The 65,338-nt window shown below is 43.3% G+C and overlaps 1 protein-coding gene across 1 annotated transcript; it reads right to left on the bottom strand.

Annotated features, from left to right (window-relative positions):
- Positions 1 to 6,380: 6,380 nt before the first annotated feature.
- Positions 6,381 to 60,838, bottom strand: zswim8 (zinc finger, SWIM-type containing 8). Its single transcript, XM_088916405.1, has 26 exons — positions 58,559 to 60,838; positions 50,902 to 51,055; positions 49,603 to 49,697; positions 41,357 to 41,529; positions 31,121 to 31,228; positions 30,592 to 30,673; positions 30,027 to 30,147; positions 29,249 to 29,450; positions 28,694 to 28,869; positions 26,903 to 28,121; positions 25,423 to 25,554; positions 24,035 to 24,214; positions 22,702 to 22,885; positions 22,267 to 22,365; positions 20,681 to 20,805; positions 20,148 to 20,442; positions 19,802 to 19,954; positions 18,967 to 19,189; positions 16,197 to 16,486; positions 15,594 to 15,817; positions 14,739 to 15,239; positions 12,328 to 12,505; positions 10,884 to 11,057; positions 9,541 to 9,660; positions 8,357 to 8,535; positions 6,381 to 8,033 (listed from the first exon to the last, which is right to left on the bottom strand). The coding sequence occupies exons 1-26, from the start codon at positions 58,734 to 58,736 to the stop codon at positions 7,830 to 7,832; spliced, it is 5,769 nt and encodes a 1,922-aa protein (XP_088772531.1). The 5' UTR covers positions 58,737 to 60,838; the 3' UTR covers positions 6,381 to 7,829.
- Positions 60,839 to 65,338: the final 4,500 nt, after the last annotated feature.

The raw sequence follows: 65,338 nt of genomic DNA, 5'->3' as shown, positions 1-65,338 counted from the left end.
CCCGAATGCAGCGAGCACCTCTGATTGAGCTTTCCAGGTGAGGCGCCGGAGAAGAGGAGGGGGTCTGACCGGAGGATCTCGGAGCCCAGCGGCTGCACGACGCGCTGCGACTCACCTGCAGCCGAAGTCACCCGCTTGTGCTACCCATGACGGGGACGTCGCTCTTGGATGGCATCTTTCATCGGTGCAAAGGAGATTGATCAGGAGCTACTTAGCTTTTAGATATACTGGAGTCTGTCAGGTGTTGTTTTTCCTTAATTGGCCCTGCAATATTATTAAAACATTTTGGTGAGTGAACAGAAGATGACACTTACGCATAACTTACGCATGGGACAAACTTCTATTTCGACACATTAGCAGTAGTGGCACAAATAAGAGATTCAGGTTTTATCCTAATCATCAAACTTTTTACCCATATTCTATTTACCACTTACACTATATTTTGAGTTCCCAATTAATTATATAAGATATTTTTATTATAGCACTCGATCCATTTAACAGTTCGGGTGAAACATGTTTTCGTTCTTTAAATCATTTTTTTTATTGGTAAAAGCACGGAAAACAGTAAAGTCTGTGCTAGTAGGTCAAACTGTAACAAATTATTGTTAATTATACGAATTATACAAAGCAGAACATTAAATGTCACATTAAAACGTCGTGTCACTTGTCGATTTGATCATTGATCGTAACCTTTCCGAGGAAACAGGATTTTCTCTTTAAAAATGACTCATCCCAACCATTTTCTTCTAGAAAATGGCACGGAGACGTGTTGTAGCATAGTTACTTCTGATATGGTTTTACAGATTGGAAATCCAAAATGCACAGGAAGACTGGAGAGTTGCTTATTATTTTTTAAAAGATAAACTTTGTATGGCGTGACCTGTGGTATAGAAATCTTCAGAAAAATACAAAATTGCTTGTGTGCGAAACGAACTATATTCAGCTCTGGAACAGTATTGCAACAACAACTCTCTAGCAGCCTCTAGTGGCGTCTTGTGGAAGAACCGATTTTCTTCTATACGTGGAGGATTTGACGAAAGAATCTTGCTGAATGTTTCACTGTTGGGGGTTGTATTTTTTTAAACGATCTTTTTTTTCACGACCTGCGTGGCGGAGACGGTGATCATTATCCCTGTGTTGCAATGATATGCTTGTTCCCTAAACACGTAGTCTTAGTGTCACTTCTATGGGTTTTGTTTAAAAAATCGCGTTTCTTAATATCTTCCGTACGAGAAAATTAATTGTGATAAGGACACCGAGAGAACGTATCAGCGTTTTAATTAATGATACTTATAAATGACCCAGTCTGTTTTCTGTGATGCGGTATTCAAAGAACGTTAAACTGTAGTGTACACAATAAGACTTAATGATAAAAAAGTTTTGTGTTGTAGGTGTATTTATGTTGAAAAGTGTCTAGAATTATTAAGATGTACCCCAAAAATTAAATGATTACACACTTTTGTTACAGGATGTTTCAGGTAAGACACTGGACTGTATTGAAAGAGAATTAAGCATTTCAGTGAAGTTCTTTTTCAGAGATCTGGTGACTGAAGCAGGACAGCATGGTGGCACAGTGATTAGCATTGCTGTCTTGCAGACCTGGGTTCAATTCTGGACCTGGGGGGCTATCTGTGTGGAGTCTGCGTGTTCCCATGTTGGCAGGATTTTTGTCCAGCTGCTCTGGTGTCTCTTTGCCCTGTAATGAACGGGCGCCCTGTCCAGGGTGTACCCCATCTTACACCAGTTGCTCCCCTGTGGTCATGAACTGAAAGAAGGAGGTAGGGAATAGTTGGATGGATGGTGGCTAAACTCCCAATGAGGTCAGACCAAACAGCTCACCCCAAGATGCTCCACCTCATGGAAGAGCTGGAAGAGGGTCGTGTGTTTTACTCTTTTAAAGTGTGCTTGACCAGTGTCCTGTGAGGTGCCAAAATATGCTGTGATACTGCAGTGTACCCATTTCCTTTTCTGAGATACTCTACTCTAGCTTTTCTGTGTGCAGGCTCTAATTCTTCTGACTCCACCATCCTCTTTCATTTACTGTGAAGAGCTTTTGTTTATAATATTTGCAGTTTCGTTTTTTAATTCACAGTTTAGTCATTTAATTCAAGTACTAAATGAAATTGTGAGTCATTCTGCTGTCTCCTCATTGTTTTTCTCCCCCCACTGTAGAGTGCTTTGAGAGGCCACCATTAAAAGTCTGTATAAAATCAAGTTTATCTTTCTTATTGTTATGTGTTTTTCCTCTTTAAAATAGAATTCGTAATTCAAAAACCTTTACTTGTATGAAAAAATGGTATCACTCACCTTTCACATCTACTGTATGCTTAGGTAAAAGAAGCATGGATGTAAAGAGTTCCTTGACATCTGCACAATTCATGTGTTTTGCGCTTCTTGTGAATACTGAACCACTCAGCCTGAGGAGTCGAGCAAGACTGTGCTGGCTCAGAAGGGGAAGGGGTGTTCTCTAAGGATAATCGCTTGCTGCCCCAAGTGGTATTGTTAGACCAGAAGGTGGAGCTCCTCTCTCTGTCCCAGATACTCTAAAACAATGCTATAGCATGTGACTGGGGACATTCAACTGAGATAATGACTACATGGCTGTTAAAGATCCAATGTCTGTAAGAGATAGGCCAGTGTTTTGAATAAATTCCACTATGGGCCTGTGCAATCTACCCTCCCTAATTAGTTCCCTCTTAATTAAATTGAAGTACTTTCACACTCCTCACCCAGATCTTCTATGTGTAGTGGGACAGGCTCACACCACCCAGGTAGGTACTGCATGTGGGCTAAAAATGAAAGGAATTATTACATACATCTGGGTGTCTGTGTTTATGCATAATACCCATCTCGGAACAAATTGCTGAGCAATTTCCATGAGTGCATTTTGAAAGCAATATAGGTGAGACAAAATGTATACTCCAAGCTCTAAAATGCTCACCTAAATCTTTTTAGTGGTGCTGAAGCACTTCAGTGGAGTGTGTGGTGTTAAACACTGCCACCTCTCCAATCTCCAAGTATATATTACTAACTGGTGTGTCTTCCAGTGCTGGCTGTGAAGGTTCCTCACATTTCTAACGCTGTGCAAGATGTCTGGCACTGCATGACATAACCCTGGTTAGTGACTGTACTGGAGGACCCCTGTCAACCTAAATTGGCGATTTACAGTTGTGGTCACAAGTATCTGGGAAGGTACAAAAATACTAAGAGAAACAATGTCCACAAATTGGAATTCTGTGAGTAAGAAACCTAAAATAGATATCCAGCTTTATAATAAAGCAACAATTTCACATATGGTGTACAACATGAAGAACATTAAAAGTTAATTCGTGACACTGATGGAAGTATGTGTGTTCTTGAATATTGTATATTTTCTAAGATGTTTGGACTTCCTTCAACATGTACGGTTTTAAGTTCTGTAATATTTTCTTTCCTTTTCCCTCCACAGCAGTCTTGAAGTCATTAACGTCCCAGTGGGATTGTATTCCAGTGACTGAGACTGCTTCATTACTATGGAATACAACCTTCCATCCAGTAACCTTTACAGCACTGGTTCTCACAAATCTGCAGAAGTCCTTAGCACTTAAGTAAGAAAAGATGTGCTGACATAGCCTTCCTCCATGTTTAACAATGGGCACAAGGAATTTAAAATTCTTCTCTTTTCCACCAAAAACAGTTTCCCTGGTGAAAATGTACTATTTTATATTCCTCTAGCAATAAATCGTGGTAAAAGTATTGAACACATTTTCTCACATATTCAGAGGCAAGTCCTAGGCTGTATTCACAAAAAGTTTGTATGGGGTTTCATCCATAAGCATGTGTCTTGTTAGAATACCATTGTTCACCCAGATATTTAATCATATTTTCCAGTGCCAAGTCTTTTACAGTAGTTTGTTAATAATAGCTACATAATGCTTTTTTATCTGGTGGTTTCTCCATTTATAACATTCCCTTTTTATTTTATGTATTTAGTCTGTAAACAGCAGGTATTTCTTTGATTATCAGCTATAAATGCCCAAATACATTTGCCACAGCATGTAATGTGTTTCGTTCTAGTTTTCAATATAACATCTAGAAATTCTACTAACCCACAAAGAAAGTAATAATCATTTTTTTACCTACTTAATTTGTCTACCTAATCTGTAGACCTTAAGCAATATCATGCCACTTCAATACACCAGGAATGCTTAGGAGAGAGCATTCTAGTGTTTACTCAGGCATTAAGCCAGAGAGTGATAAAACTAACGAATAATTCCTAACACTTATACAGCACTTTTCTGGACACTCCACTCAAAGAGCTTTACAGGTAATGGGGACTCCCCTCTACCACCACCAATGTGCAGCATCCACCTTGATCATGCAACAGCAGCCATATTGCGCCAGTACTCTCACCACACACCAGCTATCAGTGGGGAGGGGAACAGAGTGATGAAGCCAGTTCATAGATGGGGATTATTAGGAGGCCATGATTGGTAAAGGCATATGGGAAATACCAGGATACTAGGATACTAGGTAACACCCCTACTCTTTTCGAGAAACGCCCTCAGATTTTTAATGACCAGAGAGTCAGGGGCTCAGTTTTACATTTCATCCAAAGGATGGCACTTTTTTAGTATAGTGTCCCTGTCTAGTGCACATTTTTATAGTATAGTGTAGCTGTCACTGTATTGGGGTGTTGGGACTCACACAGACCCCAGGGTTAGTGCTCCCTTCTGGTTCCAATAACACCTCTTCCAGCACCTGCTTAGCTTCAATGGGTTGCCAGTTGTGAGTTGGAGGATGATATAGCTGCTGGCTTTAGAGATGCTATTGACCAGCAAGTATTGGCACAAACTTGCAGACAATCATTATTGTAGCAATGGTTAGGAAACCTCTGCCACATCCTTGGCTTTGTGCTCTGAAAGACAATAGTTGTACCCCCAACAAGATAGCCCTCCACACCACAGTGAAAGTTCCTCCCCAACTGACTTCCTTTAAAGCAGGTGTCATGAAAATAATTCCACACAAGAACATGTCATCAAAGACAATTGTGGTACTATGTTGCCCACTGCAGTCAATCCTGTCGAAGTCTAACTGAACATACAGAACATGAGCACAGGGCTCAGGGCATCCAGGCCTAATAGAAGTCAAAGACTTGCTGTAATAATAAACACTGGAATCTGAGCTGCTCCAATGATCTGTCAAACTGGTGTTGAAAATGTTCACCTAAATGAGAACAGATGACAGACTGATCTTGCTGCTTTGATGTCATGTAAGGACAACAACCCCTGGGCCCCTACATCTGTTTTCTCCCCAAAGCTCTTAGGAGGACTTTTGCTTTAAAAAAAGAGGGCATGTGAAATGCACAGCCACACCTCTGAGTGCTATACATGTAAATCCTTTGGCCATATCATGTGTGACTTCTGCCAGCCCACATTCCTGAGGTGCAGGCAACTCCCGTGAATCATCAGTTCTGTTAATTAGTGATTAATGAAGGCACCAGATTAATGTTTATATAATTGTCACTTGACAGAAAATGCTGCTTTAGGCTCATTTCACAATCTCGAGTATTAACCACGCCACCTTTATTAAGATAATCAAAACATGAGCCCTCTAGTCTTCTTCTTCAATATTTTCAGTAACAACAAGCAAACTATAACCTGGTTTTGCCCTGATTAGGGTATGTCAAAATGTAATCCATTTTTTTAATTTCAATTGCAAGCCCCAGCCCACCATTGAATTCAGAAAATTTAACAAGGCATCGAAAGATGTGAGATCTGCACTCAACCTTAACAGTACAAAGTTTACTGTACTTTAGTGTGTGATCTTCAACTAAGGTTGAACACTAACACAGGATGTTTTTTGCCTTTGAAACAGTGATTTAAATGTGAAATTATCCCATAAAGATGCAGTGATTTGATACAGTGGCCTGGACACTTGGGTGGGCTCTGTAGTTTGGGCACTGTGATTGTGCTGCAGATACAGGTATCTAACTGTAAACCACACCAGGTTCAAATGACAAATATGGCAAGTTTTTGTAAGTACTTGTGTAAACTTCCTCTTGATTATTACCTTCACAGATAAGTGGATAAAAGTATATGATAAAAAACACAGTTATCTTCAAAAACTGAAATGAAATGAGGAGACAAAAAGCTGAATGAAGTTACCTGGGTGGAAGGAATTGAATTCACTGGATAGGAAAGGGATCCTGGGGTTTCGAACAATAAAGGAAAGCAGTGCCCACTTGTGATGGCAATTTTCAATTTTACCATTCGTGTTTGTAGTTTGGCCACAACACAGAAGAGATTGTACTAAAACCTTGCCGGCTGTCTCCCACCACCAACTCCCAACACACACAGTCCCCCAACCCCTCCACAAAGACAGGTGTAGCAGCAATCTTCAACTGTAGTGTTTGGAATTATCTTTATTAAGTAAACTACAATTTTCAGTATTGCTCAATTCTTTTTTTTTTAAATCTAAATTACAACCTCTGGCAATCAACTGCACAGATCGCATCTTTTTTCCACCCAAGCTACACTTTGAAAAATACAAAAATATCACAGTACATTCTCCAACTCTGAGGTCTCTGATAGGGCGAGATCTGAACACATAACACACAAGCATACGGCTGGAACCAGAGCTTTCACCACATAAGCAGTGCTCCTCTTTAAAAGGTGCCCTTGCAAGCGATGCCTCTCAGCACTCAAATTTTACATCTTACTGTTTGCCCTCACATTGCAAAAACTGTTTTGATATAAAATATTCAGTAGATTACTACAATATATGTGTGTGTATATAAAATAATCAGTACATTATTACAATGATCTTCACATCAAGGTTCATTACACTGTGCTTAAAGTCAGTCACCAGGGAGGTGCTTTTTCACAGAAGCTGGGGGACACCGCTGACAGCCATTCTTCCCTACATCAGAAGGTCATGCAGTTATTCCCAAGGATGTTAACTTTTCAGACTCTAGTATGATAGTCCCCGACTGCTTACAGAACCGCTCATGTAAAACGGCTGGACAGAGACTAATTTGAAGACCGGTGCTTTGTACCCGCTTGACACCAGAAGCCACTGAGAGCTGTGGGGTTTGTTTGGTCCAAGCAGACTGCTGTGTGCTCTGGGCTCAGAACTGAACCATCACGTCTAGTAGGAAAAAAATAAACCACAGAATCGCATACTCTTCATCTAAACCACTCTCTAAAAACATACCATTCTAAACAAATGAACGAGAACTCCAAAGAATCGTCACCCATACTCAAGTAATTCTTTTTGATGTCAACCCTTTAATAACTTGTAACAAAGTTTTATTTGTCTTGCTTCAATACCAGCAAAATTCTCAAACCTTTAAAACCTAAATGGCTGGTGGAGACAAACTCCTCCCAGGGCAGAGGAATGTTGCAGTATGGATCTGTTGTCCTTAGTGGTTTCGTTAAAAAAACATGGAGATCAAGAACCACGCTTACAGCAGACCGTGTGCAGGACTTAAAATACCACTGACCAGTGAGGCAGCAGAGGCTTCTCTCAGCATCTCTCGGGGGGCAGAGACAGTTGATGGTCTTGGTAATGGTATTATGGTGATAATATAAGAGGGATCAGGGTAAAAAGTATTCATTTTGCAAAATAAAAAAGGTAATGAAAAGATGATGCAATGGAGGAAAAGATCAGGGAAACTATTAGTTTCCCAGAGTTCCTCTGTGAGGGCGTTTGACAGCTCTGGATGACGGGCTGAGAGCCGGTGTGACTGCCAACGAGGGTGCAATGGGTCTGGAACTGCGGGCTCTGGGCTTGGGCGTGGGTTCGGTGCGAGAAGGCAGCCCTCGCTCCCCACCCCCCAACCGTAGCGCTCAGGGGGAGAAGGTGGCCATCTCCAGGGAGATCCTCTGCCACAGCTCCTTGGTCTGCTTGCCCCTCTTGAGGTTCTGCAGCACGTCGTTGAACTGCATCATGCCCACGGGAGTGAGGCAGAACGCGCCGCGGGCGCTGCGGATGATGTTGACGAAGTCGTCGTAGTCGGCCGGGGTCAGGTGGATCAGGCGGTGGTGGATGTACTGCGCGAGGAGACAAGGCAGAATGTCAGCTGCTGCCATGACGACCACTGCTAACATGAGCTCTCCTGTCAAGCGGATACCGGTTCGGCTCCCACACAAGAAGACAGGTTACACCAACCCAAAATCACAGCGACTTCGAGGGGGGATCATAAATCTATGAGTAATTTGAGTTCTAAGACTAAAATAAAATGGGGTGGCGCAGTGTTGAGCAATGCTGGGCCCCAGACTGCTATCTGTGTGGAGTTTCTATCGGAAGAACGATGGAAACCATCAGAGTGAGTGGCACAGAGCTGGTCTAGGGTGCCTGAGCAGGCCTGGCTCACCTGCAGGTACGCCTGCTGGCAGCGCTGGACCAGCTGGTGGAAGGCAGGGGTCCGCAGGTGGGCGTGGATGTGGGCGGGGTTGAGCCGCTGCAGCGCCTCCATTATGATCTCCTGCAGAACGAAGGGGCTCAGCACCCCCTTGGCAGCGCCCACGCAGAACTGGTACACGTGGTTCACACCTGCAGGCAGGCAGAAGAGGACCGTCACTGACTTGATTTGCAGGAATTACACACAAGTGAGGTCTTTATTCACACAGGATCAAGCACTGAGTGTCAGCTTGTTTAGGTGTTACATCCCTTCTTGCATGGCTGTTAGAGTGAGAAGCCTTGCTCAGACCGCAGGACGACAACCTTCAACACGTCGACATAAATTAGCTTTCTTTTTTGAAATTTATTTTTAAAGTACCTGTTAGCACTCTGCAACCTGTACACCACTGTTGAAATCTTTTGAGATAGAGCAATTCCAACTTGATTTGAGGGCGGAGTGGTGGCACTATGGCTAAGGATCTGCGCCTGTGGCTGGAAGGTTGTCGGTTCAAATCCCATGGCCGGCAGAGGAATCCTACTCCGTTGCGCCCCTGAGCAAGGCCCTTAACCCCAGCTGCTCCGGGGGGCTGTATAAATTGGCTGACCCTGCGCTCTGACCCCAAACTTCTCTCTCCCCATCTGTGTACCTATGCATCTCAAAGAGAGCAAGCTGGGGTATGCGAAAAGAAATTCCTAATGCAAGAAATTGTATATGGCCAATAAAGTGATCTGATCTTAAGCTTCATTGTCTTAGTGAAGTGGGGAACAGTGAGGTAAGAATCTTAGTCATAGCTAGTTTGCAAACTAATGACAGATGTTAATATACTGTTAATTTTCAATTCCAAATATTTAATTTTAACATGCTAGAAGATGAAGTGTTCCTATAGTCCTGCTGGCATAGGTTCCTTTAGAACACAAGAAAATATATACGATATTGTAACCTATGTGTCCCGAGTCAGAGAATAACACTATGCTAGACCAGTTTATCATTATGTACCAGTGATTGTAAACAGATACTTAGACAGGGAGCCCTGTGATCCTGAGGGTCTGCGATTATGAACACTTGTTCTGACCGCACCCTTGTTGTGACTGATTACTTCAGAGACAGCCCTGGACACTCTTTGCACTACCCTCCTCCTCCTCTCTGGTCAGGCTCACCTAAACGGGCAGCCAGCCCCAGGAGCCACTTGACGTCCTCGGTGTAAGGGGGGCTGCGGGAGAAGTTGTTGGGGTGATCGTTGTGAGCCCTCCGTCCCAGCATCTCCAGTGCCAGCATACCTGCAAGACAGGACTGTTCGTGAGAAAACTACCATGCAGTGTGACGGCATATTGACAACTCTTGGCACACAGACCACCTTGCCAGTAAAGATACTGTTAAGAAAAATTCAACTTATGGTTCAGATAAAAACTTATTAAGGGACAAGCATTAAATCCTATCAAGCACTGCAGATACGTTTATAAGATCTTGTGACAGAGAGCAGAAGTAGAACTAGAATTTGATTAAAAAGATAAGCACACACTTGAGGCCATTGAACCCAAAAGTAAGATTAGTCTAACATGTTCACAAGATCACGTCTCGTTTAAGATAATTTTATGCAAAACGAAATGGACAGTGGGCCTGGATGTTTGTGCTGCTTCTTCACTGCACCTGGGTCCCAAGTTTGATTCTGGACTGGGACATCTTGTAGGTTTGGTTTGCATGTTCTTCCCATGTTGGCATGCGTTTTCACTGGGTGCAGCCCTCCCACTTCCCAAAGGCATGCTGGTAAGGTCACGTGGCCTTTTGGAATTGCGTAGGTACTGTACATACAGGGTGTAAACTCATCTTTAGTCCTATGCTTCAAGGATAAGCTTAAAATGCGAAACCTTATCCGGAAAAATTGGCTTTCTGACAACGGAGGGATGAAGGGATTTTATAATAGGTTCAGCCCAGTACGTGCTAAGCAATCAATAACGCACAATATGACATTTTAAATGGCATAGTGGCAAAGGGACTAGTATTGCGGTACTGCAGCCCTGGGTTCAATTTTGTGGGTTTTATCTGTGTGGAGTTTGTATGTTCTCCCCACATACTGGATGCTCTGGTTTCCTCCCACAGTCCAAAGACATACTGGTAGGTTAATAAGCTGCTGGGAAAACTGACACGGGCACTGGTGTGAGTGTGTACCGTGTGATGGAATGGCTTCCCGTCTAGGGTGAACCCTGCCTTGAGCCAGTTGCTTATTGGAATATGCTCCAGCTCCCCTGTGACCCGCTATTGAACAAAGCAGTTATAAAGTGAATGGAGGGTATTTTTCAATCTTCCCTAAAACGCCTGTGTTCCAACAAAGGGTGATGCTATATTATTTTCTAGTTTGATATATTGAACTCTTTTCATCATAAAACGCAAAAGAACTAGAGTTCAAGAGAATGCAATCAAGAATTTAAGGCACAGTTCTGCTCTGCATCCAAACAGCTGTCACAAGGCTATCCTCGGGCCACAGCCTGAGCAGTCTTCTCACCAACTCTGTAGGCCGAATGCAGGTAGTGCAGGCCCTGCTGGCTGATTGGCTGGCTATGCTGCTCGTCTTCAGATGGGAAGGACGTGCTGACCAAAGAGGACGGCTGGGACGACAGTCCTGGAAGAGAGGCTGCCTGGATGCCCTGGATTGTCGAACCTGTGTGGACGCCACCTACTGGAAAAAGTAGACATTTACAGGGCCTGTCGGTCAGTGTGTTTGGTTGGGTCATTGGTTTGATAGTTGCCTTAGCTTCACAGCTCAATGACTCAAGGGAATACAGCAGATTTCGTAAATAAATGTCATTTGCAGTAAAAAAAAAAGTAAGCATCATACCACAGAGACAAAAAAACAATTAATCCCAATTATCAGGACTTTCACACTACTAATGGTGAAACATTATTAAGAAAAGTTATTTCTTCATAATCTATGTATTTAAAAATGTATAAAAAGGCAAATATGACTGAAAAATGTCATAATCCACTACATTGAACTTTGCCTGCATTTTCTCCCGTGTTATACCCGGGCTTGCTATTCAATTTAATCTGTAAACATCATTACATGTAAAATTGAAATATTTTTCAACTCTCTTACCCAGAAAGTTAGAAAGGCATCTCCGATATGTTTAATTTTCATTGTATGTACTGCGTGTTCAGTGCTTCTACCCTGTGTCACTCAGGAGGACAGTTTTTTGATCATATATTTTTGGGCACCACATCATAGTTAGATAGTTGTTCTGGAATATGTCCAAAGAAGAGTAACCAGGTATATTCCCAGACCTGCTCTGACAGATTGAAGGAAATGAACCGGCAAGACTACGAGTGGACCCGATTCACCCAGTGGACGTCTTCAGAATCAAGGGTGAAATATAAACCAACCAGGCCAGATTGGCTGATTGAGCTCCTCTCAGTAACCTTTCTCATGTGTTAATGTACTGCAAATCAGTACTGTTCAATCTGTTTTGCTTTATGTGCTTTCTGCAACTTAAATTTTCATTATTGGAACTTTAACTACACTACTTTTCAAGCTGTCCATTTACAATACACTTTAAATGATTGAGTGACAAATGCTACTGATGAAAACGTTAATATATGGTTTTACTTGGAATGTTCCTGCTACATTAATTTATTGGTTTTACTCCATGTTGGCCGATTCACTGCCTTATTAGTTTTTATTGCATGCTGAATATTTAATGAACGCTAAACAAGACTCTCTCGGTGGAATAATAACTTCAAGGCCAGAGCATAATAAGTATAAAGTTAATTTTTTTGCTAAATGAACTTTCCATCGTTGATTTGGCAGAAAAATCAAAAACACTTAGCCTGGTGGTACTTAACGGCCACCAGATGTTGACGGGCTGCGTTCGAAGCAGCTGTCGTTGCGCGGAGCCTGAAGCTGTAACCGCGAGTCCCCTGTGCGGACAGGTGAAGAGTGCGCACAGACTGACCTGCGACGGTGGTGGCCAGCGGCAGGCCAGCTTCACCGTGGTAGGGGTGGACAGCAATCTGGGTCATGGACGGCACGGGCACGCCTGGGAAGGTGACGGCAGCGGCTGCCAGGGGCGGATGGGGGCCGGTGGCCACCGAGAAGGGGTACTGGGCGCCGATGAAGGCGGGGTGCATTCCCTGAGGGCACAGAGACGCACTTCCGGTTGATTTCACAGACGCCAGTTCGGCATTGACAAGCCTCTGGGCAGCCCTGTATTAGCACTAGTCAGGTTAGATGACGGGGAAACACTGAGCTAGATGGGGCTACCTACTGTATAAAACAGACTCATGTTTACTCACATGTCATTTACATCTCTAGTCAATATTGTGAAGCAATTCAATAGGCAAATGTTTGAGATTCAGTTAAAAGACAATATTCTAAAATCAAGGGATAGAACGTTAAGGTTTATTTAATGCACTAGGAAGGTTGCGACGAGAATAACACACGCAATTTTGAAAACCACATCAAAGATATTGCTGCTTTGTAATCAGTCCAGAGAACAGATACATCCCATAGCTTAAGAGAATGACCTGCATTGACTGAACCTTTTTAGTCCCGAAGAAAGTTGGATTAGACGCCCGGTACAAATTTTCAAAATCCACAAAGGTACCCACAGGCAACCCAGCAGACTTTTGAATGAATGAAATGCAAATGGGGAAGTACAAGTGGAAACTATGTGCAAGTCTATTTAAAACCAAACAGGAGACACCCCTTGACAGGAGAAGGGCTGTCGGTGTATGTAACAAGCTACCCAGCCGGGCTGTTGAAGCCCAGACTTTAGCGTCTGTCAAGAAATGGCAGGATCAATTAGACAGGCTGAATGGCCTCTTCTCATTTGTAACTTTTCTCGTGGAACCAAGCAATTTCCTGATGTTCCACAGTACTTACACTGAATCACCCAAAACTATGCAGACAGTAAAGCAAACCGAAAATGTAGCATGGCAGAACTATTCTCTTTTCCTTGCCTGTGTGTTTGCGGGTCTAAAACAAACAAATCCCCTTGAATATGTGAATTCGTTGTAAAGGGCTCTTTCCTGCCAGCTCCTAGCAGGGCTACGTAGGATAATATTGCCTAGGAGAGTATTGATCCCTTCCTCAGGCCAGGGAAGAAAGGGTTTCTGCAGAGCAGTCTGGGCCCTCTCAGGTTTCACTAGCTGCTAGTGAACTGATAGATCACGCACACAAGCCGTGTACTAATTATTTCAAGCTTTCCGTCTGATTTTAAGAGAGCACAAAGTAGCAGAACTTAATTGAACTGAACAGATTTGGGTTTCTATTTTATTGGCATGATTTCCTTAAGAACTTGTTTGACAGGGCTCAGCGAATCCAGACTGTTGTAATGGTGGGAATTCATAACCATAAGGTGCTGTAACAAATGCCTTCTGGAGATTTTCTGATAAGATTCTGGGAATGCTCTGTTCCGGAATGTTGCGTTTTCACGTTCATTCTGGAAACTTTTCTGCTAAAGAACAATTTTTCCTGGAACGCTGTGTTTATAAGTGTTTGAAACAGGTATTTCTTGCAGAAGCAGACATGTATACAGGTATGAAGTCTTTTTTTAAAAAAGAACTACTCTCCTGCAGCAATGACATCAGCAAGCATCTTCATTAGAAAATACCACCTGTTGTGGAAGCTGAAGAATATGGCTGGAGTAAATTTTATGAAGCATGTCTGAGTAAAACAAGGAAACTAAATTTCCCTTGTACAATTACAGCAAAAAGCTACGTTCAGAACTAGGCAAAGTATTTTCATACATTTGAAAAAAAGATTTTGAAAATGACCTAGAACATTATGTTCTTTAATGGCTTCAACATATATTCTTAAGATGATCACAGCATTTTTGTTTGTCAGATCTTATGTGGACGAAGCTTGCATGCAAAATTACATACGTGCTGGTACAGAACAACAGAACTCTTCATAAAACACAAAAGGTCTTTACGTCAAAAAAATAAGACTAACGGTAGTCACCTGCACAAGTGGCGAGTCCAAAACAATCTACGTCATGTCAATCACAGCTGAGTGAAACTAAAAGGAATTACAGACTTATCCAAGTGTCGTACTGCTTTCTTGAATGCAGTCAATTCTAACATTTCTTTTCAGCATTATTGATCGTTTGTTACAAAACAAGCCAAAGATGCCTTCTCTTTTTTTAGCGTTCTGCTTTCCCTATGGGGCAAGCAAAGTGGGGGGGGAAAAAAGCTCACCCCAGGTTTGTGACATTTTGCTTTACTGCGGTTTTACACTTAACTAGACAACAAGCAGACAATTATGGTTGCAGCAGTGTGCTTTACAAAGAACACATTGGAAGCCAGCAGCTTCCACCAGCTAAACATACCCATTCCCCTCAGCCCCGAGTAGGGAGCTCCTTACCTGCGGGTACGCGGCCCCAGACACCGGGAAGACTGTGGGTCGGGGCACATGCTGCAGAGGGTGTCCCAGGTACTGAGGGGTGCAGACAGTGGGCAGATGGGCCTGGATGGTGGTGTAGGGGTGCAGGCCCTGTGTGTGGGGGTGCGCCATAGCCGAGCCAGGGATGGCGTGCGACTGGTAGATGGTGGAACCCACAGAGATGACGGGCACCACGGCAGCGGCGGTCACCGTGGCTGTCACCGCCACCCCTCCAGACTCCATGGCACCTCCGCTGTCCAGCACTCCCCGGCCCGCCTCAGAAGGCCCTCTCCCTCCCGCCCCCCCGTTCGCCCCACACCCCCCGGCCGGCCCCTCACGCTGGGAACCGACGCCCCCTCCCACAGTCTGCTCATACAGCCAGTACCACTGGTGCGCCACCTCAAACAGCACCTCTGGGTACACCCCCCCGCCCTTGGCAGCCTCCTCCACTGCCATGCAAGCCTTCTCCAGCATCACGTTGTCCTGCAAAGAAGACGACAGGATGTTAAACTGGAAACGGTTTTGTCCACAAGCCACGAGAGTTTGCTACTTCAGGACTTCTATCAGGACTATCAGGACTTCTGTATCCTGATAGCAATAATCACTCGGCACCAACATCTACCCTGGTTAACGTTGCTTTTTGCATCAGTATGGTTCTGAAGCAAATAGTCATGACTACGGGCACGAGCATTGTGGGAAAGAACTGGACAATATTTTGTGGATCCTCATTCTAATATAATGGGTGTCACAGATAGAGGTCATGACATCTGGTACTGACTGTTTCAACCAGGGGCTTATCTCCCCCTGAAGCACTGGTCTTCAGCTGAAAGGCCATACCTGCTCTTTGCACTGCACTAGGGCTCTCTGGATCTCGTTAGGGTTGAGCGCGTGGGCGTGAGGCAGGCAGCTGAGGGCGAGCTCGGCTGCCGCTCGGACCATGTTGGGATCGCGTGCCCGGGAGGCTCGGTCCGCCAGAGACGCAACCTCGGGGGGGGTCAGATGTCCGTCCCAGCATTCCACTAAGATATTGAGGGCTGCACTGCCAATCTCCATGGCTTGGCCTGGAGGACAGGAGTGGGATACGATTACCCTATGAACTCCCACAAAACCATATTAAAGAACAGAAAAGCTGGAGGTAAAATTTGACTTGTTCCGTTTTCTACCAGAACACTTGCTCTTGAGCTGGAGACATGAAGGAAAAGGGGAAAGACAGCATGAGAGAGACAGTCCTAGCTCTGGAACAGGAAGCCCAAACTAGGCACTTCCTACAGAACTACAGACAGAAACAAAAGGTATTAGAGCTGGACCAGTGAGTCCTCCTACTGCAGCATTCCCAAGCAAAATCACTTTGCTCACATCAGGAGACAATGCATACTACTATAGCTCATATGTGCTAGCAAAATGGAACCAAGTACATTGTTTAAGAGCAGGTACACCCACCCGTGATCCAGGACACGTGAGAGGAATAGGTCCTGGAAAGCCAGTTGGGCGACACGAAGTTGTGCAGGCCCAGTGCGTACAGCCCAATCTCGAAGGCACAGAGGTGCAGGTTGCGGTGGGGCCCTTGGTGGCCGCCACTGGTCGAGGGCTGGGTGAAGATGGAGGTGGAGCTGTTACCCCCCGCCTTGATCAGCACGGTCTTGGCCAGCTCGAAATAGAAATGGGCCGCGGCTTCCGAGGGCTGGTTAGGAACGTGAGGGGCGTGGCATTCCGGGCGACGACCTTTGTACCTGCAGTAATCGAGAAAACGGAAGGAAAGCCAAAGTTCTGTCTTAGAGTAATTGTGTGAAATGGAAATTGCCTTCACTGGAGAAAACACACCCAAGCTTATTACAAGCGAGTAAAAGCACCCTACCTGTTTTTAAGAGATCTAAGTTTTAACTTAAGAGCATTAAGGCATCATTTTTGTAATGTGATGAAAAGCTTTTTGACAATATAAATATATCATGGTTGCATTCAATACTCCTGCCGTTTATTTAAAGAACGCGACTTCTACCCCATGCTGTCTACACCCTAGCAACTAATCTGTATTGGAATGGTACCGTTACTGGGAATTATCCTGTAATGTTACATGTAACATAAAAGTATTAATCTGTTATAATTGATTCACTTTGGTGACACTTTTTATGGTTGAGTGTTACCTTAGCCATTTTTCAGTCAGGAGGTATTATTCCCATCCAGTGACTGCCAAAAGAGTTTTGTTAATGGTCTGTAAATAACATCTCAGTCCCTTAAGTACAATTAACAAAATACCATCAGTCCCTGGAGAATTGTCTTCTGCTTCTAGTAATTTACCTCTGTGCTAATTACTTTATCTCAGACTTTGCCTTTGTTTAGCAAAAGTGATGTTCCCCATTTCTATATTGATATTTTACTCAGGTGTTTAATACATCATCCACAGCAGCTATCTAAACTATTCACCTTCACCCTTTTTTACATTTTATTGTGCTACAAAATGGAATCAAGATGTATAATTGTGGTTTTCGCCATAGATTTGCACAACACACTATAACGTCGAAGTGAAATTAAAATACCAGTTCGTCCTAAATTAATTGTAAATATAAAACATGCATAAGCATTCACCCCTTTTGCAATGACATACCTATATAGACTTTGGTGCAACTAATTGTCTTTAGAAGTCACGTAACTAGTTGAGTGGAGTCCACCTGTTCCCACTTAAGGTGTTTCACATTAGTTGATGTTAAATACACCTCTTTCAGGGAGGTTCCCAACAAATACTACATCATGAAGACAAAGAATCTGGGATAGGGTTATTGAAAAGCACCAGTCAGGGGAAGGCTATAAGAAAAATTCCAAGTCCTTGAATATCCCACAAAACACAGTTAAGTCCATTATAAGGAAATGGAGAAAATATGACTGTGAATGTGTGCAGAACGGCATCCTGAAAAACTGAATATCTGGACAAGACCGTACACTAGTCAGGAAGGCCACCAAGAGGACAACTCTAAAAAAAAAAAAAAAAAGTGTTGTGCATTCGAGATGGATAAAGCTGTGTAAGACAGCAATTGCAGAGGTGCTTCACAAACATGGACTTCATGAGAGAGTAGTGAAATGAAAGTCATTTTTTTTAAACTCAAATCAAATCTCAACTACAGCTCACCAGAAGGCATGTGAGAGACTCCGAGATCAAGTGGACGAAGTTTCTATAGTCTGATGAAACCACAATTGACCTTTTTGGCCTCAACACTAAGCGCTATGTTTGGCACAAGCATAACAGATTAATCACCCAAAACATACATCCTAATCCACAATGGAGAGGCTTAAAAACAAAACAGTCAATATCCTTGAGTGGCCCAGTCAAAGTCCAGACCTCAGTCCAATCGTGAATCTGTAGCACAAGTTGAAAATTGCTGTTCATTAATGCTCCTCATTCAGGTTTAGAGAGCTAGAGTAATTTTGCCAATAATGGGCAAAAATTGCAACACCTAAATGACTAATTTCTGCCAGACACACCTCCACCAAATACTAACTGAAGGGGGTGAATACTTATATAATCAAGTATTTTCTGTTCCATATTTATAATTAATTTATGAAGATCTGTAGCATATTTTTTCAGTTTAACATTATGGAGTGTTTTATGTTGATCAATAGCAAAAAAAATCTGAATTTAAATACATTATGATTACATACTGTAATTATAAAAAGTTAAAAAAATGTCCAAGGAGGGTGAATACTTATCAAAATAAGTAACCTCTATTTCCCTTTCAAGTTTCTACACAATTATCTCTGAGACTCAATCTTTAGCATTGCAATAGCAAAAGAACAGCACTTCAATCAATACCTTAACTTGATTAATTTTTTTAATAAGTTTATAAAGTGCTCTCTTTCTTCATGTATTCTGCATGTATATGTTTTTGGCTTACTAACTTTTGATTTGCTTACACTTACGATAAATGTGTTCTGTGCTTCCGAAAGTGTTCTGAATATCTTTGAACTGTTATCACTTATCTTCTTGTGATGTCTTATCTATAATATCCCCTGCTACTTCAACTCTTTCTTTTAAAGAAGATTAATATTGCACTCAGAGATTGTACAAGATTTAAAACCACGATAACTGATGGTGCATGCTACCTATTGTTTTTCAAGTGACTGAGCAGACCACAAAAAGCAGCTCTTAGACAGAACTGTTTCGATAATGATCACACCACAGTAAAGGAGACCCCTTGCAAATCAAACCTTGCCCACTTACCTGCTGGTGTCTGCACTCTTGGCCCTGGCTCCACCCCCTGCTCTGCGCGAGCCACTCGAGGATGATGAGCCCAGCGAATCAGACGATGAACTGCTGATGCTGTCACTGTCTTGGCCCCGGCCCCAGGAGGCTGCTGCCCAACCACCTCGCAGGGGGCGTCGGCTAAGCGTAGGTGAGCTATCAGAAGTGGTCTCAGGGGCACTGCTGTCAATGCTCGCCATGCCTGATGCAGAGAAAGCCACCGAGACACATCTTAACAAAACAGAATTAACAAAACGCTTTTACACAAACATTTTCTTAACATTTCTTAATTTCCAGGTTATTTTCTTAGAAAATTCTACTCTACCAGCTAACTAAAAGTTGTTCAGAGAGCAGGTTGAGCTGTGTGGCATTAGTTTGAGCCCGAGTCCTTGTCACTAGCAGACTGTGACTAAAATTCCCAAAGTGTAAGGTGCATAACTTGCAGAATGTCATCAGGCCAGAGTATCGGGTCCTTCCCAATTTACAGTGGCATCAGTGAGAGATCTGCCATTCCCCAATCAACACTAACACTACTGCATGATGCCATGGAGCGCAGCATGTCAGAAGATGGCTGGCTCTGTCAGGTGAGAATTTCAGAGGACCACGTCTGGAGGTCCTCCTTCTCCTCCAATAATACAGAAACCCAAACTATAAAACAATCTTCAACATTCAGCATTCTTCTGCAATTCAAAATTGACTGGATATATATTTTACATAGATGGGCCAATTCCAAATTCACAAATAAAAAAAAATGAGATGAAAACAAATCAGATGGCCAGAGTCTAAAAGGGCAGCTAGGTTCGGACATGATTACCTGTATGTTTCTTCTTCTGTCGAACTGGGGACCCCCAGCAGCGGCCACTGTACGCCCCCCGTCCCCCCAGAGCCAGACGGCTGGGCACTGTGCCCTCAGGTTTAAAGGGAGCTGCCTCACCCTGCTGATCACATGTGGAGGACTGAGCTCCGTCTGCAAGGCAAAGCACTGACCATCAATAAAGGGAGCAGCCAGCTAAAAACTGGGTAAATGCAGAAAAATGCACATCGATAATTTTCTGTTCTACGGCAGCCTTTGCAACAGTTGGCCACAGAGGATGAAACTCATCTCTTCCTTCCATAAGCATCAGTCTTTTTAGAGTTAGACATGCGATCCTCCTCCCTACCTTGCTCTCTGGTGTCATTATAATTGTCCCCTGTTGTGCTCTGGACAGCAGCGGGCAGCGCTGCCTGCTGGCCGGCCGCCGCTCCGCCGGCCACGCCCTGCACTGCTGCGGACCCTCCCCCCGCAGCAGGGCCAGTGTGCTTCGACACGCCGCCGCCGGCCCCGCCGGCCCCGCCGTGGGCGGCATGTTTCGAGGGGCTCTTCTGGCTGCTGGCTACAGGCTTGCTGGAATAGAAGGAGCTGAGAGTCTGGGGCTTGTGGGTTTGGCTTTCACGGTCCAGCAGCTTATCCAAGATCTGCAAAAAAAACCCCACAAGGCAGCCATGACCAACAGACACCTGCACACAACCACGACATAAAGAGAAGAAGCTTGAAGAATAAACCAAGTACAAAACAGAACAGCCACCAACACATCAGTATGTTAAAATCTGGCCTTGTGTAAGGCCTAATGCAGCAGGCTCCTGTTTTTGGAAAAGGCGTGGAGAATTCGACAGGACACATGAATGCAGCAGGACAGTTTAGCACAGTCCAGACCTTTTTGAGCTTGCTCTGGTCATCCTTGTAGGTAATCATGAGTGCCAAAGCCAGGTCTCCCTTCTCCCGTCGCGTTCCCTCACAAAGCAAAGGGTGCTCAGCCTCGCTCACCGTCGTCTTCATCCCTGAGAGGGAGGACATCGTCAGACACCTCACACACAAAGGTACATGAGCACTTTGACAGGAACGCAGAACTCAATTTATGAAACCCAAACATATGACCATGTTGTTGAACAGAATGGATACCCTCAGTATCTCTGTAACCATAAAATGAGGGCAGTAACTGTGTAATGTTGATGTGTTGTGCGAAGTTCATATTCACATACTGTAGCCTCTTTTCCGTGCGTCCACGGATATATATGGTTTGTGTCTGGGGTTAAATGACGTGACAAAATCAAATTGTATATGTAAAAGAAATGGCAATGAAGCCAACAAAGGCCTCACCTAGTCTGTAGCCTAACGGCCCACCCAGCCCATCTGATAGTTGCTAACAGCTCTGATGATCACATTCTGGGGTTTCTTGAAACAAGTCGGGGTTTTGGCTTCAACAAAACTGCTTGTTTCATACCCTCACAACCCTTTGTGTAAAGAAGTCCCTCCCTGTTGTCAGATTTAAATTCACTTCCATGTAGCTTCCGCTTGTTAAGCTCTGGTTCAGGTTTTACAGTTTACACTGAAAAAGATTGCTTGGTTGACTGTCAGTGTCTTGGAAGATTTTGAGTTATTTCACGATTTTAATCAGGGAAATTACATTTATAACAAGCAAGGAGATGATTCCAGAACTTAGAAGAACAGTTATAAACAAATCACACGGGAACACTCAAAACAGTTAAAATATACACATTTACAATGCACTGGTAGGAGGAAAATGGGATGTCCTTTATGTCTGGGTTATCCAAACATACATAACACAGGGTTACTGTACTAAAAATCCAAGCTAAGAAACTTTAAGCTGGTTAAAAGCGTCAGACAAATTAATAATGAATACGAGGTTTGAAACTGGAAGTGGTTACTCATCACATTGCTTTCTATATTTCTCTCAAGGATGCATTTAAAACATTTAACTGAACAAAACACAAAGCCAGTAAAATTACTGTAATTGCCAGCTGAGATTTAAAGCCTTTTCAACACAAAATATTAATTTCTTCACATCTTTGCCTATTTTATCATTTTGTCTGTGCACATGTGCAAAATTTCACACAATAATTTATGAAGTCTAAATATACAGCATGAAAGGGCTATTTTACACCTCTACAGGAATAGTTGTTTTATGCCAATAATCCCATTTATATTGAGTCCAATAAGCGATCAATTATCTCAAGTAACACATTCTGCATATTAAATGTAAAATAAACATTTTCTATGTTAAACGTTAATGTAGTCTTATAAAAATAGAGCAGGCAATTCTACACAATAAAATGGGTTTGTTCCCTTTTGAATTTGAATTTGTGCACTAGCTGATAGATGGGAATTCTAGCCCTGCTGTTTAATGCCATCGACGGTATTTGCTTTAGACCTGTAGTGCTGTGATATTGGCAGGCGTGCGTCTCCAGCGAAGCGACACGGCCCAGACCGTGGCAACTTACCCAGCGCAGCCACTGCAGCCTCAAAGCCCAGCTCCTCGTCGCCTGGCATCTCATTATTACGATTCCGGCTCGGGGGGCGGGAGCCCGTGGGGGAAACCACTGGACAAATAGGACAGGGGGGAAAAAAAATCAGGGAAAAAAAGCCTCCCCCAAAATCACATTGTACTCACGGTCTTATCAATGGAAAAATAAAGAACACTGCTCCAAACTATAAAAATAGATGCTATACATCCACAAGCATGAATTTCTTTGCCCCGATGACCAGTGGCAGAACGAGTACTGACTTTCACAAGTAAATCACCAGTGATCCGAGTCGATAATGACTTAACTGTACAATTAAACATCACTCGTCCGGTTTCCGTGATACTTGAGCACCTTCAAAGCACCTTCAAACATGAAACTGTTTACTGTAACTGCAGTGTTGGTGCCACTAACCTGGAGTGCAGAGCACATCAAATATGAAGCTGGCCAGCATGAGGGGCAGCACAGGCCTGTAATCACAGAAGTTCCCATCTCGCAGCTGCTCTGCCCGGTCCCTGATGGCACTCATCTCCACCAGGCCCAGAGGGATCTTCTTCAGCAAGGCCACAATCTCCGACTCCTGGTAGGCCAGCTTCACCTGCAGGCACAGGGGACAGTGTCCACTCTCAAGCTGGAGTGTGCTACAAGGAGGCTGTGAGAGACAGCTGTAGTTCTGTCTGAAGTCACCAGAGGGCCTCAAAGCCCCATCGAAACCTTAACAAGAAAACTTGTGCTTCAGGAAGCCACACGTGAGGAATTGGCAAAAAGAGCGGACTTGCATGAGAATTTTAATAAAACTCACGTGTCCCGGATGAAGCAAAGAAGTGTAATTATCAGGAAGAACAGGAGACTAATGAGTAGACTGGGGGATACAATACTATTGTAAGCCAGTGCTATTCAATAGTACAAAACAGCACCCAGAAAAATCTTTTTCAACAATAATTCTAACAAAGTCTTGAAGGGGCCACACAGTGAAGAATTAAAATATCCTTATTTCTCTCTTAAGAGAAATGACACGGATCAGACATCCGATGCGGTTCAAAGGCAGACTGACCTCATTGCCCGAGAGAGATCTGACCTTGCCGCTGCCCTCATGAAAGACGTCTGATCTCCAAGCCACAAATAGAGCAAACGTGTCAGAAGTGGAAGAGTTACATAATACGTAGTGGCAAAAGATGAAAAGGTGACCCCGCAGTCTACATGGCTACAATGTCAACAATTCCGAGTGATTAGGTTTAAAATAGCTGCTACATGTTCTTAATACTTCAGAATTGTGCCAAGGGGCCTCCCCAGTTTGAACCTCGCAGGTTCAAGACCGACCGAGACTGGGATTCTCCAGTGTTGGCTCACAATTGGCCAAGCGCCGCCGCAAGTGGTGGAACACTGACCCCTGTGGCCTCCTGGGAGCTTATGTAGTGAGGGTACGTGCCTCTCCTCTAAGCAGCACCGCAGTGCCTGTGATGTGTTCAAAGACAAACAGTGCGAAAGTTCAGTTCAGTTTATTTGTCATACGCACAAGTGCAATGAAATGCTTATTTGCATGTGCGCTCCTATACAAAGGAGTCACCAAGAAACAAACAGAACAGCAGCAGCAACAACATCAACAAGTTAAATAACATCTAACCTCAAAAAGTCATTAAAACAATAAAAAGCCAGGTTAATTTTGTTGGCCTTTAGCACACTCGTCTTGAGAGCGGATCATGCGCCAGGAAGAAAAGAAAGAAAGGTCCGGAAACAGCCCCATTACCTCCAGGGCCTTGGTGGAGGCCGGGGGTCGCTGCAGCTCCAGGGTGAACATGCCGGTGCTGAAGGCCAGGTTGTGGTACTCGGGTCTCTCGCTCAGCACCGTCAGCAGGAAGGCCGCCTTGGAAAGGGTGTTGGTGGCCACCTGGGTCTGCCGGGTGGTTGACACCTTGCTTTTCTTGCCCTGTTGCGACACACAGAGCAACACAAACACATGCAGCACACAGATCAGCTTGAGGTAACAATACTGGCATGTCTTTTGTTAAGTTACATGCGTTTCTATTTTCACTGACTTGAAAACAAATCACAAAGTAATATAACTAAAGCATCTGGGTAGACAACTAGAAGGTAGTGAAATATATAGGAATGCAAAGGTTTCTGAAAATAGTTTTTTTAACTCCTGGAGATTAAAAGCATGACAATAAAAACGTCCACAATTAATTATTCTGCTAGGTTTGACTAGGTAGGACACCCCCACCAGCTTTGTCATGAGCCTAGGACAAATATGCTACCCGTCTGTGGGAATGCCAGCTTTAAGATCAGTTTAAAGGTATTTCACATAAATGTCGTCAAACACTAAATCCACATTGTACCAATTGAAGAAGGTCATTAGTCAAAAACAGCCCCTGGTGCTGCATTGGGCATCATTGTGCTATGCAGTAATGCCTAAACAGGTCTGCAGGAAACTGATGTGTACCATGCCACAATTTCCTACAATAAATGGCAGTCTATTTACACACTCACTTTACAAGACATCTCCTGGAGATTTCACCTCATTTTATGGCACTAAGCTACATTTTTTTTATTAAAATGACTGCTTGCACCATAGTTGAAGTTTAGTAAAATGAACAATATTAATTGACTGTAGTTTTACTAGTTTTTATTGCATGCATAACACAATCCTGGAGTATGTACTTCCATGCATGGTCCCTACTAACATTAACTACCCAACACTATTGTATACGAAACATCAGCAAGTTGAGCCACTGAGGCTCTTGCCAAATGCACCCCTACAATTGTCCCTCGTTCAAGGTAATTGAGATCTTCTCCTGACCTCTGTACATGACTTGAAGCATGCTGGGCTGTTATGTGTTTAATTAATAGAGTGAGCCAGACCTGTGTCGAAGACCTTCAAACGGTGGTGCACCTCGTTTGACCAAGTATTTCTCTGTTTTTGTCCAATACCTTTATAGATGAATATAAACAAGGTTTTCATCCAGCTAATGGAGTAATTAAACAACTCAGATATCAGATCTCAGGCGGAGCCAACAGTCTCTCTCCAAATCTTCATAGGTTGGAGATGGCCACCCCTGTTCTGGACATTTTGGGCGCCTAGCTCGTCTTTCTGCCCCAACACTGTGTGTGACAGCAGCAAGGTGACGGAACAAGCACCTTGGTCTGAGGCTGCTCCACTTTCAGGTCAGGAGGGTTGGCCAGCAGATCTCCAGCCAGCTCCACAGCCAGCCGGCAAGCCTCATTACTGTAGCCATGGGCGTGGAGAGCCTCCGCACAGGCAAACAATACCTGGAACAAAGAGACACTCCAATGTCACTACTCTTATATAGCTTAAAACAACAAAAACATGTCAACATCAGAAAAACAAATCATGCCTTGAGAAATAAAAGCAAGTAACTCACATTGGTTGATGACAATTTGAAGCCCTTTCAGACATACTGTATGTAAAACAGCTTCAGGAAGTCCTACTAAACCTTGCACAATGGCACAGACTCATACCAGGCATTTTAAAGGCAACTACGTCACCCAAACTGCAGAACAGGTGGATTGGCCAGCCCAGAGGAATCAGAAGAGAAATGCACTTTCCTTTAGCTGAAAACAACAGCGATCTAGAAGAAGCATTCTTTACAGCTCTTCAGGATCTTGATTTACCCCTCCATGCTTCAAGTACCTTTGACAAATATAAACCTCGAGCACCTGCAATAGAAGTGGCTACCTGCACTATAGCACAGTTCCGTCAATAAATACAATCAGTTTACACAGGGAGTTATTACAAAAATGATACCTGCATATGGTTTGTTAATGAAGCTCTAGATCCTAAGAGACACACTGTGTTATTGACCAAACATTGGTTTTTCAAACATTTGTGAAATCAATCACATTTGGCTCAAGGATACTTGAGTTTCAGTACCGGTTACTGAATGCGCTACACAGGTGTTACTTATTTGTACATGCCCACCCTGACAAAGATCTATAGGGATCAAAACAAGAGCTGATCCAGTCTTACACTGCTCCTTAACACCATACTTTGCTTACTGTTTCAGAATGAAGAAACATTAATAGAGAAATAATCTCTATGCCACCAATTCCAGTGGTAACCTTAACATCTAACTAGTAGATATAAATGATTTTCAGGATATTGACAATCTTGAAATGGCTTTGAAAAGTTTTTTGGACAGTGTACAAAATTAGTAAACTGTTTTTCTTGTTTTAGTTAAAGGGGAAAAAAAAACTAAATTACATGCCCCATATATTACTGTTATCTTAAGACCACTTAAGCATTGTGGTCAAAAACTAGTGGAAAGATCTTATTTACCCTGTTTTCAAAACATCTCACATGGAATGGCTAATGCTTCTTCAGAGGTGACTGCTGCAGAATCACACCTTGCTACAGACAGACCTCCGACGTATTTAAAGGAACATGTCCAAAACAGGGGCTTTCTCCAGCATCTGTGTTACACGAGCATCTGTGTTAATTCTAGGCCAAGACTAGACCAAGGCCAAGCCCACCAGATGATCCTGCAAGAGTCTGCTCTCTATTGTCGGATGTTCTATTGCTCACAATCCCTCTGTAAAGGGATTCCCTGTGCTCGGGTTAATACGGAAGGACTCAAATGCAACGCCTCCTTTGCCTCACCTCCATGCGCCCCTCCTGCTCCAGCGGTTTGATCCCTGCAAAGATGTCCGGCTCCTCTTCGGGATTGCCGTCAGGGGCTCCTCGCTCACCCCCCTCCTCCGAGGCCGCGCTGATGTAGTACGCCTGGTAGTCATCCTCCCCTCCTGCAGCAGCCTCCAAGGCAGGGGCCCCCTTCACTCGGTCTGCTTCCTCCTCCTGGCGACTTCTGGGTGGCTTGGCAGAGGCAGCGGCGGGTTGGCCGTCCTCGATGGGGTCCTCGCTCCCGTCCTCTTCCATCTCCACCTCGACCTCCTTCTCCAGAGCCACCTCCAGCTCGGCCTCCTTCTGCAGAGCCACACCCGCGCCCTCTTGAGAGCAGCAAGCTAAGGCTTCTGCAGCCGGGGTAGCGTGGGGCACCCTCGATGCCTCAAAAAGGGGCTCCTTGGGGCTGTTGCAACTGCCATACTTTCGGGGCTCTCTCAGCAAGGGGCTCGGGGCAGGCAGCATTTCAGGTGGGGGGGGGAGGAAGTCAAAGGTGTTGCTGGCTTCCGCGCCAAGTGCCAGGCTGGACCCGTCATCCATGCTGAGCTCGGCCAGGTCTGGCTCCAGGGAGCTGTCTTCACTGCTGGTCCGGCGCTTGCTGCTCCCGTGTTTGCTGCCAGCGCTCATGGTGCCACCGCATGCTTTGCCTCCTTGGGCGAGCTTGGCTTTGCCACCAACGGAGGCGGATCCGCCGCCACTAGACTTGTACATACCTTTGCTGTCATCCAAAGACAAGGATACCGCCCCCCCCAGTCTACTTCCCAGCACCAGTACCCCGCTGCCGCCCCCCGAGGGCAGTCCTTTCCTTTTGCCGACGATGGTCTCTTTGGGCCTGACGGCCACTTCCTGTTGAGGGGGATGAGTGATGCGGGTCTTGTACTCTGAGCCGGCCCCGCCCTCCGCCCCGCCCACTCGGCCAGTCCCCCCACCCGGCTCTTGGGGATCCCCCAGCCCGGCCCGCCCTCCCCGCTGCTGCTGCACTGCCCTGGCCCAGCAGAAGGAGGCACTTTTTTTGTCAGAACTACAGTAGGTAATGCCGGCCAAGGGATAGGCCACCTCCCAGCTGAAGTAACAGGACTCCACAGCTGGTTTGAAACCCTGGAACAGCTTGTCCAGAGATTTGCGGTGCTGCCCACGCTTGACAATCTCTATCACCTTCAGGTGCCATTGCTTTAGCTGGGCACACAGCTCCCAGCGTCTAGAGACAGAGAGAGACCAAAAGATCAGCAGCTGACCATACCCATCCCTTCTGTCTAATGACTGTACACTTGGCAACCACTGCTGGACAAATGCAAGCAGGCAAAGTAACTGATGCGACAAGATAAGCAAGACCGTTCGTGATATCTGGCAGAGAGAGTTAGCAAGGCTATGGGTGATAAGGTACACATCACAACGATCAACCCAGAATTACTAATGGGCAAAAAATAAAGTTGCTTTCTAATACGTCTTGCCATGAAATATTAAGTAATATTGCCAATGGCAGAAACTCTACAAATGTCACAATGCAACATTTTTCACTAAAACGTATGTCAGCTATCCAAAATTAAAGCCATACTTGTCTGACCAGCTAAGTAAGGCAAAACCATTTTGATGAGATGCATTTAAGGAACATAAGATGGCTGCAGAAAGCACTACAACTGGATCTCAAGTTACTTCCGGGAAGCAAGTCTAGGGCGGGTAGTGATAACGCACCCGAGACTGTTGTCTCAATATCCCTGCGGTCAAAGCTAGCGGTGCTGTGAACGCCTCTTCCCGAGTGTGCACACGTACCTCTGAGGGTTCATGGTGGGATCGAGCACAGCCAGCCTCCAAAGCACCACCATCTCGTCGCACATGCTGGCGCAGGCATGGGCTGCCACCTCCGACTGCCCGTTGCTCCGGCCCGTGTGCCCGCTGGCGCTGCTGTGAGAGGCGGACGTGCGAACGCTGTACCACCAACCGATAATCTGGGGGGTGGGGAGTATCAGGTCAAACACACAAGGTAGACCATCGGTCGGTACGTCCCAAAGGACACGCAAGAGACACCAAAACAAATGCGCACATTTTTTAGGCTGTAACATGCTGCATATTAATTCTTACCTTTAATTATTCTATTAATGCAACAACAATACCTCACCACATTCAAGTATCTGTATCACAGAACAACTTACATAAAAAATATCACAATAAGATTCCCCGTACGAGTTCACTGATGACAGACTATTTTAACACTGTGGCAAACGGTGTCTGTGCTTGGTGTGGGAGCAGGATGGTGTCACTACAGTAGATGCCTTCATTTCAGCCTGTCTACACGTGTGCCCAGGTATGGATCTGTGCGTGCTGCACCTGCTCGTAAGTGAGGCACTGCTCAGTCAGGATCTCCAGCAGCGGCGCAGCGTTGCTGTCTCTTCTCTTGAACATCTCTCTGACGATGGACAGCAGGTTCCAGATTCCCTCCGGCTCTCGGCCTCTTAGAGGCCTCAGCAGGCAGGCCCACTCTGCAGCGGCTGGGGGCTCGGTGGAGGACAAATACATGGAGTTCACGTCACTGCGGAGAGACACCAGGTCACATACAAGGAGGTGCGCCTCATCTGACAACGGCTACCCTATCTGCGCTCCCCTAACGCTCCTGAACTCCTACCACTCCTGAACTCCACACTTCACACATGTTCTGCCTGGAATCTGCAGCTAAGCTTTACTGTCCAAAAAGCAAAACTCACTTGAGTCTGCTGCTTTGTTTCTCATCCAGCCCCTGGGAGAGGCAGGAGCCATTCAGGCATTAGAGGTTTCCGCACCAGAGCAGGAATCCGCAGTCTCCAGTGCACCTTGTAAAAGTCTCTGCGAGAGCCTAGCTGTGCTTTTAAACTACACAGAGATCAGACCTTACCAGCCAGTGCCAGTGGCAATCAATAAACTTTCAGCCAGAGAAGGCAGGAACCTTCACTGTATGTGATGAACAATCATGTAGTGGCACCTACAGCGCAGGCAACTCAATTACATAAAATCTTTTCAGCAAACAGAATCAAATAATGTTTCCGTTGAGTGTTTTCAAGTCCTGAACTGACAAGCGATTTTCTTTTTTGTGAGACTGCAGTCTGGTTCACTGCTCTGGCACACATCTCACCTGAAGACCACAGGCGAAGGCCCGCAGAACTTGTGCAACGTCTTCTTGATGTTATCGCTGAGCGTCGATTCGTCCAAATACCAGGTGCTCTGGTCAGAAGCGGACGGGCCCGCGGTAGGATCTGGACAGATACAATTACGTTTCGCTCAGTGAGTTAACTGCCATTTCAGTCTAAAATTACAGAAAGATCTTCTGTAAATCTCATGGCGGCTGAAACCAGAATGTCCGTTATGAGGTTGTAAGACAAATTAAAACACTGATGTGGTGCACACATGAACTAATGTCACTGAAATGATTATAGTAAAATACCTTTCTGCCTTGACACTGAAATAAAACAGCAGTGATAAAATCCAAAACGCAAAAAAGGAGCACAAGCTATAACTGAAAGCACTATGCTTGAACTAATACAACTGGCAATGTGATTTCAAGGATTCTCATTTTAATATGGCAAAACTCTGTTAAAGCCTGTAAAAAAAGGCTCACACATTTGTTGAAGTATTAGTTTTTAAACATTAGGTGCTCAGCTTATCAGAGAGGAGTGTGAGGATGTGAGTGAAGGCTGTACCTGGGGCTCCACAGACAGTGTTAATGGCTGTGGACTGAGATGACAGCAGCTCATCCAACAGGCGTTGGGCTGTGGGCAGGATCTGGAAGACATAACAGGACAGCCTGCTCACAGACACAGGCTTCTGATTTTAGTTCCGCTCAATCTCTTAATTATTGAGGTCGATCATACCCTTTAACTCCAGTTTGCTTAATCTCTAGTTTAAATGCTTGAAAAGACTCTTTCATTCTGAAATTAGGATTAACATGGTACCAGCCACCTTTACAAACAATTAATGTAAAGAGCAGGAGCTTGTATCTTCTTGAACCCATACAGAATGAATGCATATTAATGAATTTTTAGCTGAACTGATGCATCCTTATGTTTTACCTTGAGAAGAGTAGTGCAAAACAGTTTGAAAAAAAGGGACATACTAAAGAAAATAGTTTGATGAAGGGTTCTCAATGAGCCTGAGTAAGAGCTCAGCTGGAATGAAAACCGGACTAGGTACTGGTTGATTTGTCGGAAGGGGAGAGCTGTCCAGTCTTACCTGCTGGGGCAGTTCACTGATGAGGTACTGGGCGAACTTCTGCAGCTGGTCCCTCTGCAACCTGGACAGCGATTCGGACACTGGGGCTCGCAGACACACCGCCGACGCCTGAGGGCCAGGAGAAAAGCATCAGTACCGCCTGTCAGTCACACCTTCCTCTTCAAATGGAGAAGAACGGCATGCAGTTTGTTCAAGTGATATCTAATGAGCAAACAAGGCCCTTACAAAACTAGATCTCACTGAATCTTGCAACCTTGCATATAATCTAAATAATCAGATATTTCACTGTTCTGCCACCAATCAGAAATTGGTAAAATTGAGATTTATTAAACAGTGCAAATTTAGAAAATTGAAATATAATATATAATATATTATATATAATACATATAATACAATATAATAATTGGGGGAAAAATTAAAAAAGGAAAACTCCTTCAAATATATCATTTGCAGAAGAAATGTTTCATCATGCACTGTCAAAGCTAGGAAGCATTTTAAGATCTATATATGCAAAAATATGTGGTAATAATTATAACATCTGGCTACAGCAGAATCTAAATATACATGTATGATTAAAGACTGATTTGATTTTTACAGTTTCCTTATTACAGGAACTTTCATTATGAAAGTGTACTTTTTAATTCCAGAATTTGCAGAGGGTTCACATGATAAAAAATGTATTATGCTTCTATTTCATTATTAGTTGGACTACAGATGACAGGATCACTCTCTCTCTAATTGAGTCTTCAAAGCATCCATTCACTCCCAGTAAGCTGCTTATCTTGCTGGGGGACGCCCTGAGCCGAAGCCTATCATGGAAGCTCAGGAGGCACATGGGAGGCACGTGACAGCCCCCCCTCTCCACCCCGACGGGATGCCCGACCACAGCAGGGCCTTGGAGAGGAATCATCTGCAGCCGCCACTGAGACTTAGCCAGCAGGGCTGTGGAAAGGGGGAGGAAACTGCAGAGCTTGGCACAACTCTCCCCCTCAAAAACAATTAAGGAGGACATGCAAACTCCACACAGACACCCATGGTCAGAACTAGACTGAGGAGCTGAGAATCAATGGCACTAACTGCCTAGCCACCACTGCTGCCCATTTCAAAGCATTCTGACTTAAGAGACAACTCAGCTGAACTCGTGTTCAGATTTATCCTTTTCATTATAGCAACATACAGTAGGAAAGACTAACAGTGGGGTCACTGGCAATCGCAGGCGGTGGCCAGACTCTGTGGTCATCCACAGAAATGGCTCTAGCAACAGTCCTCAAGCTGAAAACGTCGGATCTAGGGTCAGGACTAAATGTATAATTTTTAGCCACACAAAGGCACTTAGAGGGCAACAGGATCTGCAAAACTCCAAGACAACACTGTCTCTCAGCTTCCCCTAAAAGTGGGAAAATGCTGAAAATGGCAAAGAATGCAGATTCTTGAAAGGTAAGACTCTTATGCTGGCACCGAGATGTGGCTCAGATGATTTACTGCATACACTGAATAGCTACACCCTGTCAGGTGTCCAGCTGTCAGGAAAGTACATTACCACAAAATCACATAGAGGCAGACACTTACTGAAGCCACAATTTAGAGCTTTCCCCACCAATGCGCAGCCAGTATTTAGACTTGATTCACACCAGCACAAGACACTTAGGACACTTCCCCTGAATTAAATGCTGAAAACGCAAAACCCTTAGTTTTTGCCTGCCATAATTGTTAGCTGTGTTATATACATTATACGGATGCATTCCGGATTATGTATTTGAAGAAACAATGTTGATGTAATTGTTAAAAAGCATATACTGAGATACTATTCACACGGAAAAATGTAAATAAGTTTTCTCCAACCTCTCAATAGTGGCGTGCCAAGAGTTAACTTCCTCACTTCAATGACTGGATCTACTGTATGTGCCACTGATACTTTAACATCAATAATAGTCCTACTTGCATTTTAGCAGCTTCATTAAAAAATAAAGACGCCGATCTGAGTGTTTAGCACAACCCTTGCCCTTGCTGGGTTCTCCAATCTCAGGCCAATAGTTTGGTGCTTAAAGCAGAGCACAAGCCTCTCTCTGTGTGTTCCGCCGTTAACTTAAGAACTGACTTCATACGTGCAAATATCTGTTCCCAGAGGAATGCAGATCCAAATGCTAAGCGCAGTGAAAAACCCAAGTCAAAAGTCAAATTTCACAAGCAGGGACTTTCAACAGGTCACAACAGAGACCCTGTGATCTCTCTTGGCAGCCTCCAATAGGTGCCACTGAGCTAGAATCCTAAGCTTCAAGGCCCATTAAGTCTGAGCATTGTAATTTAACAAATAAAATAACACATTTTAAAATCCTCAACAACCCCTTCACCGTCACACTGTTAAATCCATGAGAGTGCCTGGCTTGAGTAGAAAGGAGAAGATTAGACAAAAACACTAAAAAAAGAATTTTAATTACATTAAAGGTTAACTAAATATTTCATTCCATTCCTAGAACACTTTGTGCCGTTTCACTTAGTCATCTCTCCACCCATCTCGTTGACACAGGTAAGCCTCTTAATATGGAGACTCTTTTTTAGGCAAATCGTCAAACAGCACATTTGAACAACTGAAAAACGCCTTTTATATATTTCTCATTTGTCAGTGGCTTTACATGTTCCACAAAACATTGTGCTTTTTGTAGTTTCCCTCTGTGGCTTGATTTGTGTTGACGCTGTCAAGACACGGCTCTGATTTCTATGTCTCACTATGGCCCACAGGACAGACTCAGCCTGGTCCGCCTCATCCTACAGGTGTTTGTCGTGCTTTGTCTGAAAATGTCATTGGATGCTGGATGTGTGAATAATGATTCAATTATTTATTAAATCATTATAAGTAGATGACTGAATCGTTCTTTTTATGTCAAAGAGCTTTCACTGGGTAGCATAATTTAGATATTGAGAGCAGTGAAGTATACTTTTTAATTTTTTTAATTTGGTTTCTTCACAGCAATTCCTATAGCCCAGGAAATAATCAATACTGCTCTAATCATAATGTTATGGTTATATAAAGCAAATAATCCTCTAATAAGCAATAAGCAGAAATTAACATTTACTGACTGCGAGAGATCAGATGAAATGGGGTTTAACATAGGTATTCTAAATGCTCAGAGGCATTTACCAAGTCATTTCAGTCATCTATTATCAGCAATAATGCAAGGAATGAACGTTTTGAGTGAAAGGCAAATTCAGGAACATTCAGAAAAGGTAACACTTCTTTACACAGGGGATTGAGAGAGCCTGGAGACAGGTACACAGCTACATGGCTGAATGCAGCTCTCTGGAATCCTTTAAAAAATGGCGATGAAATTCTTGGGTCATGAAGCTACTAGTAACAAAACAAACTGTCGTTTATATCTCTTATTAAGTTCACACAAACAAACTAGAACCCTTTATACTTGCACATACATGTCTTTAAGAAAGGAGAAGGGATGGTCACGAACCCTTAATTACCATTCACATGAAAAGCAATTGAAAGAAAATTTGCAATTGTTCAAGTCTTTAAGCAACTGTGTGCAGACCAACATCAAAAGAAAATGAAAGCATTGCAAACATAAGCATATGTGGCAAACAATGTCTTCCTTTTGAATTCATTTGCAAATCTCAAGCTTCTTGCTTTCCTAACCAATAACCAAATTACTGCATTTGCACAATTCACGTCAGTATTTAAAAAGAAGTAAAACATCTTCAAGCAGAAGAGAGCAAAGCAGAGAAAGCTGTAGGAAACTTGTTTACCCAGACTTTCAGTGCATTCAATAGGCACTTAACCATTATGATTGGTCAATGGTAAACAGTGGTAACATACTGCAAAAATAAGAGTGCAGAGTACTGATAGTGGAGCTCTGATAGTCTAGGCTCCATACAATGACCCTGCTGTCCCTAATCCTGCTGGTTGAGCACCACTGGATTTCGAAGGGTAGGAGTCCAGGTTCCCTTTTCCTTGGCTTGTTATGCAAAAGAAACACCTGAGAGCTGCCACCTGACTGTGAGCTTGCAGCAAAATCCCGAGAGGCACACCATTCGCCTAATTACATTGAAAGGTACCGACTGATGCATAAATAATAATAATAATAATAATAATAATAATAATAATTCCTTATACTTGTATAGCACTTTTCTGGACACTCCACTCACAGCACAATACAGGTAATGGGGACTCCCCTCCTCCATCACCAATGTGCAGCCCCATGTGGATGATGTGACAGCAGCCATAGTGTGCCAGTACACTCACCACACATCAGCTATCAGTGGGGAGGAGAGCAGAGTGATGAAGCCAGTTCATAGATGGGGATTATTAGGAGGCCATGATTGGTAAGGGCCAATAGGAAATTTGGCCAGGATGCCGGGGTTAAACCCCTACTCTTTTCGAGGAATGCCCTGGGATTTTTAATGACCACAGAGAGTCAGGACCTCAGTTTTATATCTCATCTGAAGGACCGCACCTTTTTACAGTATAGTGTCCCCGTCACTATAGTGGGGCATTGGGACCCTCACAGACCACAGGGTGAGCGCCCCCTACTGGCCCCACTAATACCTCTTCCAGCACCACTACTGTAGCTTTTCCCAGAAGGTCTCCCATCCAGGTACTGACCAGGATCACACCTGCTTCAGTGGGCTGCCAGTTGTGACCTGCAGGGTGATATGGCTGCTGGCAAATAAATAGGGGGAGAGCATGCACCTCGATTAGGCTGATGAGATGAGATGGCAATTCTATTATAATTTAACAACAGATGTGTAGCTCCTAAAGTAAAACAGAGGTATGGGTACGTACACCAGAAGGATTTACAGTAAACTTGCTGCATTATTTAATGGTGTGCAATAATCTCAGGAAAACAATTTATAAACATGAAAAGGAGCCCAAAACACTGACTGAATCGCCCGCATCAGAAGGAAGGATATCATACATTGAGTCTGAACTTCAGGCTGTATCAGTAGTCGATCCCTGTTCGGCTGAAGTATGAGCTTGGCAGACCGTGACAAAGAATTGGGCAAACAGAAGAAATGAGAGAAGATCATCTCTGAATGGGAAAGAGCAAGATGAGGCAGACTAATAAACTTGTGATATAGTGCTATTATCAGCCGAGACTGCGGAGAAGTAAAAGGGTATTTTGATGGTAAACGACACTGAAATTATGGTAAAACATCCTGTGTTGCTTTCTCTTCACAAAAACCTAATGTATTTCCAAATATACCACTTTCTTCTCACTAAGACTGTCTAGGATTTACTGACACAACAGGGACTACCAGAGGAAATGTAACAAGCTATCTGAAGCAGCAGGAAGCAATAGCTGTTTTAATAGTGGTGCCATGCAGATATTTCCTTTATCCAAAAGGATATTTGACCATTTTTCCCCCGTAAGAGTTAATGGAGCTGTGGAAGAGCAATCTGTCATCCACACACACACAGAAAAAAGATTCAAGCAGCTCAACTCCTCCAGTGTAGCCAAACTTTCAAAGCTGAAAACCTCCCAGAAATCCCTATATTGAAGCCTTAACAATAGAGATAGCAGCAGCGATAAGGTTTTATCTGCGTTATAATCTGCAGATTTTAAGTCTCTCCCATTCTGATGCCCTCTGGAAGTAACATCTTGTGATGGAGCTTAGAATTTTCCCCCAGCTCATATCAGGTCTTGCAAGTCTTTCAATACTTTCAAATCTGGTCTTAAAGATCCTTATAAAAGCATTTAATTCTGTTGGATTTACAGGTTTCATTTTAATTATGCCTTTTAATCGAGATGATGCATTTTGAAGGTGCTATACGAAAGATTATGTTGTTTGCAGCTCCGTTTTCACCCACTTAACAGTAAAAGTTTAGTCAGCTGAGACCTTGAAGCTCAGCAAATGAAATTAATGGCATAAAGAACAAACGTTTTACATGACTTTGTCAGTTGTGATGAGTGCAAGATCATTCTGAACTCCAGTTTAATCCTATAACTAGCAAATTAAATTTAAGATTCGCAGCGCATTTTCAATTATTACAGTCCTTACAGTTATCAGCGGACTGTTGGGCATGATATGTAAACTCTGTCTGCCCCAGATGATGGAGGGGAATTTCTCTGTGAGTAGCTGTGAAGATAAACATGCAGATAAGTCCCTGGTAAAAACCACACTGCGCCTTCACAACACTGACACTAAAAGGGCAAGCTAAATTCAGACACTGAGACCCACACACATCGTTTTTACACCAATAAACAGCTCTCAGGCTTTTTCTGTACAGCCTCCTACAATAAAAAAACATTTTGAAGGCGCCAGCAAAAATTAGTGAGAAAATCATTTTCTTGAATATTCAGTCTTTGACAATTTCTGTTGCCATGGCCATACACAAACTTTGGGAAAAGAGGACCCCTACCAAATTACTCAAAATAACATTAGTTCAGTTTAAGTCTAGAATTAAGTACAGTGCTATTTTCTAACATTAAAAGTAATAGGAAAAGAGTCACAATAAAGTCAACTTATCAATTTCAAGGAACAGTTTTTATTCACTTCAACTCCTTCCACAGAGGCATATACATCAGAAATGCATACAAACTACATGAAAGACTATAAAGGGAACTCCATATGTAACCTACACACTATGTAAGTTTCCAAAGAACAGCAGTGCAATAAAACCTGTGGTTTGTATAACTATGTTTAACTATGGGCTTTCTCCACATGTTATCTACTTGAAAGGAACACCTTTTAAAAGCAGCTGTTGGCAAAAAGGTGTTTTAAATGGCAGCCACACTATATTGCTGAAACAACGCTGTCAAGGGGTCAGCTGTGCTATTTCAATTTCGCTGATGGAGACCACTTTATGAATGGCCCTGACATAACAAGATGGAACAAGCCCTAAGTGCCACAGAGCCAGCACACATTATAAAAGGTGTTTGATGTGCTTGGACCTGCAGTTTGGGTAGCAGAATGGGTTTCACACAATTTACTACATTTTGGTTTTTTGGTTTTTACGCAAAGCTTTTACGTTTTTTAAAGCTTTTTTATTTCACTTTTCACCCATAAAAGTGTTCAGATGGAGCACTGAAGCTTTGCTTAAAATAAGAACATAAAAAGGTTACAAACAAGAGGAGGACATTTGTCCCATCTGGCTAGCTTGGTAAACATACATATAATATTCACGTCATAAAAGTAAAAGATTATATATTACTTGGAATTAAACAAAAGGGGGACATCTTTGGAATACTTTCGCAAGGCACTGTATTTCTTCAAAAAAAGCAATATACAACAGATAGCTGACTGCTACATCTAGGACCAGTCCAGATGTGAACTTGGACAGGTGCACCCAAGGTGAGCAATGTTATTCCAAAAAGTGTTTTGCTTTTCTTGGGACAAACTGGATTCAACCTAAGGACACTGGTTTAATGACCACAGGTTTAGGAAATATACAGAACAGGTAACCACACAGGACAATTCTAAATCTAAATTCCAGTTGTTTGCTAACATTATTTGTGCAGTGGAACTGCTTCATAATTGCACAATTGCAGCACAGTATGGAAATCATGCTACAGCTGTGAGCACCTATTTACTTTACAGCTGACCTAGTGGTTTCAGTGCCTCAGGTAATGGTAATGACAGTCATTTGTACCTCAAAAAGGTCACAGAAAAATACAATTGCCTGAGAACTGCATGTACAAAACAGATCTTTCAGAGTTATATGAACTCTGAAAACTGCAATCCTATTTTATTATATTAATAACTGATAAATGTAGCACATTTTCAATGCTGTCCTTGATAGTCATTTTCAGCAGTTAGAGAATAGTGAACTTAAATGATAGATGCACACAAGTTCCCACTATCTCAGCTTTAATTTTGACAAAGGACTGAGAAAGAAATGACTCCTAAGAATTACAACTAATTTTTTTCATTCTAACTGCAGAAGCAGCTGGTGTGAGGGGGCAGTTGGTGGTAGTTAATTTTCAAAAATCCCCCCTTTATACACATTTCAGACAGACAGAAAAACTGTTAAAAATGTGTGAATAACAAGATGGGATTCCCTGGTTTTGCCTTCAATTGCAAGCCGTATATTATCTTCACTATCACTCATTTTGACAAACAGTAAAACAGCACTACACGTCTGAAATACCTAGGTCAGATTGCGCATTAAGTAGGTAAACTGTTCACTGATTATGTTTTAGTTTATCAAAGTGGTTTAACTGCAAATTCACATTTTATTATAATGCTTTAGCACAGGGCCATCTTAATCACCCACAAGTGAACAATTACTGTAAGTCTACTAACAAACGGAATTAATTATAATCACACAGCTTGAAAAACTGCAGGCTTGGTCGGCAGTAAGAATCCTTAAAATATCCAGAGAGGTTTCTATATTCACTTATGCTAAAAAATTGTGGTCCACGTATTAGCAACTAGTACTAAAAACACGTTCGCTTATTTGCATACAGATTCCTTCCCTTTAAAAAGCGACAACGGTCAGTCGGAGAGATGCGTAAAAGATAAAATTCTCAGAAAACAAGCAGTCTCATTATCAATTCTCTGATAATGAGCAGGCAACTTTCTTGTACCAGTTGCCACTGCTTAAACAACCCCAATTATTATTATGGAAAAAGAAATGGAAGAAAGAGTGCATTGTAAGATTTAAATAAACCTAAGAGAAAATGAGGAGCTTTTGTCTCAAAATGGAGTCAAATTACCAAATTTTTAATGTCTGAAAATGAAATATTTCATACCCATTTTAATGAAAAGAGAAACCTCAAATTTCATAATTGAATCAATCTCAACAGGGTAATCAAAGGTACTGTGAGGAGGAGAATGTGATTCCAACTGAAGAAGGTACGACATGGCGGCCTGCAGCTAACGCAAGAGGCTACAGTGCACCGAAGAGGAACCTGCTGCCCACAGTGCTCTTTGATGTGGCCAGCAGCCTGATCCCAACAGACAGTTGAAAGCACCCATACAGAGATCATACCAGGGCTGTGCAGAGCCTGTACACCCACATATCAGGACTATGCAGAGCTGCAGCTCCACCCTAACACAATGAGCTCTGCAGCACAGAAATCACACAGCCCTAACACACTGAGCCCTGGGAAATATGACCTCACACAGCCCTACCACAAAACTCTGGAGCATATACACCAACAGCTCTAACACGTGCAGCACTGAGCACCTAATACAGGCAATTGTTAACTCTAAACATATCGACTGTGACTTTAACAGTAATCTTTTAAAAAAGATTTTAAAAAACAATGCAGATTTTATAAAACATGTACTTTATAATGGAATAAAAAGCTTCAAAATGTTATATTCCAGTTTAGGTCAGTAAGTCCCTCTAAGACATGTGAGTGAAATGACTAATTGTAAGTGATTGGTAGGTGGAAGCACAAGGGGCTGAACAACAGATATAGCAAAGATTTCAACCTGTCCTTCTATTCTCCAGCTCAGTGGTCGTCAAACTTTTTGGACCAAGTACCAAAGCAACCAAAGTACCACCTACAACTCATCTTCTCATAGGAACCACAGAAAATCTCAATGACTAACATGAGCGTGCACGCGCACACACACTCATGCATATAATAAAAAGAGCACTGAGCACTTAGATCATTTGGATCGTACCGCCTTGTAGCCGTTTTCTGATGCTTGCTAACACTAGCAGTGCTGTCTGTGTCAGGTTCAGCAGCAGAGCTCGTGTCGGTGGCCGATGTATCTCAACGGGTGTGCGCGATCTATCGGAGCTGGCGCCGGTACTCTTGGCATCTATTCCTTTCAGCCATGACATAATACTTGATTTTGAAGAGGTATTCATTTCCAATCATTTGTTCTCTTGGCGAATGTGGCGCTAAGCTGTGTCTCCGAAAGCTCGAGAGGAGTATGAACACTCAAGTATTAGGGTGCTCTGTATCGATGTAGTTAAGTACGTAGGCTGCGTATTTGACAAACTAATTTTATTAAAATAGAAAATATGAAAACCCGTCTCAAGCTGTCTGAAACAGATTAAGTCAATTACAGATGAAAAACTGAATAATGAAAAATTATGTAAATTTTTAATTCCCAATTTTTCAGCACACACAACAAATTGCCAGGGTCATCTGGCATACCACCTGGGGGCGCTCCGTCTACCACCAGTGGTACACGTACCACAGTTTGAGAACCACTGCTCTAGCTGAAAGACAGCAGCAGATGAACAAGGGACCTTGCCGAATCTGCAAAGACACACCTGAATATTAGCATGTTATTTGGGGATTTTTGGACCTGTGGATTTCTACTCACATTGTGTATTCTGAAGAGGCACAACGCCACCACATGGGCACACCACTTGGCTCCGGCTCCACAGGTGCAGCTACAGGAAGTGATGCGGCAGCGGTCAAACATCACGGCCACGTTGTAGGCACCTTTCGACTGGGCTGCTTGGGGCGACATCACCGTGGCGCTCAGATGGAAACCTGTCAGGAAAGAGGGGGAGAACACATCTCACTGCTCGACGAAGGCCAGAGAACACGTTTTAAAAATCAGTTTCACTTGCCCTACAGCTCCTTGCCAAATTATAAAGAGTTCTGGTGCAAAGATAATGCAAAACTATACCAAGCCAAAAATTAAACTAAAAAGAAATGTGTGAGGAGATTCCTCCCATGTTAAAAGTTAGAGTAGTTTATCTGCATATTTGGTAGATTTAATTCAGGATGTAAGGACTAACTAGGCCCGCCAATATATGTTCTACTGAAACCTGAAGATTTGTATATCTTGCATAAATTTGGGCATTTGAGTAAGATTTCCCTTATCACAAAGGTATATTTGCATTGAACACAATTTCAGCTTCCTCATGCATAAAAGTAGAAAATCCCCAAATATTTAAAGACCACCAATAGCATATATAAAAATTAGAGATTACAGAGAGATTAAAGTGGAACCTTTATTTACATTATGCACATTGTGGTGCCCCAAATATCCAATATTTTAATTTTGAAATATTATACATTCTACTGTTCTTTTGCTACGCTCTGTTGTTACATATCTGATTGAAAACACTTTGAGAAGGCTCTCTAAGAAAAGACAATAAAACAAAACAGATTGAGTGAAATGTCAGGGGTGGATTATCAGGGACTTTCAGAGCATGATCACAGGCTAGTCCTCTCATTTACAGAACCCAGATGCATCGTGGTGCCCTAAACCAGGCAGGGAGGAAATGAAACACTTATTTTCATATTGCCAGGGATGACAGCCACAAGCTTTACACACAGGCTGCCTGCCAGTTTTCCTGGTGAACTAATAAAGGCTGAGGAAGGTGGACTAGACCTAGAGGAAGCGCTCTAGTAGAATGTATAGTTCCAAGATGAACAAGATCCATTAGGGGCTGACCATGTTCCTGTATTTCTTAATGTAAATACACTGGCTGGGGTCACTTTAACACCGTCAGCTCCTCCCAGAAACACTTTATATATACAGAAAACGTTCAATTCTTTCCAAGGATAATAGGGGGAAGCAAAACTGTTTATTGAATTATAAACCAGCAGAACCAAGTAAAACTGCTATATTTATCTGTGCTTCGCAATGCTTACCATAACAAACTATATTTAAATACAACTGTGATTAGTGGTTTCACTAAAACCGCTAGAATGGAAACTAGACAAAAGAGCAGTTGTGTTCCTTAATTACACTACACTCCAATTCAATTAGGTATTCTCATTCTCAGGTCATTAACAATAAAAACTGATGAACTTTCATTTTGTGATGGGCAAAATATTCCCCATCTCTTAAAACCCTTACAGAGGTACAGCATGGCTACTATCACACTTTAGTTTAACTCAAGTCAAACTGGCCTGGCAGGACCGTTGAGCACTATTTAACTCTGTAATCCTTTAATAATCAGAGAGAATCCACATTAATCCATTCGTGCAAGTATGAAGCACCATGAAATCACAGCTGCTTACCTCAAAATAACAACTGAGGAGCATAATTCCTCAAGAACACACATCTGTTATATTCTAGTTTACACAAACATTATTTTATGATTGGGAGAGATGGTAGGTATTTCTCAGAGCAGTGGTGCAATACACACAGTCTTTAGTTCACAGATCATCAATGCTAAGAACAGATCTCACTCCCTATACAGCCTTCCTCTTCCCATCAGTATATGAAACTATGCACTGCAAATTAAGTTAACAGATTCCTTCAGTTTTAAAAGCAATAACAGTCTGAAAGAATCTGAAACTAAAAATATTTGGGGACAAAAGTTACTAATCCTAGTATATACCTAGTATACCAGTATACCAAGCCTGCTTGAAGCTCTGTGAGCACTGATTCTCTTGAAAATGACCCTGGACACTGGTGAATGGCATGCGGTTTAACTTGGACTGCAGAACAAGCTGAAGGATGGTTTTGTTGAATGGCTCTTGTTTAGGACCACAGTTGGCTTTACAGGTGGGTTGGCATCTGCATTTACACTCGGGATGAATGCATTTTTCCCCACTGGATCACCATGAGCTGGCAGTGGGCTGCTCACAGCAAAAAGCGCTCATTTGAAAATCAGGTGAAATCTGTAACATTCTATAGAAATCTATTATTCTTTATTTTTAAACTAAGTAACATGGAAGACACAACAAACACAACATGTGAACATTAAATCCCCCACCCCAGCCTCAGGGGACCTCAGAGCTGGAAGCGTGACACAGTTCTCATGTCTGCAGCAAATCTCCAGGCTTCAACAGTCCCCTCTTACTGAAGCCATGGATCCTCACAGGGTCCAGTTCTTACACAGTCTCAGATCCAGCGACCGGTCCATTCTGCTGTCCCTGCAATAATTCTGTCTGGCTCCGTGGTAAGAACTCCCACAAGCTTTCTAAATAAAACTAAACAAATTTGCTAATTCGACTGCAGAAGAAGTGGAGTTGTCAAGCATGTGGCAGTAATGCTAGTTTGGTTTCTAATTCAGTTTACAGTAAGGGTTTATGATTTCTTAAAATGCGAGGCAAAAATAGTGAAATTATCCTTAAGAAATCTCTTAACTGAAATATTCACGGGCCATGTGCTGACTGAAGCCAATAAGCTCATGTAATGTAGCCTGAGCAGCCATCTCCTCCTGGATGGGCTCCCACCATGTTAAACTCCACCTAAGCCTGACTCCTCTCTCTGTAATCCCCCTCCTCTGCGGACCTCTCTGTTGCTAATTCTTATTGCTAATCCATTCTCTGCCAGGAGTGGCGGACACTCTTGACCCCTCCTTCTCCAATTCCCCCATCACATTTCTCTGGTAAGAGCCAGACACTTTTTTTTTCCCCCCCTCAGCAAGAGTCAGAGAATTTGCCTCTTCCACATGGAACTCCTGTTCCATGTCCTGTTCCTCGCTCACCTACACTACTGCAACTCCCACTTGGCCCGTCTCCCTGCCAACGCTATCCGCCCACAACAAATCCACAAAGCTGCGGCTCACCTTATCTTTTTTCACGCTCCTCCATCTCTCCAGTCCCTCCACTAGGACTACAGTGCTGCACGTATTCAATTCACAACACTCGCACCTATCAGCTTTTCCGGTACCTTATCTCTCCCTACACTCCCTTTTCCACCAGACTGTCTATAGCCGTCTGTACATCCTCCACCTTCACCCCTCAGTGGTGCCATGACCTAGCCACAGGAATCAGAACTGCTGAACACCTGCACTAGACTCATTTGTTTAGACTGCCCTGGTGATCTCTCGGCTCTCAACTCCCTTCTTCAATTACTCTTACACTGTATTGCACCGACAGTTTTTACTCCCCATTTTCCTTCCCATCGGGCTGTTTTCATTACCGTTTTGAATCCACATTGTACTTGTCTTTAATTTTGCCTAGCTCATACTGCCAAGAAAAGCTCTTGCATTGCACTTCCAGCTATATTAGTTTCTTAATTAACTCTTGTACTTGCACGATTGGTCCTTGTACCTACATAACATAAAACATGTACTATATAGGTATACACACGTAACCCTGGATAAATGCACCTGCTAAGAAAGTAAAGTGGACTCAAGAAGATTTTTTTGATAACACGGTATTAAAACACCAGCATGAGTGTCAGGAGAGAGAAACAAGTAGTGCACATTCACTTAAGTTTGTATCCAACAGTGACACTGGTCCATAAATACAAATATATAGTTTGATCTTGATAAAAGGGATAAAAATGCAACAAATATCTGCTATACTTAAATTCACAAGTCACTTGTCTAGCAGAGTACTGCAATGTACTACAATTCCTGGATCTGTCCAGGAAGCAATTTCCTTTCTACATTCAAGAGCACACCGGTGACCAGGAGGAATTTGGAAAGAGTAGGTAAAGAGCTGGCAGGACATGAAAGTTAGATTTATTGATAGAGAGATCAGTACTGAGACAATCTATTCACCCGGCATCGCCCTCCCTCCTGTAGCCGGAATGATAAATCGGTGTTCCCACCTCAATAATATCAGTCCTTCGGATAAAAAAAATAAAAGCATTTCAAGTGTGAAAATGAAAAGCTCACAACCTCGCCAAGTGAATAGCTATGGATGACTACTTCAGAAAGAAAAAACGGAGATAGGTACCGTCCCCATCTACTGCAGTCCAATCGTCAATCCATCATTCCCTAATTCCCACACAGCCCAGTATCTGTACATGAGACAATCAACATGCACACGTTCTGAAGAACCTAATTCTTAGCACAATTCAGGCTGTGTTGCACTGTAAATTGTGGAATTAGGATAACCCTGGAGCATTCTAACAGTTCTACTTCTGGCTGTTGGTCTTGGGTGACACTTGATGTAGAATTGCTCTGAAAGTAATGACCTGGCGAGAAACGCATCAGAGAGCTTAATAAAAAGAAAGTGCATCTTTCAATCAGCTGCCTCATGAAATCCCAGCTCGCTGTACGAACAAGAATTCTGTCCATAAAATGAAGTCCGAATTCATTTGTGGCCAAGTGGCCAAGACCACTTTTACGTTATGATGGAAAATTTCAGAATTATTCCCAGGAGTAGTTCTGACAGCACTTAACTTCTCGCCTAGCAATCTGCTGTTTATTACGGCTTTGCAGCCACCCTGCCAATAATCGAGCAGCAACAGCAATCGCCAGCAGCCATATCACCCCGCAACCCACTGAAGCTCAGCAGGTGTGAGCCTGGCCAGTACCTGGATGGGAGACCTCCTGGGAAAAACTAAGGTTTCTGCTGGAAGAGGTGTTAGTGGGGCCAGCAGGGGGCGCTCACCCTGCGGTCCATGTGGGTCCTAATGCCCCAGTATAATGACGGGGACACTATACTGTAAACAGGCGCCGTCCTTTGAATGAGTCGTAAAACCGAGGTCCTGACTCTCTGTGGTCATAAAAAATCCCAGGGGGTTTCTCGAAAAGAGTAGAGGTGTAACCCCGGCGTCCTGGCCAAATTTACCATTGGCCCTTACCAATCATGGCCTCCTAATAATCCCCATCTATGAATTGGCTTCATTACTCTCTGCTCTCCTCCCCACTGATAGCTGATGTGTGGTGAACGTTCTGGCGCACTACGGCTGCGTCGCATCATCCAGGTGGGGCTGCACATTGGTGGTGGTGGAGGGGAGTCCCCATTACTTGTAAAGCGCTTTGAGTGGAGTGTCCAGAAAAGCGCTATATAAGTGTAAGCAATTATTATTATTATTATTATTATTATTAACAGCACCACGTGCTGAGACAAACATGTATTCTCTGTAAAAGAAACTGCAATGAACTGGAGATGTTCATTAACAATTCTAGTGCATTTCTTTTAGAGTAAAAAATCCTCCTCTCAAGCTCCTTGTTCACAAGAAGGGATTTTTTTTAAAATGTCCAATCTGGTGCGATTTGGTGCTTCCTATGCGCTTCACACACGGGAATACCTTACACTTATACAGCACCAGCACACTCACCACACAACAGCTATCAGTGGGGAGGAGAACAGAGTGATGAGGCCAATTCATAAATGGGGATTATTAGGAGGCCATGATTGGTAAAAGCCAATGGGAACTTTGGACAGGACACTGGGGTAACACCTGCATTCTTTTCGAGAAACACCCTGGGATTCTTAATGACCACAGAGAGTCAGGACCTCGGTTTTACATCTCATAAGGACGGCACTTTTTTTCCCCAGTATAGCGTCCCTGTCGCTGTACTGGGGCATTAAGACCCACACAGACCACTAGGTGAGTGCCACCTACTGGCCCCACTAACACCCTAATTCAGCAGCATTAGCTTTCCCAGGAGGATACCTGATCCAGGTACTGACCAGGCTCACACCTGCTAAGCTTCAGTGGGTTGCCAGTTTTGAGCTGCAGGGTGATAAGGCTGCTGGCTAAAGCTGTGCTTTGGTTGAAGCTTACCGTTGCTATGCAAAATGACGATTTCTCAGGAGGAAATGGGTGGAAGACTGCTGACAGGCAACCTAATAAGCATCTCCTCACTATACTTTAATAGGTCACTCAAACACATTGATAGGAAACTTAACATCAAGCCAGCAAATACTGCCTATTAATGCCTGGAGGTCAATGGGGGTTTGTTTGGTTTTTTGCAGAACAAAAAAAACAGGGCAAAACTGTTACCACTGACTCTCTCACACTACTCAAATTTGACACTGATGACCACAATTTCATTAATTACATGCAAGTTACACTAAGATAAATATTTGTTAGAGGTCTTATTGCAGATACTTAAATTGTAAAAGCAACAGCGTGAAAAGAAATGGAAATAGGAGCAATTTATTCAGCCCACTGTTGTCATACTCTCATGAGCCATGATCCAAATTTTGCTGCTCGTCTCCACCAGTTCTACCATTCTTAGGATTTTGTGCAAAAATACCCAAATCTTGCAAAAAAACACCTGGAAAAGTGAGGAACAGTGGCCCAGGAAACTCCACACTATATTGCCACAGCCCAGTTTATGGCTGAAATGGACTGGCTGTCAAGTCTACAGCACGTCTGCAACACACCAAATTCACGTGGGCTTTGGCCTTTCAAGAATCCCCCGTTGGCAGCTGGTGAAAAGAACTCCAGACAGAAACACACCTAGACAAAAGCCCAAGTGATCGTGGTGGCCGTTCTGTCTGTCGGTGTGCTTCTACAGAGGAGTACAGTACAGAAAGAGAACTAAAGCTATGCAGGCCAGTAAAAAAGAAAACTAAAAAAATTAAGCTGAGAAAAGTAATGGAAGTGACCAGCTGTCTTATTCTGGTAGTTTATGAGAACAGAATTAAAGTAATGTATTTTTCTAAGTGGTGCTTAACCAGGTTTTCTTGTTTAACCTCCCCTGCACAGCTCTGCTTTTGTTTTCTTTTAAAAATGTTCTTATACTTTTAATGACTTCTATCCTTGTATTAGGAAAAATCACTGCTTTCTGCAGAGGTACACATTCAGAACAGAAACTGCCTGGGTTTAAACTCCTTGATTATCTTTAGCTGTTTCCTGCTGTACTATTGTATGAAGATAACAATGTGTCTGCAACAAAAACTGTCACTTTTTACCTCCAAAACACATTTGTTCATCTTCCACATCACCCAATGATACAGCAACTCGAGAAAGGGGTCGATAGAGACCAACAGTCATAAATACATTGTGCTTTATTTTACTTTATTGAAAATTCTAGTTACTAGTTCTAGTTATATTTTAGAACACGTTTATTAAGCAATCCTTAAAAGACATTTAAAACTAAAATGAGATTCTCAGATAAATGAGCTACAACTAAGCAAAACCTCTAAATAGGTAAAAAAAAATCTCCTCTCATTTACATCCGTTCTTACAATTTTGTAATTAAGTTCGCCCAATCGTGGCAGTAGAGAGATGGAGCCAGGGCTCCTTATGCAGACTGGGAACAGTTGTGAGCCAGTGTACTAGAAGTGGACTCTTATGTTCCCATTTGTATCAAAAAAATTTATGTAGCATTTAAAACAGCCAACTCACAGGGGACTGTTCACAGCCTACTGATTGGAGACAAATGGAGAGCTGTTTTCTAAGTACAAGAGGGAACAAACAGCAAAAATAACTGCTGCAAATAAAAGTACCTTGCCAATAAGAACAGGAAAGCTTTTCTAAAAGCGAACTTGAGCCACAGCAATATTCTGGTACTTCCAATATTCTTACTTGATACCTAGTTTGTTAAGCCCCATCTCAAAGACTTAAAAATGTAAGACAGACCACATTTTATTTTCCAGCGCTAATCTCTGATTTACGGGCATGTCCACAGAGAACTCCCATTTAGAAACAACTGTGGCTTTCACTCTAACATGGAAAATTCAAATAGTGCCCAAAACATGATAACAAGCTATTGAAAAGAGCTTTACTTTACTTTGAGCATGGCAGTACTTTCTCATTCAAAAGAGGACACCGTCATAGGAAAAACAGTTTTACACAGAATGTTACCGGGATTACATGCAAGCCCTGGGTAAGAACATGGATTTGTTGCAGATTAAGTCCTTATGAATGAACTATTCTACTTGAGCTGGGTGTATATAGCACATATCCTTACAACTAGATGAACCACAAACAATCAACACGGCAGAGACACTATGCCTTACCAATCTGCAGTGGGTCCTTCACAGCCCTCATCCGGTACAACTGCTCTCCCCTCTGGAACTCATCAGCACAGCCATTGGCCAGGCAGGAATACAGCCTGCAGAGAGGAATAAGGTGCTGGTGTTACCAAGCAAGGAATGAATCAGCAGCAAGGATTGTCTAAACAAACTGCTTGGATACATGTGCCTACATTCAGACTTACAGAGCACTGTCATATTAAAATCTGCGTTGACATGCAATACTGCTGCAGCACAACAAATAACACGTCATGCAGGGCGTGACGCACACTGTCATGCTATTTACAGCACAGGTGCAGAAATAGACTGGATAACTGCCTTTTTTTTTTGAGGGGAAGACATTTTGATGTGGAAAGTTTTGTCGAGATTACCAATTTAAAAATTCCTGAGTGGATGTGTGTGTCTATCCTTCCCCCACACAGTGAGACACTGTGAGCTGGATGCATAAAACTTTCAGCTCAGTGGTGCATCCATATGTGTTTGGCTACTGCTTTATTTAAGAGGGCCGTGGTGAGCCAGAGTCTAAACCTTCAGGCAAGGCAAGGCTATGCCCTGGACAGAACACCAGATTACTGGAGGGAGTGCCAACCTGCAAATGAGATAACACAGGAGGTGTAAATCAATCTAGACAGCACGTCTTTAAAGTAGAGTGATTGGAGAACGTCCATGTGAACACGGGAACATAGCTCTGAGGCATCCGTACCAACCACTTAGCCACGATGTCGCCCAGTAGAGTAAACGCTCTCGTTCTCTTTTAAAAACGAGGTTTTGTCTGACAGCCTTATGCATTTCCATCATTCTGTAGATCCATTATGAAAAAGCCGTTTCTTCCTGGTAAGAGTCATGGCAAATCCAGTGCCTGTTTTAAAAGCACAGATCCCAGGGGAAATACAACCAAGCAGTATGGGATACCACACTCGGTCTCTAAAACATGTCAGGTACACTCGGACATTGTTTTTCAACTATCCTTGCACTGCCTTATTATTCAAATGCATTTCTGACTGAAGGATTAGACTTGTTATTTGATGGTTCTGAGCACCTACCATGAACATTGCTCATTACACATAGAAAGGTCATTATTTAAGAGAAATTGCCATTTTACCGTAGAGGAAAATAAGATTCATCTTGCAATGTAGTTTTATCTATTCGAGACTCTTTCAAAGAATGTATTCTGTCTGAATAAAGCCATGCATGTGACATTTCCAGTACCTGTTGCTGGATTATATACAAGATGCCACAGGTCACACAGCTTGGAATGTCTATGCTAAGCGTACAGGCGGGTACCTGATGTCCTCCTCGTTCTCAGGGAAGCTCCAGTAGGCGATGCGCAGCTGCAGTTGCTCTGGGACTGGGGGGTAGACCTTCTCCACCACCTCGAAGGGGATGTGAAAGGCCACCTGCTTGGCCGACAGCTCTACCAGCGGGATCACCTGGCCATCTAGACAGAACAAAGACGGAGAACAACAGGAGATGAGAATACAGTCATAATCCCTGCGGGTGTGCTCTGGGAAAGAAACATGACATTTGGTGCGGGAAAACAAAGCAAAGCAGCACCCGATTAGCTGACTGAATGTGGCTATGTTGCTGTACTTATTTTGTTATGCAATTGCTGCCTCACAGCGCTGGGGGACCTGGGTTTAATCCCTGGCATGCTACCTGTGTGGAGTTCTCCCCATGTTCATGTGGGTTTTCCTCCACATGCCAAAGACACACTGGTAGGTTTACTTTCGTCTCAAATCCCCTCCCAATTATTTCAGCAATATTACTTATCTGAACAGTTCCATGAAGGGATCTCTGTACAGTATCCACTGACTAACACCATCTGCTCACCAAGTATAAGTATCTTCAATGCCAGAAGCAAAGATGCTAAATCTTGATCCTAGCTGCATCTTGAAGTCGGCCACAAATAACAGATTTGAAAACGAAACAGTGAAAAATAATAAGGAACCCAGACAATAGTCCCATGCTTATTTGACTAAATATAATGAACCCCATGTCAAACTGATTGAAACTCTCAGTGGCTTTCCAGGGCAGAAGGATTCCCTTAACTCAATCCCGCTGAAAAATACTGGAACCGGCAGTTCAATCCCCAACAGCACTAGCCTTGTCACTATAATGAAAGAGGTAGGAGTAAACGACTATTTGAAAAATGCATAGTATACATGCCATACCTTATTCCTACTGTTCTTGCTGGTAGCAGAAGCCCACCACTTTGTCCTCTCATTATGTCCCCTATCAGTGCACATTTTACTGGCTAGAAGCTCTCCAGCTTTAAGCTAATAAAAAGAAGGGTGATCCCACATTGCTGCTGTACCTCATTCCATTTTCTAATCACCTTACCTAATTCAGAGTGTGTGGTGGGGAGCCAGAGCCCATCTCAGCAAGCAAGGCTTAAGACGGGATATACCCTGGTCGGGATGCCAGTCCGTCACAAGACACAAAGACACAATCACACTCGGACCAGGGCTCATTTTACAGAAGCCAATGAACCTACCAGTACGTTTTTGTACTGTGGGAAAAAACCCATACGGACACCGGGAGAACACACAAACTCCATGGAGATAGCGATGCTAATCACTGCGCCATCGTGCCAACCTGCTGGTCATATCTAAACACCTGCCCACCGGTGTCAGTACCACCTTTTTCACAATACAGACAACGCGATCATGAAGCCCGACGTCATCCACTTAGAATCCCTTTAGGCACTTTGTTTGCGTTTTTGTTAATTTTGTCAAACGGATAGTTGGCATTTTGAGAAAAGGAGAGACTGCTTTAGAAATGTGCTAAAAAGCAACAAAATGAGGGAAAGCCAACAAGGAGAGGATATAAAGCTTCTCTTAAACAAAGGGGTCTTTTGGTTTGCAATTACAGTTTCGTTTAAGACCTTTTTCTGATGTAAACTACCTGCAACACTGCTCAAGAGCATTCTCGCATTCTAAGCACATGGAAGAAAGCACTCCCAACAGCAGAAGCTGCGAATTTGACCATACCAGGACGGACAAGTTGAGCCAACTGCACTGCTCAATAGGAGGCATTGTGTCCGAGTGGCGGCATCTCTTCCTACAGATGGTGAAGCAGCAAAGTGTGGGCGCAAACTACAAGCATTCTTTTTCTATAACTTGTGCGCCCCTCGTTTAGTAAAAGTCCGTCTCAAAGACTGTCTTGTGTCCCCACTTAACCGCCTTGTCAGAGATCCACTGCAAGGACTGCAAGCAGGGAGGTCCATAATGGATTCATTGAACGGGCACATCTGTTAAAATAAAGCAACACTTCATAGAACAGCAATAACAGAATAGAGCAAAATGGAGCAATGAAACCTGGCAAGTGAAAGCACACAAGCCCGGGATTCCTGTTGCAGATACCCCCCCCCACCCCGTCTGAATATTATATAACTCACCTTGAAAAGACCCATGACTTATCTATATCTAGCACTCCTCTGTGAGCCAATCTCCCTAACCCAACCTTAAACTCTTTACACAATTGCTCCCATTCAAACACAATGAAGGTACAATGAGAGGTCCAGGTGTTTCACAGAAACACTGGCGTTCTGCAGTGTGTGGGATATGGGAGAGCCACTGAGTCAGTGTGAGTCAGGAAACTGAGACAATCGCAGTGGTTACACTGCTTACTATTCTTACTGCAACTCAGCACTGAGGCTTTACAAGAGCCATAAGCCATTATATAAGACATCCCCTGGCCAGCTGTCTCACTGTAGAACTATCAGTCCGGCAGACCAGCTCCTCAGAAAGGTGAGAGATTGATTTTCGCATTTAAACACTGGCTATATGTGACAAACTGTCTATTCATACCCAACCTAATTAAATTTATTGGACAGCTCGTCTGGCTACAGGCGAATGTGTCAACCACACAAAGTACCGGGAAAATGAGACTTCCACTGCATTACGTTCGATCTACTGTAGTTTTCATAAGTAGCAGGCTATTTTAAAAAATGAATGTTGCACACAAAAAAAAAAGCAATACATGTAATGTTAGATCCACACATCTTCAGATTCTTCAAATAAAGAACAAGCTTGAAGTCTGTTTCTGCTGCTTCCTCATGCAAGACGTGCAGCTTATGAAACCTGAAGTGGATTATTCTGCTAAGCAATTGGAGTTTCTAATGAGTTCTCTTAAACATTAAGATTAAATCTGAGAAGAAATCAAGAAATAGAGTGCAACTGAGCTTATTTTAACAAAGGCTTGATAAGATCATTTTTGAAAGTGAACGCATTTGTCAGAATGAGGTATTGGGTCACATCAGCTAATACAAGGTCCTCTTTTGGGGATTTTGAATGCTGTAGGTGTAGTCAGAAATGTTAAACTGCATGGCTTTTAGGTTTGGTTTCTCAATGTTAAGAGTAATTTAACATTTCCAACATCTATAGGAAAAATATTTTGTAATATTTAATAGCCCTTGCTATTAAACACAGTATAACTAATGTGGAGAAAACTAAGACCACTGCGGACACACATACCAGTCCTGCAGCAGATCTCACCACCATCACAACACCCCCATTGCAAGTAGTCAGTTCTAGCCAGCAGTACACTGCGGAGTCCCTAACTCTAAAGGCTACTCCGCACTATTTCCCAAGCTCCTCAACAACAGCCCCTACTGTACATCCCAGTCTCCATCCCAGCCTGTTCGTCCTGGAAAATAACCCCAGCTGTTTCTGCGCCTGGTCCGTCACCACTTATCATTAAAGCAAAGACTGCGGACCATGGAAAATTGTATTCCGGGAAGAACTGAGTCGGTGATGGCGACTTCACACATTGAGAAAATAAAAAAATGGCAGTGAAGAAAATAAAACGGCTTCAGTCACTCTCACTGAGATCTCAGTGCTCAAGGCAGTTATATATAGAACCCTGGTATGGACTGGCCGCAGTGATTTGAATTTGACATTTAACAGACTGGAAACAGATTTTTTTAACAGCTCTGACATTTGAACAAACATGCTCAGTAAAATAATTACGGCGATAAACTTTGGTCATCTACTTGGTTAATCAACAGGCGGCTTACGATGAAAGCCGCAAGGTGGCGGATTGCGTGGCCACCTTTTGAGACCGTACAAGCTGTACATCTGCGATGCTGCTTTGCACCAAGCTGAGATGCTGTGTTGTGGGATTCTGCCCCATTCCTCTCATAGTGCTTATTTAATGCTACCAGAACCTCTCTCTGTCTTTCTCCTTGATTTTTCACCAGTCTTGACATTCAACAGGTTAAACCTACTTAATTCCAATGTGCCTGCTTAATGTTTATGCAACAAAGTCACTCGAGTGCATGGTGATCAGCCATGAATCGATCAAAACAACACCAAAAACATTGAAGCGACACATATATGCTTAGATCTTAAGATGTTTGGTACGGATTGTAATGGTGATGGAGAAAAAAAAAATTGTAGGTTATAATATGCACTGTGATGTGAGAAAGAATATTATGGGGAAAAAAAAAACTATGAGAGGGCAATTATAGTCACACATTCAAACCATGAAGGTCACGTTTGCAGAAAAGGCAGAGATCACCTTGTATGCGGACCCTGCAACTTGGCTCAAAGTCTCTAAGCACTAGTCCCTCCCTCCAGGCAGGGCACTTTTCTGGAAAAAAAAAAGTTTTTAAAAGCCCAATAGACGTAAGCCATTGTAAACACTGCGGAGTGTTTCTTCTTTCTGCTTCTAAGAAAGAGAGAGTTCCCAGAGCGCAAGTCTGAGAGGTAGAAAGAAGTTTGCTGGAATTCTAAGAATACAGAAGAGGGGGTGGACACGCAGGGTGTAGGCTGCCACTATCGGCTCTTTCCTCTCCAGCCGACAGCTATGAAACTAGCAAGGGGAGGGAGAACCGCTGCCTAATTTCAATTCACAGAAACACCAATGCGAACATTTCCATGAATCACTCACGAGAGCTTTTGGCAGGAGTGGCAGTGCGTTCCGCACAACTTTTTCCTACCGAACAGGGCAGAGTACTACAAGGCACCCGCCGCAAAACGCAATAAGCCGCGGCAGAACTCCTCACGGGGCCTCAGCAAACCCTCGAGGAGATAAAGCCCGCTTCCAGAATGAGCAGGAAATCTGGCTCCGACTCCCCTTCCCAGATTGCTACCGAGGACGGGGCACGTTGAGCGCCACTGGCTGACCCCATTTTCCCAAGGCACTGGGGTTTCAAAAAAGTTCAAACGTTTCGTTCCTCTCTTTGGGGGAAGCTGCTTGAACCATTTCCAACCTGTAACAGAAAGCGAGTGCACTACAATGGAAGTCAGTACGTTTGCAGGATAATGACATTTTGCCAGGCTGTGCAAAAATATTTATCTTTGTTCACAGGCCACCATATAAACTTACAAAAGTGGAAGAGATATAAATATAATTTAGAAAAAAAAATGATATTTTTGATGAAATGCTCAATGTTATAAGAGGTTTCCCTGGTACATTCCAGGACGTGACTGAAAAGTTACAATTTAAACCATCAGGGTTTGTTCTGACAGCTTGTACGCATCTCAGATCTCAACACCACCTTTGCCTAGAAAAACGCACAGCTATAAACAGGATATCCCGAAACTAAAGAACAATTTCAGTGCTGCACAATGTCTGTCATGTCTGTCTGTCACCTTCAGGCAGTTTCCATGCAACATTCTGCACGTACAAGTTTTCTGTTTTTCCTCCTAAACTTCAGGAATATCCCTTAATGCCACTCATGATACATTCCCTCTTCAAGATATCATTATTTCAAGATATCATTCATCATCACGTTTCCTTGATACGGTCTACTATGCGACTGCCAAGCAAAGGAAACCAGTTTTGGTATGAAAGGATAAATATATCTGCAACACTGTGAAGACAGCAACAGAGGCTGAAGGGACGTCCTGGAAGTTTGTTCAGCAGATGGGTAAAAGTATTCTAATGCTCCTCAGTGAATCAATAATCCTTGAGGTAAAAATGTGTCTTTTCACAGGAGCCCATAGCCTGTGTGTTCCAGGGGATACAAGCAGGGTGAGAATGGTGACACTGTACAGCTGGAGCAGCCTGTGTTTGGCTTTGACAGAGTAGCTTTTGTTAAATACAGCGTGTGGCACAATCTCAAAGGAGAGTGGGAAGGTGTTAACCCTGGTGTGTTGGCACGAGCCCAGAACACTGCATGAAATGTGAACAGTCTGGAAAAACACAAAAATGAGCTAGTAATTTTAAGTTTCCGAAGTTGGCCAGAAAATGAGTAGTTTTCTATTTGCATTAATAACCGAGGCTTGCATCTGTGATTTTTATCCCCAAGTGTCTGGCAAAGTGGGGAGCAGCCATTTATCAGTGCCATGCAGCACCTACAGGGTCAATGCATGATGACCATGATGACCATTTTGCACCAGCAGCCCCACTACACAGTAGATATGGTGGAGAAGAGAGACATTTCTTATTTCTCTCCAATTTAATCAAGGGGGAAATTCAAGGAGACCAAGCCCAGAGTGGAACCTGGCCAGGAAACCAGGGTTAACACCTTATTCTAACCCATCATGAGATCAAAAGATCAAGAACCAAGTACGTAAGAGCTTTAAAGATGACAAATTAAGCCCATCCAACTCGTCTGTAGTTAATAGATCTGCTGAAATCATCCAGGTGTTTCTTAAAAGAAACCAGGTAATTGGTCTCAACAGCATGACTGGGGAGCTTGTTCCATACTCCCACAACCCTTTGGGTACAGCAGCATCTCTGTTCTCATTCTTAAATACACTTCCATATTGTTTTCCACCAGTACATGTTCATTCTGGGGGAAAAAAAAACACTGCATTAACTTTGTCAGTGCCTTTGAGGATTTTCAATACTTCTCTGTCCAAAACTAAGAGTCTCAGTCCCTTCAGCCTGTCACTGTAGGGCATTATTTTAAGCCGCAGAATGTATTTGTTTGCTCTTCTCTGGACAGATTGCAGAGTAGCATAGTCTTTCTTATGACCTGTACACATTATTTTGAAGAGGCCTTACTAGTACTTTATAAACTTAATTTTTAAATTACAAAATGTCCCTTAATTTAATTCTACACTTTTAGCTAGCTATATATCCAAGTATTGGGTTGGACTTTTTAATGGCTTCTATACATTTTCCATCAGTAAATGATGTGTCAACATCAACACTTAAAGTCTTTTTCATAAGTAACCTCTTCTAGCTCAGAGTTTCCCCATTTTGTATTTAGAATCTGTTTTTACTACCTCTGTGTAATAATCTCCATTAAAAGTCATTTGCAAGATATTTGCACAATTGTATCCAAATCTTTTGGAAGCAGTCAAAAACAGCACTCAGTCCCCGGTTTGGCAACTTATTCAACTGCAGCTTCCACTGTCAGGTCCAGAGTGAACAGTGCCTCTTGCTGATCTCCCACTAATTATGTGGAAGATAAAAGTAAACACATATGATTTTCTATTACTTGAATAGAAAACTGCTAGAATCCAGGGACTGACATGTAATAGGAGGCAGAGTGGCCAGCAGAGAGACTGGCAGGCTTCTTTCAGAGAAAGAGGCAGAGTAGTTGTAGTTGTCTCTACTCTGAAAATGAGCTTTCACTATCTGGCAGACATCGCAGTCAAGAGCCTATAGTTGAGAAACTGTGAGGAGAACCACTCATTTATTTCCTAGAAATAAAGGGACAGAGCCAACAAAAGCTAGAGATGATTCAGTTAGAACAGTACTGTGGAGCAGTAGTCAGGGTTTGTGACTCGTTATCTAGAGATCTGTGGACTCAAATCCCAGTGAGGCATTGCTGTTGTACTCTTGAGCCAGGTACAGTACATTACATGAACTGTTCCTGTACAATACCCAGCTGTATAGACGGGTGTAAAAGTAAGTCATTCAGTAAAACATTAGCAAAATCGTTACAGAACTGTCCCAAACCGAAATGAACCTTAGGTTTCCCAAAAAGTAAACGTGATTAAAAAGTCACAAACAGCCCAAAATAATGAAAAAATGGATTCACCTTTTATTTTGACAGTGGGGGAATTGGGTCCTGCGGATTGCTTCCTCCATCCTCTCCAGTTCTGACACAGGCTCTCTGCCTCGGAGATGAACGAGCACAGCGAGTCCTCCTCGAACCGGTCCGAGTCTTCGAAGGAGAACCTCTCTCCGTCTTCCCACTCGGCGAACATGAGTTCCATCACATCTACCGGCGAAGCAGTCGGGGGACTCGGAGCAACAACCGAAACCGCCCCCAACTCGAACACAACAACACACAGACGCGGAGCTGCCCTGCTTGTGAGGGACGGGGGGACGGGACGCAGTTCAACTCCGAAAACTCCAAACCCGGGGGAGGGAGCGAGCAGAAACGATCAAATCAAAGAGTCGAAGAAGCTCACCGCAGAGGGGACGTGCAAAAGTAACGATGCTTTGTCTTTTGTTAGGGTTTTTTTTCCTATGCAATATTAAGTCTTCCCGAATATGAAGCGAAATGCCCGGCGGACCGTCACTTCACAGGCCCACGTTCGACATTTAATTCTACAACGTTTATCGACCTGCAGTTCGGGTTGGCTCCAATGAGGCTGGTTTGTTCAACTCGGGAGGGGCTCAAAGAACCAGCAGTAAGGCTGAGTGATTCATGCTCACCCCTGCTCTTCCAGTACAGCAACACTGGGTTCGCCAACTCCCGTGTCCCAGACTCGGAAAGGCAGCAACTTTACGAACAACAATTGTGACATTCCTAATGTGCTTTAACTTAGATATGAGTCCACACAACGCTTACAGAGGGCGATATTTGTCACGCTTCCCCCCCACAGCGTTCGTGTCTGAACGTATTCAAAAATGTTTTTTTTTTACAAAAGGCTGCGTGTTGTTAGTGTAAGAAAAACAGCACTTTGTAATACAAAACTCTTAACTGACATTTACAGTCTTCCTATCAAATCATATTATCTTATCCTTTTTACATCTGTATACAAATAAGAACAATAACAAAAAATACCAAGGGGAAATTTCTTGGGGGATTCCGTGTTCTAGTGGTTATTGACACTAAATCATTTTCAGAACAGTTGTTGTCTGTGGACCTAACTGTACTGAAATAAGCGCTGCGCTCCTCAGATCGCTGGGTTCTTCCTGTCTAGTGCTCCCTTTCCACTCGGTTTAATATCACTGCCCCTGAAAGGGCATTCATTCTCGCACAAATCGTCGGCTTTAATTAGGTGACTCAGTCGTTTTGAATCGGTACTACCCTGAGTGGGATTCCCGACGCACGACGCTCCGGTGACCGACTGCACTTTTCCTCCCCTGTAGTCCCCAGACGATGCCAACCACTTGTGTACGTGCTGAAAACGAAGAAGCACTTCTGGACATCCGAAATGCTGGATTAGCGTTCGCTGGTTTCCTTCGCTGTGTAACTCGGCGTCAGGTTATGTAACGCGGGGAGTAAAATGGAAACACGACTTGGAGCAGCGACTCTAACCTCTGCATGTGCGGCTTCCTTGGAAATCGTCAAGTTTTGAATGTTGTTTTTCATTCACCCCTCCACTTCTCCTCCAGTCTGCTGGGCGCTTCGGCTCCGGTGTTGAGTGGGGGCAACGCGACACTGTAATAATCACAGCTCTTTCTAGTAATGTTATATACTTGCTGTTTAATATCTCCCAGTATTTGTGTCTTCCCTCGCAGAAAATCAACGTGGATCAAACAAATGAAAGACACCTCTTCTCATTGTTTTGTCCCAGCTCGATTAGCTGGCGATTAGATAGCAATGCCGAGTAACCTCCTTTCCGATTCAGACTGTCATCGTTTTCCACGTTTAGTTAAACACCGATATCATTTTTTTTTACATATAAAATGTATACCTTCAGCCGCTGGCAGAAAGCCCCTCCAGTCCAAACTCGAGTCTCTGAGTTACTCTGAACAGTGTTGTTTATACTGACAATTGAAAGAATGGCCCTGTGTAGTCACCGGTTACCACATTTAACTAACGTTTTTGCCCTTCTTGTTTCATTTGGATGTCTTATTCAGTCGAGACTCTGTTTATTCATGCCGTCGTCTTTCTTTCTTCCTTCCTTCCTTTGTATTTTAAAAGCATCCAGTCTTTTGCACGCTCGACAGCCGACCCGGTTCCCGTTCAGCCCTCCGGATGAAGTCTCACGATAAACCCCGGTTTGCTCGCTGACAGACGCCGCTTTTCCTGCTGTCCTTCTGCAACGGTTTCGAGCCGCCCTTAAAAACCGGGATCCCCCTAATTTCTCCCGTCTGCCCCCCACTCTCTGTCTCTCCGGTGGGGAAGATGGCTCTTCAGCTTACAGGCTTCAGCCCAGTCTCCTCCATCAGCTGATCCCAACTTCCGCCTCACACTCGGACTAACACGGGTGCCTCTCGCACAGAAGACCAGCTATTTTTATTGCAGCGGAGTTCTCTCTACGACAGTCCGCCCCGTATATGGCTGTTCTGCGCCATCAGGGTTGTATTTAACAACTTTGGAGGACTTCGAGTGTGAGCGTTTTAATTTTGTGCATCTGTTTTGTCGATTTATCGTGGTTGAAAGCATTGTAACCTTTGACCCCAGCAACCCCCCTCCTCCTCCGCGGTTGCTATGATGTAAATAATACAGGCACGCGCGGTGAGGCTGAAGTTCCGTGCGCTGGGAAGGTAACTTGATTGACGGGCTTTGTTACAACCGCACAACTGCGGGAGGATAAAAAATATTCTATGTAGCTTTCGAGAGTTATTTTTTTCTGACACGGTTTCCTGAAAAGGTATAAGACACGAAAAGCGATCACGGCGAATTCTAAATGAAGTATTTTGTACTAATACATTACGTGGTATATTAAAGTTTGTTCTGCAAGAAAGAAATACGATTCTTTTATTTCAGGGCCACCGTATGTGATATAACATACCAACGCGAGCTGTTCAGACCTAATTTTTTAAAAGTAGGTGATGTCATATAAAACCAGTGGGCACAGGTAGAAGGTTTTTAAATCACAAATGTTCATGGGAAAGTGTCAAACATGGATGTAGTTAAAAATTAAAACACGGAGTTGTTCGGAGGGAACTGGAGCGAGCAGAAATAACCTCATAACTTCCTGTCGAATATTGTATCTCCTTAGTACCTATATGTGATTTTCATCTGTAAGACTTTAATATCATGTACAGTGTATGTGGATATATGTAAATCACGTTTTTCTATGTAAACTTCAAAGTTAACATTTCATTGTGAATGGTAAAACCTCAGCAAGACGTACAGGTAATTCCGATAACTAGTGTATGTGGATCTATCCAGTTCCAGTTTACAATGCACATCCATCAGGTTACCTGAGTTATGCACTGTTACTTCAAGCTGTCCTGATCATTGGCAGCATTTATTCTGGCTGCACACGTTTTGTATACACAGGCTCATCCATAGCCTTGTAATCGGGGGAAAACCAAAACCTCCACGTGTGAGAAGAATACAAAAAACATGACAAATGAGAGGAGGCCCTCCAGTCCATTTTGCTCACTCTGTCGCTAGTAGATAATTGACTGAAGAATCTCATCAGACTGCCTCTTGAAAGAAGCAAGGATTTCAGCTTCAATAATATGGCTGGGTAACTTGTTCCATACTCGTCCTCCCGCAACCCAACAGCCCTTTGTGTGAGGAAGTGCTTCCTCCTGGTTTCCACTTTTGTCTACTGCTTCATGTTTCACTGTTCGGATTCGGATTCCGAAGAACTCCATCGGAATGACTGTGTTACTGCCTTCGAGTTGGGCCTGCGGTGGGAAGCGTTTCCGTCTCGCAGTGCTGGGGTGTCCGAGGGTGCCATGTGCGTGGAGTTTGTATGTTCTCCCCGTGTTTGCGTGGGCTTCTTCCAGGTGCTCCTGTTACCTCCTGAAGTCCGAAAACATACTGGTAGGTTAAATGGATTCGGGGGAAATTGGCCTTAGGATGTCCGAGTTAGTGTCTGCCTGCCCTGGGGTGGACTAGCATCCTGTCCAGGTTGTTACCCTGCCTTTGCCCGCTGCTTGCTGAGATCCCCCCCCAGCCCTGAATTGGAAGAAGTGGGTAGAACATGGATGGATGGATTTGCAGTACATGGACCAGGTCCCCTCATATCCTTCTCTCTTCAAAGACTAAAAACATAAGTGTGGGCAGGTTGAGCTCTATGATCACGGCGTGAATGTGGGTCATGTCACTAGCTGACTGTACACAGTTGACTGAGCACCACCTACAGTAGGGTGGGATTAGTCAGGCAAGGATCTTCTGCCTCTCAGCAACACAGTATCCCCCAATGGCTGTCCATCTTGAATCAGAGCTAAACACTGATTCAGCTCAATTACTGTGGTGTGGTGTCACAGTACCACACAGGCTGTGTTGCCTGTGACGTGTTAAAAGACGAAAGTCTCAAAGGTGGGCAGGTCGGGGGAGTGTGCTGCCTACACTTTCTCATGCTCAACTGTTTGCAGTTTCAGAGTTTGCAGGTGTGAGCTCTGATGCGAAGGACACATTTCTAAATCAGGGGGTGTATAGCAAGAAATAACTGGCATCCCTAGACTAGTGCATTATAGAAGTGGAGAATAAAATTAAATTTTTCACTGCACTTGCTAACATTGTCCGCCATTGTAATGGTTCCCCGCATGGTCAAGAGGAGGACAAACCTGTTTTTCAAATTGAAAACCTTTAGATTTATTTTGGCTGAGTGCTTAAGGTCATTTTCATGAGATAAAACAAACCCTTCACATATAAGTTGCTTTCCCGAGGGAATCACATGACTTAGAAGAAAAATATGACCTTTGACCTTTATAGATCTTTCTGCGTGGACATAAAACCTCTGATGTAATGTCAACATCTCCCTGTTGTACTTTCCGTGTTGTGTTGAAAATAGGCATAGGAGGGCAAGGTAAGTGAGTCAGTGAGGCACCAAGGAAGTAAATAAATGATTGCCATGACACCAGAGCTGTGTTTCACAAGGAAGTGTGTACTATGAGAGAAACTGTAGTAAATAACTAGTTTTAGTAATATACTGCAGGCTACAAATAAGACAAAATAAAAAACTACTGTAAAGATGAGTGCCTCACAAGAAAGTCCAGTCCGGTGCTGACTCATGTTGTTGTAGATTTAGCTTTGATTTCTCTCCAAATCAATGAAACGCCAGACTTTTGAGATGCTGAGAAACAGGTCAGCAATCTGTGTTGCGAGGAGGAAAATGTTAACAACACCCTGAATGGGCACTAAATCAGGTGACAGCTGAAGAGTTTTTGAACTGAAAACTGAAGTTGACCGCTGTGCGAGAAATGGTCAGGAAGCCGCAAACATACAAACCTATTGTTTTCTCTTTGAGTAATTTACAGTAGATTCCATGTTTAGGATTGGGTAGCAAGATGGCCCAGTGGTTAGCATTGCTCACAGTTCTGGGGCCCTAACTTCAGTTTCTGGAGTGCTATACAGTACATGCAGAGTTTCTATGTTTTCCTCATGTTTGTGTGGGTTTCTTTCAGGTGCTCCAGTTTCCTCCTACAGTCCAAAGACATACTAGTAGGTTAATTGGCTTTTAGGAAAAATTGACCCTGATGTGTGAATGTGCGTGTTTGTGTCTGTGTGCCCTGTGATGGACTAGTGTCCTGTCCAGGGTATAATGTCATGCCTTCTTCTTAAACATATTATCAATTAGTTAATCAGGCATCACCATCATATATATGTACTGTAAATCGGGTAATTAATGGAGTCCAAGTTGGTGACTTCTCTGAAGACCCAGCTCACAGTGACTGCCTAGGCCAGAGGTCAGAGACTCAGTTACTGCATCACCTAGTGTCTTCTGGCTTGTCAACCAAACTCTCAGTTACATAGTCAATATAATTTGTTAACCTGTAGTACTTTTAAACTAACAGTGTGATGTTTTCCAGGCCACTGTACCTTTAATGAACTCAATATTTTCATGAATCAAATATGGATGTTATGAAAAATCCTTGTTATGTCTAACAAATCTAATAATTAGGCTAATTATTTACATTAATATAATTATGTGTTTCACATATTATCCTGCAGCTAGGATCACACCTTTCCCCTTCTCTTAACGACAGACTTCTTTTCTTCTAAATTTTCTCCATTCATTGGAAGTTTCATTTCACACCTCTCTACACCTATCCTGACTTCACACCTCTTGATTGGCCTCTCTTTCTGTCCCTGCCTCCAATTTGCAGGTGTGTGCCCTGTGTTAGACAGGCTAGATCCCATCCAGGGTGTAGTCTCGCCTTGTGCCCTGTGTGCTCATCAAGCTAGGCTCCGGCTTATCCTTACTTTTTAAGGATAAAGCAGTTATCAGTTATCAGTGCTCAGTGGAGTGCAGCTGTATTCCCCTGCCTACACGTCTGAGGTCTAGTGTGATAAGATCTCTCCCAGCTGTGCAACACAGTGACTGCTGCCCAGACTGGGCTAAGATGCAGTTTAAAGCCAGGGCAGATCAGTGGGAAGGAGGATTAGAGCTGCACCATATTTCGTCTGGTCGTACAGTATTTCAGAAGCTAATGAGTTCTTGATTTAAGGTCAGGAGCAGCCAAGAGCTCTCTGAAGATGAATGCAGAGTTGGATAATAAACCATATGTTCCTTTGTCAGTACATCCGTTGTAAATTTGTTTGATTCATAAACGATTCATAAACTTCCATTTTCTATTAACCTGCTTTCATGTACAGCTCAGCCATTTACATTTTGTGCCTCTTTTGATGTTTGCATACACAGAAACACTTAAGACAGATCTTCAGGACCTTTGTTTTATTCTGCCAATGGTATTTAAAGGCATAAGAGATGTTGCACTTCCTTGTTCATTAACA

Source organism: Atractosteus spatula, chromosome 5, assembly GCF_055471065.1.
Source record: "Atractosteus spatula isolate fAtrSpa1 chromosome 5, fAtrSpa1.hap1, whole genome shotgun sequence".
NCBI classification, from domain to species: Eukaryota; Metazoa; Chordata; class Actinopteri; order Semionotiformes; family Lepisosteidae; genus Atractosteus; species Atractosteus spatula.
This window is presented reverse-complemented; position numbering and strand designations above follow the sequence as displayed.

Excerpts from the sequence above, each read along its gene's own strand:
- zswim8 (XM_088916405.1), bottom strand. The coding sequence starts at position 58,736 with ATGGAACTCATGTTCGCCGAGTGGGAAGACGGAGAGAGGTTCTCCTTC. Across the intron at positions 29,451-30,026 it reads CCTTCGCCTGTGGTCTTCAG|TGACGTGAACTCCATGTATT; the intron begins GTGAGATGTGTG and ends GTCTCTCCGCAG. Across the intron at positions 19,955-20,147 it reads TAATGACACCAGAGAGCAAG|ACGGAGCTCAGTCCTCCACA; the intron begins GTAGGGAGGAGG and ends TTTGCCTTGCAG.